Source organism: Euphorbia lathyris, chromosome 8 (assembly GCF_963576675.1).
Source record: "Euphorbia lathyris chromosome 8, ddEupLath1.1, whole genome shotgun sequence".
NCBI lineage: Eukaryota > Viridiplantae > Streptophyta > Magnoliopsida > Malpighiales > Euphorbiaceae > Euphorbia > Euphorbia lathyris.
Window position 1 is genome coordinate 17455106 of NC_088917.1, and position 72089 is coordinate 17527194.

Here is a 72089-nt window from a genome sequence, read left to right on the forward strand (position 1 = left end):
CCACCCAAAACTACGTAGTTTTGGGGGTTTTTCATTAACCAAAACGTTGTGTTTTGGTAATCTGATTGCGCGCGTTTCTGAAGTTGAAGAGTTGAGTCTCTTCGTTCCTCGACTTCTTCCTCTTCTTCTTCCTCATTTCTATCTTCTGTCATTTCTCTTCTAATCTAGCGTCGATCAACTTTGGTTTTTATAGAAGATTTCCGCTCTATATTTCATCGATTCTACCGTAGATTTGTTCCTCTTAAATCTGGTTAGTTGCTCATATCTTTTTCGTTTTTTCTGTTCATTGTTTTTGTTTGCATTTTTTCGTTTTTTGTTTTTTTTTGTGAATTTGTTCGTCTGAAGGAGGTTTGTTGCTTTATGTGTTTCGTTTATTTTGTTGTTTTATATTCTTTGTTGATTTTGAGTTCGATTTTGTATATTTTTTGATTTTCTAGGGTTTCGTTTGTATGATCTTTATAAAGAAGTTCCTGTATGTTTTTCTTTGATTTTTGTATTCAAATCTATTCAGTTTGAGAATATTTTTATGTTGTTCTAAAATTATGTTCGTATGTTCTATATTTGCATGTGTTTTGTTCTAAAATATTGAACTATTGTTCTGTTAAAACTATTTTTGTTTGTTTGGTGTTTTCGCTTGTTTGAACTTTCAAAGTTTGTTGTGGTATGATTTTGTATGTTTTTTGTATTCAAATGTAGTTAGTTTTAGAACGTTTTTGAGTTTGTTCTGTTATTGTTTTCTGTTTTTGCATTTTTTGTTCTAAAATATTGATCAAACGTGCTGTTGTTGAGTTATTGCTTTGTTAAATTACTTTATGTTTGGTTGATGAGTTATTCCATTTGTTTTATGTTTCGTTGTATATTTGTTTTATATTTGCATTTGTTTGTTCTAAAATGTTGAGTATATGATCTGTTTTTTAGAAAATGGGCAGGAATGATGGAGAAGAGATTTTTCCCAAGAATGTGGTTGATCAGAAATTGTTGGCTGATATTATGGAAGAATATTGTTCTGATGAAGATAAAAAAATAAGAAGAAAGGTGAACCTGTTGTTCCTGTTGAAGATAGAAGTGAAAAAAGACATACTTCTAAAAGATTTAAGAGGACTTCGAAAAGACCTTCAATCTCTAAAAGACCTTCAATGCCAGCCATTCCTGCTGACAATGATTTGCTGTCTAGTTATGTCGTTCCATCCAATAGTTTGTTGAGGCGGCAAACCAGGAGTAAATCTATGAAAGGTGAGTTTATTCAGCAAACTAGTAGTGAATCTAGGAAAGGTATATTTAGGCGTCAAACAAGGAGTATATCTAGTAAAGGTGTTGATTCTTCTCAAGTTTCCGAAGCTTCGGTTGATGCGTTAAAGGAAGATGTTAATGCTAAGAAGGTAAAGGAAGATGTTGATGCTAAGAAGGTAAAGAAAGTGAAGTTTGCCAGGAACTTGTCTGTTGCTTCTAGTTTTTTAAAGAAGAGGAAGAATGTTTTGAGTGTAGGTGATGATGAAAATATTTCCAAACGGAATAAGGTTGCTCTTGGTCAAAGAATACCTCCTAAACAGTTTATGGGTATTCTTCATGATATTCCGGAGACTCATAAGGATGCAATTAAGCGTATTGGTTTTGGTAGTTTTTTGCATCTAAGTTTAGATGTTCATAATGCTACTTTTTGTGAAAAACTTATGAATAGTTTTAATGTTGATAGGTGTAGCCTTATGCTAGATAATAGTGAAGAATTGAAGTTTGTTAAGGATGATTTTAAGGCTGTTTATGGCTTGCCTTGTGGAGGTGTAGAGATTGAGGAGCCACAAGATGTTGGTGAAGACGAGTCTTCAGATTTTTTTGCTCAATGGAGGTCATATTTTGGTCTTGAGATTGGGAGTCCAATTAATAGTACTGTGATTGCTAAGTTGAATGATCTGAAGACGAAACCGTTGTGTGATGAATTTTTGTTGCATTTTGTATTCTGTGTTGTGAATTGTTGTATTCGTTCTACCAAGAACTAGTCTATGAACTATAAGTTTCTTTATAGTTGTAGGAATGTTAAGGAGATTGCAAATTTGGATTGGTGTTCTTTTGCATATAAGCATTTGTTGGATTCTGTCAGTGAATGGAAAAGGAGTCCTACTTTTTTTACAGGTCCCCTTCCTTTCTTGTTGGTAAGTTTAATTTTCTTTTTTTTTATTATGTGTTTTATAACATTTGTTTGTTGTTTATTTATGGCTTAATACATCATTTGCCCCCTGAACTTGTCCAAAATGGTTGATTGGCCCCCTGAACTTTCAAAGTGTCTCGATAGCCCCCTGAACTTGCGTAAAATGTTTACTTAGCCCCCTGAACTTGCATAAAACGTAATCAATTGATCACTCGGTTGCAAAAAAGTAAGTTAAATGCGGAAGATGTATTCCACGTGTCTTAAAATGTTATTACATAATTTAAAAATAGAGTAAAAATGAAGTTATTACTTGATCAACTATGAACATTGTATTCTCTAATATTACAACCGTAATACCCCGATCTTGATTGTTTTACTTTTTTTAAGACGCTTGCAATACATTTTCCGTATTTAACTTACTTTTTTGCAACCGAGTGATCAATTGATTACATTTTACGCAAGTTCAGGGGGCTAACTGAACATTTTATGTAAGTTCAGGGAGCTATCGAGACACTTTGAAAGTTCAGGGGGCCAATCAACCATTTTGGACAAGTTCAGGGAGCAAATGATGTATTAAGCCTTTATTTATTAATTTGTGTATAACTTGTTCATTTTTGTTATTTTTTTTGTAGATAAGTTATTTTGATAGGCTTCAACGAGCTAATGTTGTTAATCCAAGAGATTTTCCACTGATAGCTGTTTGGAATAAAGAACAAATACAAAAGAGGATGGTTTTGGAAAAGATGAGGGGCTTTGGAAGTGGGATTGTGTTAGAGAGAATAGTGGTGGGAGAAAATTTGGTAAGAGAAAGTATGGATATGGATGAAGGAAATGTGCCAAGAGAAGATAATCAAGATGTTGAAGGAGCGAATAGGAAGGAATGTGGAGAAGCTTCTTCTAATGGACCTGGTCAAATTTTTGTATGTTATTACATCTTTATCTATGTTTTTAAATTTTAGAACGTGCTTATTACATTTTAGAACATGTTTATTAAAATTTAGAACATGCTTAATATTGTTTATAACATGCCTTGATTTTTATTATGGATTTGTATATGCAGGAATTTCTTGCGAAGTTCCAATCATTAGCTAAAGAATTGGGTTCTAAAGTTAATGAAATGTACTCTATGTTGAAAGAAGCTAATGTTGTTTTTGGTGAAGATGGTACAAGTGTTGAGATGTCTAATCTGATCAACAACTTGTGGAGTAAATATTCTCGAGGCAATGAATATCCGGTTTCTCAAAGTGAAGGAGAGAAAGAAGAAGTAGTTAATGAGAACAAACCGGAAAGTAAAAAATATTCAGCAATGACTGGAGATGTTGATTGTGATTTTTCTAGTCAAGATAGTCATCCTTATTTTAATTCTGATTTTTTTGATGAGATAGATGCGTTGGTTGAAAGAATTAAAAGAGAGAAGAAAGATCAGAGAGAGAGTAAAACTCCAATGAAGAATTCTGAAGGAAAAAATTCTTCTCCGAATTTTAATTTGTTGAGTCAAGAGTTGTCTGATTTTGTTGGAACTGAAGGTGGATCTACACAAGCAAAAAATTTTATTGAGAAATCGGATGGTGCAGATATGAAGAATAAGTCTGATCCTGAAGTAATGTATGTGAAAATAATTATTTTATATTTTGTTTATGTTTTTTAATGTTTGTTATATTTTAGAACATATGCTTTATTGTTTAGAACATATGCTTTATTGTTCAGAACATACGTATTATGCTTCTGATTATGTTATTCCTATTTGATTTTTTAAGTTTGTTTGTTTTGTCAACAGGTTTGTTGTTGATGATGAAGTTGATAACGTGGTGATAGAAGATGCGTTGGATGTAGATTTGCAAGCTTTGCCTAGAAATATTCCAGATAAGTTACGGATGTTGTGCAAATGGGCAAATGCAGAGTTGGTGAAAGGGAATTTTGTTAGCTATGTTGTTTGTGAAGAGTTGTTTGGACATTCTGCTAAAGCATTATTGTTGAGGCAGGATATATATTCTGTGGTTCATATGGAAGAGATAACTTGCAACGTTATAATTTTCTATATGAGGTATTTTGTTTTTGAAATGTTATAGTTTTATTTATATTAGTTGTAGTTGATTCTTACTGTGTTCTTTTTTGTTTTTATGTAGCTACTTGTTTAATTTGTTGAAGAAAAGAGAAATGGAGAAATTGTTTTATTTCGTTGATCCTCATTACACTTATTCCATTGGAAGTTCTAAAACAGTAAGCCATCGCTCTAATGAGTTGATGAATCGATTGAATATGTCCACAATGGATAAGTCTATCTTTTTGTATCCATATAATACAGGGTATGATTGTTTTATTTATTTTATTTAATATTTTTTAAGTAATTTTATGTATTTTGAAATAATAATAGTATTATTTTCAGTGGACATTGGACGTTGTCAATTATTGATTTGAAGAATTTTAGAGCTTATTGGTTGGATCCTTTGAGAAGGCGTTTGCCAAAGGGAGATGTATGGATTGATGTTGTGAATGAGTATGTTTTTTTGTTTGTATTTTGTTTATAGTTTATTTTGATATATAACTATGTTTGAATATTAAGATGATGTTACTGATTTTAATGATTTTTATTTTAACAGGGCTGTTCAATTATACTCTGAGAATGATGAAGTTAAAGTCAAATGGACTGCACTTTTGGTAATTCTTAACTTGTATATTTGTTTTGTACATGTGTGAACTTTTTTAGAACATAAAGGTTAGATTGATGTACATTATTTTAATGTTGTGTTGTAGGGTGTGCCAGAGCAAAAAGATCACAAAACATGTGGTTTTTTTGTAATGCGGTTCATGAGAGATATTGTGATGGACAAGGATTTGAAGTTTGCTGAAAAGGTATAGTCCATTTATAATAAATGTGTTTTGTTGCATTATTTTGAAATTATAATTTGTTTTATGGTTTTAATTTTTTTATATTTTATAGTGGAAGAGTAGGTGTGGTATGAAATATAGTCAATTTGATTTGGATGAAGTTCGGGAAGAGTTTGTTGAAGAAGTGTTTAGAGTAGGGGTTGCTGGGCTTGATGAATGTTTTGCTGATGATGTTTCTGATAGTAATGCAAGGTAAGTGATATTTAAGAAGTTTTTTAATTTAGATCATGTGTATGTGTGTTTGGAACATATGGTTTATATTTTAGAACATGAGAATAGAATTTAAGATTATGTGGTTTTTGTTTTTGAACTTGGTTAATTTTGTTCCCTTTTGTTATTTTCTTTGTGTTGTTAATAGGAGAGTAGGCAAAGATGTAGTTAAGGAAGTGCAAGAAGTTGGTGTTGGAGATCGTTCAAAAAGGATTTCAAAGTTGCCTGGATATTTACAGTCTCCATTTTTGCTTGAGTCTGAGCATTTACTAAACAATATGCTTAGTTCGCGGAGAATGTTGGTTGAATATGCTTTTTCTAATGAAGACCCACAGTAAGATCTTAATTGAATGTTGTTTGTGTTAATTTAAATTTTCTTTAAGTTATACTGATTGTTTTTATTTTATTTTATTTTTCTTTTTGAAGTGAGTTGTTGTATAGTGATTGTTTGTCCACAATCAATAGAGAGGAGATTATGAGCTTGTCAGGAAGCAATCATTTGGTTAGTAATGTGGTTGATGCGTGGTCTCGAATATTGAATTCTGAAGAGAAGTGCAATGGTCCAACTTCTGTGCATAGATTCTTCTTCTCTACTCTACCATTTGTATGTGTTTTTACATTTTGATATATTTTTTTGTTAAAAAGAAATTGGATTATATTAATATGAATGTTGTATTTTTGTATAGGTTTTACTGTGTACTAATAAAGGAGTTCCTGGAAGTACCAAGTACAGCGACAGACACAATGCTTTTTTTGAGAGAATTAGTTATGAACTTCATGAGGCTAAAATAAACAGTTTAGAGAGTTATCACTTGGTAATTATATTAAAAGTAAATCGTGTTTTACTTTAATTGTTGTTTGTAATTATTATGATTGCTAATGGTTTTTTTTGTAGGTATTCTTTCCAGTTGTTTATGCTGCCCATTTCTATGTTTTCGTTATTAACCATTTTACTGGAAAGATAGACGTCATTGATAACAAGGCTCTTGATAAAGGCGTAACAGTCCATAGTAAATATAAGGGTTTTGCAAAGGCTTTGGTAATATTACTTATCTGTTTTTTAGTTTTGTTATTGTGTTCTACATATTTACTGTCATGTTCAGAAAATCTAAGTGTATGTTCTGAGTAGTTGATGATTTGTTTTAATATTGATAAGATGTTGTTCTATGTTTTCAGGTGAAAGCATATTATCTTTATATAAAAAGAGAGAACCCTAATTGCTTGAATGATATCAGTGCATATGGTTCAAAACATTTGAAGTTGAAGTGGAAAGAGTCAAGCAATAATGATGATTGTGGTGTTTTCCTTTTGAAACATATGGAATCCTATTTTGGACAAGAGGAGTCTGAATGGGATATTGGAGTTCGAAATAACAATGTGAGTTTTTTTAATCTTATTTATTATAGGCTGTTGTTATTATTTTGATAATGTTAGTAATAATGAATGGGATATTGTAGGTTGATCAGTTGAAGAATTTCAGAATTGAATATTGTTGGAAGATTCTGTCAAATTCTGGAAACAAAGAAGTTGCTGTTGTAAATGAGAAGGCCTTAAAATGGAAGAATGAACAATTAAAATAATTGTATATTCTGCAATTGCTGTAATTATATATGTTAGAACGTAAGACATATTATTTTGGAACATGAAATATATTATTTGTAACATGCACGATTTTGTTAACAGTAATGAAGTGTTTGAAACACATATTTTGAATTGGATTGGATGAATTAGTGGTTTCTTTTCTTGGATGTGATATCTCAGTTTTGAGAAGGAAGGATATAATGAGAACCAAATGACAGCAGTAAAATTGATTATGGTGATAATTATGAAGATTGGAAATGGGTACAGGTGATGAATATTGTAATTTACAGAGAATGTTGAAATGGAAGTTAGATATTTAATGGTGGAATCAGGTCTATTGAGCCAAACCTTGAATTGTGATTTTGTTCAACTGAATGTGTAGGATTTGTGAATTTCTTGAGTAGATTGTATATATCTGTTTAAAGTGGAAAGTTGTGTAGGTTAGTGGCTTGTTTAACAAAATATGTGTAATCATATGTAAATTAATCAGAATAGCATTAGAAGGTTGAAGTTAAATTTTAGTGCTATACATGTTTAGATGCAATATAAACATGTTAGATCCAGTTTGTCATCAAAATATTGTACCATATAAGAAAACATTTATGTTTCAGCTTCTTACATTGGAAAAAAATTATTGTATGTTCCAAAAAAAGATCGTATGTTCTAAAACATGTATCATATGTTCTAAATCTTATATCATATGTTCTAAATCTTATATGATATGTTCTAATCAATATATGAGATCAGTTCTCTTTTTCTGGACAGTTTCTGCTATCATGGTTAGCAAGCTGTTTACAGACTCTGCATAACCTCTTTTTTTTTCTGGTTTTCCTCAACAGCTTTCTCTCTTTCACCCTTCAATCTTTTATCACTGTTTTCTTTTGGAATATGTACACCTGTACCTTTGTTCTTTGATATTTTCGGTGCTTTGACATTAATTTCTGTTGGTACACTAGTTCCAATCAATATCTCAATGTCTTGATTTTTTGAACGAGTTTTGTTTTTCTCAGTGTCTTTTTGAGTGTTTTTAGCTTCTAAATCCATTCTGATTGCTTGAAACTTCTTCACAAGATCCTTTATATTTTCCTCACTACCTTGAGCTAAATAGACACAAACATTAATCTCTGACCATAGTTGATTCAGCCATGTTTTCTTATCAATTGTAGCAGCACATTCTTCCATAAGATTTCCTTGCAGATTTATATTTTTTTGACTTGTTGCTAATGTAGTCCATCTGTTAAGCACATACCTTTTTGGAATTGATTCAAGCATTTTTGCCTTCCAAACCCACACCATGTGTCTGCATGGTAAGCCCTGTCTCTCAAACTTCTTGCACGAACATTTTGTTTCGTCTTCAATATTGCTGTACGTAACCTGAAAGGTTTTTGATGTTCTTTGCTCTTTGATAGTGTAAATTTCAAAAGGAGGTTGTTTATAGAATCCTTCTATTCCACAAAAAAAAAAGATCCATTATAAACCTCTTTCTGAAACTCATAAAAGACAGTGGTTGTATAAACATCAGCTCCATGTGTTTCAATACCCATTGGTGTTTTGCATACAGGTCTTTTATGTTTGGCTTCATTGTCATTGTGAGCTTGGTTATGCCTTTGTGCATCCATTGCACTATCAAATCTCATATAAAATTCTACAAGACTTAGATGAGAATTTGTAAAAGCAGTGAAAAAGTTGTTCTCACTCTCTGACCTTGATGTAGTTCTCATAATTCCTCCTAGGAATAAGTCCCTGAAATACGCTGGAATCCACATTTTTCTGATTTCAAATATTTGACATAGCCATTCATGTTTCTCCAAATTAAACTCTGAAAGGATTGCTTTCCATTTTTCATCAAATTCTGCAGGTTCTATCTCAACACTCCAAACAATTGGTTGAATCCTTTTTAAGAAATTGGTTTCTTGCATAATTGTACGACCTATTAAAAGAACGAGTTAGTATTTTCATAATATACAAATATTTTGAACATGCGAATAATATATTGGAACATACAATTTAATACCTAATCAAAACATATAGTAGAACAGTCAAGCAGTAAAAAATTTAATTGTAAACAAAGTTTTAGAATGCTTACCTAATTTATCATTCATCTTTTTCATAATGTGCCACATGCAGAATCTATGTTCTGTTTTTTTGAAAACATTTTTTATTGCAATCTTCATTGCTGGGTCTTGATCTGTTATTAAGCAGGTAGGTTCATTGCTTCCCATTGCATTAAGAAACGTTTTGAAAACCCACTCAAATGATGCAATATCTTCTTTAGCAATGAAACAAGCAGCGAACGTAACACATTTTTTGTGGTGGTCTACTCCAGTAAAGGGGCCAAAGATCATGTTATATCTGTGGAAATAGTATAAAAAAATTTGTAAATAAGAAAACTTATTAAGAATATAAGAATAAGATTTTAGAACATGCCAATAATATATTGAAATTCATTAATAAATATTTAGAACATTGCAATAAGAAATCAGTACATATAATATAATACCTGTTTGTTTGGTATGTTGTGTCAAAAGATACCATATCACCAAATAGAGCATAATTCTTTCTACAAATTGGGTCTGCCCATAAAGCTCTACAGAGATGATCGTCTTCATCCATATCAAAGTCAAAAAAGAATGCAGACCATAGAAGTTTTTTCTTGTTGAAAATGTCAATAAACATTTGGTCATCTGACTCATAAATGTAAGCCTTTAAATCTCTGTGGAAGTTTTTGAAATCCTGCTTAGATGCACCTACATTGTTGTATCCTCCAACATTTTCTTTTATTTGTCTGTATGTTCTTACGGGTCCAACATTCATCTAAAGAAAAGACATTAAGAGATTTTATAAGGAAAGTAAATACAATTTGAAATATTGTAGATGTTATGTTCTATGTTTCACTATGAACTGTTAGAAATGTACAAGTAAAGATGTTTGTAAACATTTTAAATTTATAATATGACTCACCTTAGAATTATCAACAATCATCTTCTTGTGTAGTATTGTCAGATTTCTTCCCTGTTTTTGAAATTTCATACATCGTGGACTGTAAAGTGGGTGTGTATGTTCCTCCTTTAAACGAAAGACAATATATTTTCCATCATTGCAGTACTTTAAAACAATTTGCGCTTGACATCCAACACGTGTTATTAATCTTCTTCTTGGTATGTGTCCTTCAATTTCTTCAACAATTTTTTTCTGCTTATGGTCTGCTTTATTGCACAAACAGTATTGAAAAATGACAAGATTTGAGTTTTTTCTTTTTTTAACTGTAGATTTTCTAATATTAAATCCTGCTTCAGTGGCATATGCTTTGTAAAATTCAATACCCTCATCAATAGTATTAAATTTTGTTCCTACAGTAGGTATTTTTTCTGGAGAGCAACATGGCTTCCATTCTTTTGTTCCTTCAGGAGTCTGCCCAAATTCTACTTGTTGAGTGTAGGATATAATTGCAGTAGTAGAATCATTAGGCTGCTCTTGATTTGACACTGCATTTAAGTTGAATTTTTGAACATATGTGATAATATATAGAACATATGAACAAATGTTTAGAACATTAGGTACAGTTTGAAGAATGTATTGAACTATATATTTCAATATACTCAATTTTATTTTTTCAACAATTTTTAGAACTAATTATAAATAAGAAACGAATAATATGTACTATTATCTATAGAACACATGAATAATTATTTGGAACTAGCTTTTTTAGATTATGAAGAATGTTAATTGGGAATGTACCTCTTTCTATAGTTGAAGACAGAGAAATTTGATGATGATCATCATTCTCCTGTAGATCATTGTCTATTATTTCATGCAAATCCATTGTTTCCATCTGGATAGAATCTGAATTATTTCCAATTTGTTTCAGATTTAACGAATTTCTGAATAATTATAAACATAAGAAACAGAACAGAGAATAATATTCATTTATAGTTGTTGGATATTTCATTACCTGATTGATGCTATTGAGATCAATTGCTTTCAATCTTTTTGTTTGAATGTAGATCGTCTTTTTAATCTGATTTGCGATTTTTGAATGACAGAGCCATGAGTAATGAGGAACGATGATGAGGAAGGAGGCTGATCTAATTAACGAAGGAGGATGGATGATGAGGAAGATCTGAGGTTGAATTACAGAAAAATGATCTGAGGTTGAATGACAGAGCCATGAGGAATGAGGAACGATGATGAGGAAGGAGGCTGATCTAATTAACGAAGGAGGATGGATGATGAGGAAGATCTGAGGTTGAATTACAGAAAAATGATGAAGATCGAAGTTATGGAGGAGGTGCGATTGTTGATCGTGATTTTGCGATGATGGAAGAATGATCTGCGATTGTTGATCCTCAATTTGCAAGAGTGAAACGCTGTAGTTTTGTAATTGGGATAGGTTGTTGTTTTTTTAATGTATAAAACTACGTAGTGGGGTGGTTCTCACCTAAGGTGAGTTCTCACCTAGGGGAGGGTTCTCACTTGATCCCTCCCCTATATATATATATATATATATATATATATATATATATATATATATATATATATATATAAATTATGTCAAATATTTTCATTGCTTACTTATATGTGTATATATACTTTAGAATGTGTATTTAAACTTTTAAATCACGATACTTTGTTTTCAAATCAACCAAAAGCATAAGGATTATTTTTATACTTTTTCCTTATATAAAATTAAAATTTCATCATTGAAATAAATAAAGTTACATAAATTCAAATTAATTAATTATCTTTCCAAAAAATTAAAATATCTATAATTGCAAAAGAAATTAATACAGTAAACAAAGATAAACTATAAAAGATATAAATTCGATTTTTCAGTCACTCGGTTTCCACGAGTTTTTAAAAAAATGTATCATATCTATCTACATATTTAAAAGAATCTTACACTTAAGCTGAGATAAAATTTTATGTTCTTATATATATATATATATTTTCTAGCTTAAATTAATTTTACAATGTACAGTAAAATCTTCATAAATTAATACTCGATAAATTAATAATCTCTTTAAAATAATAATTTCTTATGGTCCCGACTTGGACCAGTTCAATAAATTAATACTCAATAAATTAATATCTATATAAATTAATAAAATTTCATGGTCCCAACATTATTAATTTATAAAGGTTTTACTGTACACACTTAACTGCTCATTCTCACTCTCTTAATTTTCTCCCATTCCCAATGACCTAACTTGCTTCCTCAATTGTTGCTTTTCTAACCATTCTCTCAAATTCTTTTTACTCATCTCTTCTTTTCACCTAATCTCTTTAATCACCACTCTAACTCGTGGAGTAGCTCTTTCCTCGCGTTTACTTGCTCTTTTTTCCAAGGCTTTTTACCTAAATTTGAATTTATTTATTTTTTTGTAAATGGTTTTTATTGGGGTTTTTTACACTCTCTTTCCGCTAAATTTGATTTTAGTTATTAAGGTTTGGTAACATAGTGAAATTTTGATAGATTGGCATACGTCAAACTTGAGCCACTCTCTTTGAGTTATTCTCTTACTATGATTTTCAGCACGAGTGGAAATTAGGTACTTATTGATCCGTTCAAATGCCTCTTGACTTTGATCGTTCCACTCTACTGGATGTTACTTCCTTAATAGATTAAAAATGGGTTCACATATAGTAGTGAGTCGAGAGATAAATATACACGCATAATGGAGTGAGCCTAAGAAAGCTCTAACTTCTATTTATGTTTTTAGAGTTGGCATTTCATTGATGGATTTAATTTTATCAGGGTCCATCTGATGGGTTTTGCTTTAGTGTTTAAACAGTGCGGAATAAAATTTATTTTAACAAAAACCAAATTCTAAGGATCGTATGCATCAAGTAGTGGCAATAATTATTACATTTCACCAAAGGACATCTTTGAAGGAGTCTCTAAATAAATAATGATACTCTCGATCTAAGATGAGATATAAAGTGGACTCTTTTTACCCTCACACACGCTAAAAGCCTCTTGGTTTGATTACTGATGTGCTAGCACCTTTGATCCTGTCTCAACAATCCACCGAAGAACTTCATTGAAGATGGTGGCTAGGGTACTTAGTTTTCTCCTAGAGAAAAAGATATAATGAATGAATTTAGTTAAGTTTATGATAAAAAAATAGAAAATAAAAACTTATTATTTTCTATATATAAAACATTTTAATTTTTTTTATTAATTGTTTTAACCAATTAGAATGAAGCTAATTAATTAAAACAAAAATTAACCAATTTTGGCTAGGAATGGAGGCATGCATGAGAGAGATTATTCCAAAAACAACGCAAATGATAAATTGGGAAAAATAATTTTTTTATTTTTTTATTTTTCTTTCTTTCTTCTTCTTCTTGTTCTTGTTCTTCTTTTTCTTCTACGACAAGAGTTGTTGCATTTGCGATGAAATGTGGAAATAGGAAAAAGAGGACCTCAATACGAATGAATGTGGAAATAAATAACATCAGCAAGACTCAAGCAACAGTAAATTCAGAAAGTTAGATACCTATCATGGTCTTATCGAAATTTACAAAATAAATTTAGAAATTTACCAAAAAGAAAATTCAGAGAACTAGTCGTAGAAGCGACCTTCAATCTGCCTTCGTTCACCCCTGCAAGCATGTCTTCGTTTTCCCCTGCAAGCATCAACCTGATAGAGATGATCGAAAATCACAAAATAAATTCAGAAAGTTACCAAAAAAAAAAATCAGAGAACTAGTCGTAGAAGCGACCTTTAATCTGCCTCCCGTTTACCCCTGTAAGCACGTCTTTGTTTTCCCCTACAAGCATCAACCTGATAGAGATGATCGAAAATCACAAAATAAATTTAGAAAGTTACCAAAAAAAATTCAGAGAACTAGTCGTAGAAGCGACCTTCAATCTGCCTTCCGTTTACCCCTGCAAGCACGTCTTTGTTTTCCCCTGCAAGCATCAACCCGATAGAGATGATGAACCCACGACGTTTTCTTCTTGGGGCATTTTGATTTCTGGATTGAGGAAAAAGGAATTAGGGCTGTTTACAACCTACCGATTTCGTCCTAATATTGTTAGAATTAGGGCGGCTTAATAACTCAACTTTGAACTTGTATAAAATATTCATTTATCCCTTGAACTTATATAAAATGTAATCAATTAATCATTTGCAGGGGCGGAGCCAGCCCAGAGTCCGGGGGGCCGAAGCCGGACCGGCTCCGTCTTTGAGTATTGTTAGTTTTATGTCATGTAGCTCCCCTTATATTGTTATATATTTAAGCCATGTAGTATTACTTTAATAGCTTAAAGTGGTTAAGTTGGTTAAGAGTCTTGTTTTAAGGTAATGGGTTCAAACCACACTTAGCGCTTTTTTTTTTTTGAACTTTATTTTTTCAATTAGACTCTTTATTGTTTTATTTGAACTTATTTTTACTATATCTATTTTTTTAAGAATTTATCTATAAAAAGATCAACTTCTTACTTTTGAAACTCAATTAACTAAATTTATAGCTAAAAATAAAAAAAAAAGTGTGAAAATATTATAATTTTAGCCAACAAACCTAAACGACAAAGTTTCAATGTGCTGGAAACTTAAAAAAAATTTGTCGTTAGGGCTGGACTTCGAAAAATTACTCCCAATAGTCGGACTAAAATTAGCCCCCCCAGCTGTCAATTCCTGGCGCCGTCACTGCATACATTATGTTTTTTAGAACATACGTTATGTTATTTAGAATATGAGTTATAAATTATATTATAGAACAAATGCAAAAATGGTCCATATATTTACTGATTTTTTTAAAACATTATACTTAATTTTTAGAACACAAATTATAAAGTTTAGAACATATGTAACAATATTTAGAACATCGTGCTTAACATTTTAAAACATAAATTACAAAAATATAAAAGAATTAAATAAATAAGAAATTAGAGCATGTTCTTGGGTTTTTTCTATTAATAATTCCTCTATATGCACATTTTTTTTATTAATAATTCATTATTATGCACATTTAATCGATATTAATAAGTGCATGCGTCAAATATTAAACAATAGAAGCTACAAGGGCAGTGGTGTATTAAGCAGCGCACGATATAATATACAAGAAAAACAATTGTCTCAGCGGTAAGCAGTGTGAAGTTTAGATGAAGTGTCTAGGGTTCGAATCCCATCAGCGGCAACATTTGTGTGTGTGTGTGTATGAGTCTCCTTACCATACCATACTCTCATTGTATATATATATATGCATAAAGATTGCCTATCTGAAATATGAAGTAAGAAATACTTTCATCATTTCATATTATTAAAGTTGCCATTGTGAGCGGTGGTTCTGGATTTTTTTTCTGGCTAAGTCTGGTTTTGCATTTTGTTCTGTCTCCAAGTACAGAATCGTTACATACTTAATTTTTGGGGTATCAACTTGCTTCATCGTCCACTCTAATAGCTAGTGTTCTCGCACAAGTCCGACCACTAGAGCTGAAGTGCGTGGACTTCACGCGTCGTTTCTCTGTTTTGTCTATCTCACACGCATCGATGAGTGACGACACGTTTGGCGAACGCGAACCTCCAGCTTTCTCCTCCGACAACGTCCAACCATTTTCGGGCTCCTTATTTGGTTAGTTTCCGATTTCTGCACCCTTCGGGTGTTTGTCAATTTCTACCTTTTGTGGTTTATTTCCTTCTTTGTTGGAAGCTTCCTGCTTTGGTTTCAGTTGTTGGTTTCTTCTTGTGTGGTCATTCATCTGTATTTGCATAGTCTTTGTTCTTCGGGAACTTTGTTCTCTATTTGTGATCGTGTCATGACTGATGAAAAACATATCCTTTAAATTGCAATTATTATCAGTATTATTCCTGTATCTCACAAGATCACCAAACATATATTGAATGGTTCAAATTATTTAGACATGTCCAAAACTATGAAGATTTATTTGCGCAATATTAGAAAGGGTCGACACTTGATTGATGAGCCCAAATCAGAGGATGAGGATTGGTCAAAAAATGATGCCCGTGTCTCTTTATTCAAATTAAGAACTCAATTAGCACATTAATTGTAAGTTTTTGTGAGTATGTCACAGAACTGATGGATTATTTGCATTTTTTATATGTTGTAAGTGACAATATGTTGCATGTATTCGATGTCTGTAAAGCTTTTTATCATTTTAACAGAAAGGGTCAATCTATTAAGACCTCTTTTATACATCTTAAGCAACTTTTTGAAGAATTGAATGAATTGTTACCTTTGGGTACTGAGATCAAGGTGCTTCGTAATTAGCGGGAATAAATGTTTTTCGTTAGTTTTTTTTATGTGGACTTGGATCTAATTACGAGTCCGTCACCTCTCAGATTTTGTCCAGTGCTGAAATTCCTGATATAAATAAGGCCCTCACTTGTGTGTTTATAGAGTGATAATTCTTTTTTTTAGCATCTTCAGCTCCTCATGAAATAATTACTATAAATTCACGAATGTACTCAATTATTCGTTAATTACTATATATATATCTTTAAATTTTTAAACAAACATAAAATAATTAATGACCATAAGTAAAATTTTCTTAATAATTAGTCGATTCTAACTTTTAATAAGTTTCATAGAATATTTAATAGTTGTTTAGACATTTGGCTAGTTCAAAATTAAGAATTCAAAGTTCAAAATAAAAATCGTAGAACCTAATATGATTCTCCCTCTCCAAGTCTATCTCTTTATACTTTTTGTCATGCATACTCCTAATACCACTAGCTACCGTCCATATACAACTACACCAGCTATAAGACCATATGTGTTATGTGAATTTGTCTTCTCTGGAGACCAATAACATCTACTATTCTTAGAACTCGACCATAATAAGTGAATCTTTTTCTTAAAAAAAAAAGATAATTTGCAGTTCGGTCGAACTCGATTCGAGATATTAACGAGCCAATATCAAACCTACATAGACTTCGTATCTATTCGGATCATTAACACCTATTCCCCCATATATTAAGTGTCACCATTAATATAAATATATAGTAAAATTACATGTGAGCCGAAAATTATATATACTTATAAAGTTGAATAGCATAAACAGTGCCAATTCCAATTTTTTTCCAATTTGTCCCTATAGTACCCTTCAATTCACTTTCCAATTTTGCACAATTTTTTTTAATTCATTCCCATCTCACCCTTCCACTTACATGCATCTTTCCAATTTTGCCCCTAATTACATCCACCTACCTACAAGAAAACGACGACGTTTTTTGCTTTGCAAGAGGGTTAATTACATCCATGGCCACTGAATTTTATCATTTTAATATTGTAACCACTGAACTTCAATTCTTAACAGTATGACTACGAACTTTACACTTTTTAACACTGGTGGTCACTCAACACCTCAAAACGACTGTTGACGGTCTCAAAATAAATAATTCGAAGAGTTAATGATATTCAAAGAAACTTTAGCTCTTAAAAGTTTTCGTTTTGAGGTCATTTAGGTGTTGTTTGGTTAGGAGAGAAAGTAAATTTTTAGAAAGAGAAAGCTCAAAAAAATGTGATTTTATGGTAAATTTCATTCCGAACAACTGTAATTCTTGAATATTTTCATTTTGAGGTCGTTAACGTTCATTTTGAGGAGTTAGTTAAAATTAAGTGACTACCGATGTTAAAATGTGTAAAGTTCAGTAATCATACCGTTATGCATTCTAAGCCTTTATCTTATTTTCGAATATTCACTATTAGATCCAAACTTACTAAAATTTTAAGGTGAAAATTCTAAGCATTCTAAGACTAGATTTAATAAGTCAGAGTATAAAGATGAATAACCAAATTCATTTATTTGGTTATGCAATTTCCAACGAACACTACTACTAATATTAATAATTTACTTTTACATAAATGCGCTCCTTAATTTTATCATAATTTTATAACTCGAATTGGAATTTCTTATTATTACTACTACTTCGAGTTTGATCTTATTAAAAATTTCTACTTTAAAAGTTTTCTCAACCCAGTCCAATCCTTCAACCAAGAACAAAATTATTGACATAATTTAATTCTTGTGCTAGCTGTTTTTAATTTTTAGACTGTCAGGTTTTTAAGTTCGGATATTGATTTGGTTAAGTAGGCGTTCAGTGTAAAAAACCTTTGTATTTTTAGTTATTATATATCTATTATAACTAGAAACATAACTTTACTACTACCAATCACGTGGTTCAAGTGGTTAAAATACAAATCAATTTAATAAAAATTAATACGTTATTTCTTTCCCGAAGTAAAGCATGGATATCTTTGTAGTATTATATGAAATGGAAACTAACCGGATGATTATGAACACGAACTCAATCACGATCGAGTCATTCCAAAATAACCAATATTTAAAAAATAAAATACGAATAAGACGCTAAGTTCCAGTGGGCGCATACGCACCAGATCCATACTCTCTCCCTCCCTCCCTCCCCTCGGTTCTTGCGCTGCTACTACCGTACTCTCTTCTCTCGTTCTCATTAATGGCGAAATCATCAACAACAGCACCACAATCAACAACCACAACAATACCAGCAGCGTCGAGGAAATGGGTGAAAGATCTTCCTTCAATAGCAGCTCGAATCTATTTCTTCCTTATCTTTCTCCAGGTTCCTCTTTTCAGGTACTTGTTCATACCACGTCTTCATTTGCTCTTCTTTACTGCTTTTTCTAGAATCTTAGCTTTTGTTTTAGCTCCTGATTGTTCAATTGTTGTTGAATTTACCGCTGACTCCATGTTGAATCCTTGTTTTTCTAATCGATTAGTAAATCAAAATTATCAAATTGTAGTATAGTAAAGGGGATCAGTTGATACTGTTACTAGCTGAGCAACTGATCAAAGCCGAATTTATAGATAGTTTATGGCTGGATTCACTTGCAGACCTAGAAACATCTAGAGTCTACTACTTGAATTGAATTCTCAAGTATAGGGAAGTTGAGGAATACCTAAGCCCCTAAATAGATCTAAGTACTGAAACTCTGAAATTGAAAATTTGAAAGTATGGACCTAACTTTGCGTTTTACATCAAATTGATTTTGGTTTTAAAGTGTCTGTCTCTGATTTTAGCAAGGGTCCATTGCTGCTATAGTGGAAAATGGGCAAATTGCAACAACGGTCATTGAAACTTGGGATCTGTTTAGTGAAGTTCATTTTTTTTCAATAAAACCATTGAACTTCACTTCTGATTTCAATAAGTCAATCAGAGCCAATTTGTGTATAAAAGTGCACTGGAATGTTGACGGACATAAAAGAACAATTGAGTATATGCCAGCTAAGCACCAAGTCGGATAAAGATGTCATTTTTAGATTTTTTTTTTTTTTTTTGTGGCTTAGTGATTTCTTTGAAAGGAAATGAAGTTTAGTGACCTTTGTGAATCAAACTTATTTTACCGAGTGGAAGAAGTAGGTGAAGGGAATATGTAATTTTGAAAGGGTAACGTTAGAGTAATTATTTCTACTTTTACTTGTATAGGGTGCCTTGCAGATCCGGCATGTGTTCAACACCAATTCATGTTACATCTTCCCAACTGATTGCAAGTGAGATCTTTCCTGGTACTGTTGTTAAAGCTCTTCTCTATCCTGGTGCTATTGCAAATGGTGTTGTAAGGAACATGACTATTCCAACATGGGACAATCTGCTATCTATATATAACTTGACCAGTGTGAAAGAAGCTCCTGCTGTAACGGATCTCCAGCGGTTAGAGGTTTTCTTCTATTCAATCTCCCGTGTCTCTTCTTATTTATGTGTTTACTTTTTATATGGTATGTTTACACGAAAAATGTTTTAAAGAGAGTCTTTGACTATTGCAGTTTTCCTTAAAGATGGAACTATGCCATTACTTTCTTTTTGTATAGTAAGCATTTTAAGAGAGGTGACAATTTGTGTTATGTTATCTACATATTATATACGATATATATGATATAAAAGCCAAGAAAATGACTATCGTGTCAATCATGTCGTGTATGTTGGGGTGTCTCTGAAAATCATGTTGTCATATCAGAAATTGTCACCTTAAGTATGGTTGTAAAGTTGGGAAAATAAGAATTGACAATTTCTCATAGATCAGCTGATTGCCAAAAAGTTTTTTTTAGTGAAAATAGTCTCAATTGCCTTTTCCGTATGGAATGGTCTGTCTGTAACTAATGTCAAAACCTATAGTTTCTGTATTTTTTTCTTATATATGTTACTGGAAATTCTAGTTCATTGGATCCCAGTGTAGTTGATCTAGTAAATTAGCCAGTCTTTAATAGGTTCTTGATGTGCCTGTGAGTGTGAGCTATTTTGCTTTTACATTATGACCCTTTTCATAATTGCATCCATTGTCCTCGAACTATCAGATATGAAACAAAATTGTCATAACACTTTAATCCTTAATGAGAATCCCCTCAGCGTTTGACTTACGTTTCTTTTGTGGTCCTTTTGACTGAATCAGTGAATTCATTTCCCGGAGATACCACATGGGTTTCAAGTCACTAGTCTTTTAACATGAGGATTAGGGACACAAGAAACCCAAGTGACACCTCTGGCAAATGGGTTTGCTAATTTCCAGACAACAAAAGAAACAAACGTCGAACTACAAGGGGTTTCTCAAGTTATGGAAATTGTGTTCCATTTCTGATAGGAGGACCATGAGTGTGATTAGTCCCCTTTTCCAGCTTCCCCTTTCAATTTCACTGTTTGGCTATTTATCTTGATCTTTCTTCTTCCAGGTTCTAGCAGGAAGTTATTTTTCTGTGGCAGGAGCACTTGTGGGCATTCTAAAACCGGGTAGGATGAGCATGTTTGGCACACTTTTAGTGATTTGGGGCCTTGTTAAGGAAGGGATCCTCGGAAAGCCGGCAAATACAGATCCTTCTAAACCTGTGTTTGTCTACCCTACAATGTTGCTTGCCTTGATCTGTGCATTTTCATCTGTGAAGTATGATATGAAGAAGGCTGCAAGAAGTGCCCCAGCTCGACCCATTGCAAAGCCTCTGCAAAGTTCTTCGAAATCGAAGCTGAAATGAGTTGAACACCCGGAAGTAAAATGATTTTGTTTTACTTTTCCATCATAGTTGATGAGTTGAAACCAGATGTGTTTTTGCAAAAACCGTTTGAGAAAATGGTTTCATTTGTGAATTCTGCGGAGTTTGTTGATTAGACACCGAGGAATGTGTCATAATACACGAAGCTTGTGTTCAATACTTTAAAACGAAAAACTTACCACTGACCTGCTATTTTTTGTCTAAAAGATTTACAAGCTTTGGTAGTTGATGCAAGCTAAATGTGCATTTAGGTTTCGTATTTCCCTTTGAGAGGGAATAAAATAATCGTGAAGGGAAAAGCAGAAAATTGTCCGACCCGTTTTTTATGGGATGATATTGGGATGGAATGTTTGAGAAAGGAGCGGTCTAAAGACGACGATCAATGCAAGAATGAACTAATCCGACATCGGAAATGAAGGAGTGACAGAGCTATATCAATAAGGTTTGTTTCTAATAACGTTTTTTAAAGATGTGAGGTCTAAGGAATGAGACTCGGACCAAAGCGGATAATGTATACATGGTGTTGGAGCATGTTATTACAATTTGTATTAGAGCCGACTATCCACTTATAATTTTTGAGGACGAGTCTTGGCGCAACGGTAAACGTTGTTGTCGTGTGACCGAGAGGTCACGGGTTCAAGTCTTAGGAGCGGTTTCTTGTAAAAAAAAAATAAAGCAGTGACCGAATTGTATTAGTAAAGTGTGTTTTAAATACACTGAATCGCATCGAACCCGCAAAATTATAAATTACTGCTCTGTTATCGTAGCATAATGTTAACAACACATGCCTCAACTCAAAGACTTGAATTCTGATATGAATGCAACTTTACATATTTAGAAGCATGAAAGCTACATGAACAACGCAAGTACAGAAGATACAGTTTGTGTGAGAGTGAGTGAGTAGAAGTAGCAGAATTGCTGCAATTATTGAGGCACTCAGCCATGGATTGCGGAAATAATCACGAACAAAAGACGCGTTCCAACTGTGCTAAACAACTTCATAGTAGGCCTCCAGTTCCATGACGACGTTTGAGAAATTATAAAGAAATAAATAATGATAAATTACTGAACTGAAATTACTAATACTGAAAATTAAGTAATAAAGAACATGACCTAAAATATTTGATGACGACGAAAGCTAGAGTCTATCAGAATCATCACTACTTAGTCAAATGGTTTCAGCATAACAACTTCAGATTCGATCTTCCTCGTGTTTTATGGCATGAACGAAGCAACACAAGTTTGCTATCGATCTATCTACGAATTCCGCAAGATATCTCAACTTATACTGTTCTAATCTCTGCAGCCTTTCGTCGCCATGGAGAAAAAGACCGATCGAAATAACTTCTGGAGCGTACGCTTCTGGATTTACTTGTCAAAGTCGAGATGGAAGCTTGAAGATACAACAGTGAGATGAAACTTGTGATTCCAAAAGTTGTAGCATTCTGAGAATCTGCTTAGTGAGCTCCTTTTAAGCTATAGAGAGCATTCTTCTCCATTACCCAAGTTGGGCTAATACATTCATGAACACGTAAACTCTGAACTATATATAAAGGTTAAATGCATCCGGTCATTGAACTTATATGATTGTCTCAAAATGGTCACTCAACTTCAATTTGTGTCTGTAAAATAATTCAATTTTAAGTTTTATCTCAATTAGAAAACTCCGCCAAGTTCAGTGATTAAAAAGCATCAGCATGATGCCATGGCTGAAACGACATCATAAGTCAACACGGATTTCTGACTGAAACCACACATAGCAGCCATGTGTCAGTTATTTTTATGAAAAAAATTAAGTTTTGTTTTGTTTTTCCGAAATTAACATGGTTGCCAGATGACAAATATATGGATTCCATATGTCGTTTTGGTCAGATATCTGAGTTGATTTATGTTGATGTATCACTGAAAACGCCTGAGTTCCCTAATTGAGAAAAAACTCAAAATTGAGTTATTTTATTGAGACAAATCGAAGTTGAATTTCCATTTTGAGACAATCATATATTTCAGTGACCAACAATGCATTCAACCCCTATATATAAACATGGCCTAAACCTACGGAACCTCTAAAACTGTCTATTTTTTGTCACTTTGCCTCCCAAACTTAAGGGACAATCCATTAGTCACTCCAACTCCCTAACAGTGACACAACACCTCTCTTATTTTTAATCAATCGAAGAAGATGTTAACCCGTGAAGACCACTTGCCTTTGGATGCATTTTCATATAATGCAATGTGGTTTTTCTTTTTATAAAAATTTGCAACGTAACCTTTCTGGATGAAAGTGTGCATGAGTTTAGGGAGGCTATTGTAAAATATATTCTAAGAAAGAATAAAATTTTTTGAAAGAAAAAAATCAACCGAAAACCGAGTGGTATAAAGCTTCCTCCAAATTGGTTAAAAATAAGAGACATGTTACCTCACTTTCGGAGAATTGAAATGGTTGTACTTAAGTTGTGGAGACAAAATCACAAAAATAGACAACTTTAAATAGGTCTACCTAGCAATGAAGGCTAAATTTTAACGTAATGGGAATCAAAACTCAAACCTGTCAAGCAGAGGTTCAACGCCTTACCACTCGGACCAACCCTCATTGGCTTATTAGGCCTATAAACATTAATTTACTACTCCTAAATTCATATATACATTATTATAACATTAAATTCAAATAAAAAAATCATTATTATTGACTCTCTCTTATTTACGGTCAAACAAATATTATATTGGATAGGAATAAAATAGATACCTTTCTTTGATGACGGCCCAAAGTGGTTTGGAAGCGGACAAATAAATAAGAATAAAACAAGGAATAAAGAAAAAAAATTCATCCTAACAATTTTTTTTTAGGAATGGCAGATTTCGCCTAATGTACAACCAGTTGCGTTCATATGGATCCTGATGACCACGTAAATTTGATCATTCACCGTTAGATCTAGACGGATTAAAATCATAAGGTGGAGATTCAAAACATCCTAAGGCTTATATTTAATCCGCCTAGATCTAACGGTGAATGACCAAATTTACGTGGTCATCATGTACAACATAATATATATTTGAAGCAAGATCAACAAACTAATTTAACAGTTATTTACCTGTTATATCTGACATTCTAATTTAACAGTTATTTGCCTATCATGTTCGACATTCCAAATAAGATTGTCAATAAACCGAAACAATTCATACATTTTTAGTTGTTATTTATAACTACATTAGTTTTTTTAAAAACATTTTGAACACTTTGACAAAAAAAATTGTGATTAACCCATATTTAACCAACTTAGTTATTAGCTATATATTAAATATCTTTAGATATGATTGATGTTTGGAATGTCCAAATTGACAATTAAATAAAAGCCAAACCGGCATTTTCAAATTTTCAGTAACGTAGAGCTAATATCAATCTTACTTGGAAAAGTTAGAAGTGATTTTCGGTAACGTAGAGCTAATATCGATCTTACTTGGAAAAGTTAGAAGTAAATTTGTATGATTTCTTACACTATAGTTAAATCTGCACTTCTCTAACAACATTATGGTCAAACCTACACTTTCCGTTAAGGGTAAATTTGGAAATTATCCCATAAAACAGACAGAAGAAGAGACTACAAACAGTTGACTAAAAAAGTTAGCAGACGTTAACAATTTATTCTCTTCCATTGTGGTTTCCTGCCTGTCACCACATTACCTTCAGCAAAACTCAATCAGTGCCTCAACTGAAATAATCAGGGACGGATCAAGGGGTCGGGAGTTGGGAGGGGGCTTGAGCATCAACTGGTCGCCGGAAAATTCCATTAGACCTGTATATGGAGCTTTAATTTTTTTGAACAAAGGCCCCAAAAAATTTCAATTAAGCACCCAAACACCCGTGAATCCTGGATCGCGTCATTGACATCTTCTTTCTTGGCTTTGATATTGCTTAGTTTTTTCCATTTGGTTATCATGGAAATTCATAGAGAAAGAAGCAATTTTGTCTCAGTTCATATAGAGGATCATCAAGCTGATCAGTTGGTACTTTCTATGAAGAGAAGGCTGGGAAACTTATCTCCTGTATCCTCTGACCGCTGTATTTATCGAGTTCCGAAGAAACTCCGCGATGTAAACGAGAATGCCTACACGCCTCGGCTAGTTTCGATTGGTCCTTTTCACCATGGCAAGAATGGTTTAGAAGCACAAATGGAGGCATTTACAGAATTTTCTGCATCAGAACAAGGTAAAGTTAGATGATCTAGTAAAATTTATTAAAGATCGAGAGGAAACAGTACGTAATTGTTATTCTGAGACGATTCGGCTTACCAGTGATGAATTTGTTCAAATGATCATTGTTGATTCAACCTTCATTATTGATATGTTGTTGGCAAGAGCTTTCCCACAGTTAACATGTGCCATTGAGTGCATCTATAATAGATCGGGACTTATGTTCGATATATATCGCGACATGCTGTTGATCGAAAATCAGCTTCCTTACTTTATCCTTAGGGATGTATTGGACTTTGCCGAGAGCAGAGCAGTCTCGATATTGATCAAATGGCCTACCATTCTTGAGCTGACTCATGCTTACTTCAACTCGTTTATGCGACTAGCACGAACATTTCGTACCATGAAAAGTTCTGAAGTGAGGAATTTTGTTGATTTCCTGAGGCGTTGTCACCGACCGTTCAAACCAAGGCAACCACCGAAAAAGACAACAAAGTTCGAAAAGACGAGAACCTTAACCGAGCTTTATGAGGCTGGAGTCCGATTTAAGGTAGCAGAAAGCAAACATTTGATGGATATACAGTTCAGTGATGGAGTTCTGGAAATACCATGTATATCAGTGACTGAGATGACCGAAGCATTTTTCCGAAATCTCATAGCGTTTGAGCAGTGTCATTGCGAGGTTTCATATGTAAGTGACTATATTGTCATCATGGACAGCCTCATCAACACCGCTGATGATATCGAATTACTCGTTAACTGCGGAATTATGGAAAACATGGTGGCTAATAACACAGAAGCAGCAATGCTTTTCAACAACCTTGCCAAGGAAATATTTTATGATTCTAATGTATTCTATTACTCTGTTCTATCTGAAGACCTGAATGCCTACTGCAAAGTCCGGTGGCAGGCAACGTTGAAAAACAATTACTTCAACAGTCCGTGGGCAACCATTTCGGTCATTGCAGCAAGTATTCTTCTTCTACTCACTTTCATACAAACTGTGTGTTCTGTGATACAGGTTTGATAGCATAGGTTTGGCAACAATTCAGATAAATAGAGGAAGGAATCCACATCTAATTAACAGGCTTTTCAATTTAAGCAGTAACTTCAGATTGACATGGGACTTGGCCAATATTTCATTACGGTTTATTTTAGCGCAATTGAAGTCAATTCCACAATCCAGCCAATAAGAGGCTGAAAAGAGACCACTATTGAGTTTTCTCAATCCTAATTTGAATGTATCACTATTGGGAGACTACACAATCGAAAAATAAAATGAACTCGGTTCAGTCTTACGGATTTTGTAAGTGTAGATAGAACCCATTTTTGTCCTAAGATATTGTTTGACATTACTGACTTATACACAACATGGTATTCTTATTAGTTTGATATGGCTGGTGCAAGAGATGACATGTGAACCTGACTTTTCGGGTTTTTTATTGGCCGTAGTGTAGAGTTTATAACTACAATGACACTAAAATAAAAGAATAAAGATATTTTCAAGCATAGATTGATCTTTTATGATCATACTGAAAACATTTTCATAAGTTCGATGCTCGTGCATAAATTAAGTGTTTGGCCGGCATTGATAAATCTAACAAACAAAAGGAATTCAAACAAGAAACACAATCAAATTTCATTTTATAAATATTAAACTTACAAATGAGTTGTTTCTTTGATTCCAGTTTCTCAAAAACTGATACCATGTACAATGAACGAGGTTCCCCTATACGAAAGTGTCCTATCCTTGGCTCCAACGCACCATAGATGGCCTTGCAGTTCAAGAACTCCTTTCATTCCAGCAGTTTCCCATACAAACTTGTATAGCCCAAGTGCCCTCTGCAACTGCTTCACCCCATTCCACACCATCCCCTCGTCATCTGAAGTTAAAATCCTTCCCATGTACAAGCAAAACTTAGTCCCACATTCACTACTGTAAATCCCACCACATAAATCAACTTCAATGTCTCTAACATGTCCATAGAGGTAATACAATAAAAGTGTGAACAAACAGCGTGACGAGTGCCCCAATGTCTTGGATAGCTTCTTCTGGACCAGACTTTCTTGGAACCGAGACTCCTTGTATCCAATACCTTTATCAACCAACACATCCTTGATCTGAGCTAACCCTTCTTTCATCACTTCAAGCTTCGACACATGATAAAATAACCCCTTCTCGTTTCCCAAACATCGAATCAAATCATCGAACATTTCAAGAAGATCTGCCCATGTCGCAGAACTACGCGAATTATCACTTTTCGGGGCTCCAAGTTGCATCCATGAAGTGGATTCATAATCTGAATTGTCTGTATCAGCTAAGAACTTCAAACAGTTATGAACTATCTGCTCCTCCATGCTACTTCCTTTAACAGATAATTCATCGATCTCCAACTTCAAGCCATTTAGTATCTCCTTAAGCGCACCCACCCATATCCGATGATGCGATACCTGTGGGGCTATTGTGAATCGCACCACTTTCTTTTGTTGAGCAGTTACATTTAGGAAATCACTTACTTTGGTTAGTGAACTCACAATCATGGAATCCCTTTCACTTGGTTTCCCAAAACAACCAACAGGATTGCATATCACATTATCTGATAATCCTTCAATACTTTCCTTTAAATTTTGCTGAGCCAATGGAGAACCAATGAAAACCCTAACAAGTGATTTCAATGTTAGCATCTTTTGAGCAATACGATCATCAATTATAATCGAATCATCATTCATATTCACTAATTTTCCATCAATCAAATCCACATTCTGTAACTGGCGGGTCAATTTGGTTATATGTGGGAATGCTTTCTCATACCATTGAAAACCCAAAGTCTCTCCCTCGGATTCTCGTAAATTTTGATACGACGTCGTATGCAAACAGAGAACTCCATTCTTCCTTCGTACCAAATACTTTGAACCATGTAAAAACTTATGTACATGCCTATAGATCATCGTTAGCAACCCAAAACATTCATTATTTACAAACTAATCAAAACATTTCATTGCGACATTTTATCAAACAGGTGATGGATGTAGAGTCTAGTACAATTTCATTCTAGCAGAATGATTTGTGATTCATCAACCATATACACAAACTATAAATTTGCAACAGAAATTCAAAATTAAGCGCCCAAAAACAGAGATCGAAAGTGAAAGCTCGAAACTTGCTTACAGTTTTGTGGAACCACGAAGTGGCAGATCAAGCTCTCGAAGAAGACTGTTAGCGGACTATTGGGAAATTTAGATGTGGGCTAAAATTACTTGTACGAAGTGAAATGGATCACTATGGGCCTTCTTTGGGCCCAATGTTTAATATTGCTGGAATACCCACTCCAAGCCCATGCAAGAGAGATTATGGTAATCACGCCAAAACTCATATTAAAAAAACTGAAGGGTTTTTGAGCATATATACAAATCCGAATACAAAATACGGGTAATTGGGTTATTTCTCGAAGCGTAGATTACCGTTGAATTGATGTTTCGGAAGAATCGAACCACGATCTCATATTATACCGGTCACACAACTTCTACGTCGAAGTTATTCGGGAGGAGAAGCGATGATTCCACGAACTAAGAGTAATCAATGAGAAAGAGAAAAGGAGGCGGCGCATAGAATAGAGAGAGAGGAAAGCAACTTTTGCTTCTCTTTCTATTAGGTTAGGGCTTCTCGATCTTAAGGTTATGGACTTATGAGGGAACAATTATCTATTTATAGTTTGCAATTGGGGAAAACCCTAATTACACACATAACATGGATCCGATCCATCTAAGTTACAAGTGGATTATATTCGATCGAATACATTTCTTACATCGCTCAATTACACACAACAAAATATATTCTTTATCTTGTCTCATTCATACTCGTAAATAGTTCGTGCAACCGACATATATTCTAAAGCTCTAGTGTTATACACTACTTGAAAATATATAGCCTCTTGATTGACATGTATTATATCTAGTATTATATACTCGTTGTAAATATCTAGCATTTTCATTAAACACGTATCGTAACAAGTTGTGTGCTTTATCTTAGATTTCATATCACATCCAATATATTTCTTTTTATGTCTATAATTTTATATTATCACAACTACACATATGTGCATAATTATCCCGACAATGAAACATAAAAACTCTAGAATGTGAACATATAAAAAGCTTTCCTTCTTACAATACTCATTCCATCATAATCTAACTCGCTTGTCTAGTTGGTCCCTTCCAGACCGAATAAGCCATAACATCCTTCCGAGATAACAACATTACTTTATACTTTCAGAATAAAATTTTGGAAAACCATATTTTCTGTGAAACGAGTCTCACGCTAAGAAAAATTGAGATGATATGTTTTCTATCTCATTGTCACTAAGCACACATGGTGTACAAAAAGCATCATTTCAGATGTTTCTAAACATCTAATCTTAGTCCACTTCCTTTAAGGAATACTTCCGACTATAAGGACATAAGACTTAAAGTTACTCTTAACTCGCCTTTTAGATTACATGTAATATCTTATATATAGGCGCTCTTTTGCATGTATTAATCATCTAGAACTTTAATGATTCATTTTCATAATTTTGGCAAGACGACTTATATTATTGAACAAGCACTCAATTTGTTAAACAATATCCTCATCTTTATTCTTGTCACCATGTGAAAAAAATAAGGGTAAACACTCGTGTGAGTGAGTTACTTCTCTACCTGACATGCATTATAATATAATAATAAATATTAACAGATAACATTCACACTCATGTATTGTAAAATTCGAAACCCTATTGAGTAATTGTGTTCAAAAATATATGAACTAGACGTATGTTTAGATCCGACATAGATCTTGGGATCTAACATGTTTTACATAAATATCTCCTGTGATTGATTTAGTAAGGGGATATGCTACCATGTCATGAGTGGGTACATACTTTATAATAACTTCTTTTCATGCAATTAAATCTCTTACATAATGATTCTTAAATTCTATGTTCTTTGAATTTCTATGGAATTTTTTTATCTTCAGTAAAAGCTATAACAGATTGACTATGACTGGTTACTACTACATGAGTATAATATAGTAAAGTTTAAGTGATTCATGAATCTATTCAATCATAATGCCTCTTGAACTAAAGACAGATATGATACATACTCTACTTTCATGGTGGATAGAGCTACACAAATTTATTTCTTTTCACTCCATGATATGACACCTTTTCATAGTAAGAAAATATAGCTTGACATAGATTTCCTTTCATCCAAGTCTCCCATCCAATTTGCATTTTCGTATCCTTTTAGGTGAAGATCTCTTCCTTAATAAAAAATAAAGAATATCCACATTTTTCTTGAGATACCTTAGTATCTTTTTCACAACATCACAATGTTCTTGTTTAGGATTGGACTCATATCTACTCACCATCCTAATGAAGTGACATATATTGGGTCTTGTACACAATTTGGCATATATCAAACTACCTATAATGCTAGCATAGGGAACATTTCTATATATTCGATCTCTTGTTGTGTTTGGGGATACATTTCAGTGCTAAGGGTCATGCCATTTCTAATTGGGTTATCTATGGGTTTGTAATTTCACATATTGAATTGATTGAGGATCTTGTTGACGTATGTATGTTGAGACAAGACCAATAATTTCTTTGAACAAGCTTTTGTCATCTTAACTCCAAGAATATATGCTCATTCGCCCATATCTTTCATCTTAAAACTCGAGTTTGGTCAAGCTTTGACTTGGTTTACGAATCCAATCTTATTTCTAGTTATCATGACGTCACCAAACAATAGCAACAAGATGAAAAATTTACTTTCAGAACGCTTTATATAGACACCATGATATTTTTTAATTAGATTTAAGTCATTCGATATCATTTCATTGTGAAATAGAATGTACCGTTTTTCTAGAAGACTATTTAAGGCTATGAATTGATTTAATCAAATTGCAAACCTTTCGTTCATAACCTTATTCGATGAAACCTACACATTTTTCCATGTAGATTTCTTTGTCCACTTCTCCATTTAGAAAATCATTCTTTACATCCATTTAATATAGCTTCAGGTACAAACTCATCATCATAGCTAGAATTAGTCTTATTGATGTAAACCTCACAATAAGTGAGAAGGTTTCCTCAAAATCTATCCCTTCTTGTTGTTTATAGCTTTTAACGATCAAATGAGATTCATATCTTTCGATACTACCATTAGCCTTTAACTTTACTTTGAGCATCCACTTCCTCCCAATTTCCTTAATCCAATTGTCTACTTTTTATGGGCATGAGAGGAGCCATATTGATATATCTAGGCTCCACCTCATTATGTGGTGTGATTAAAAGGGCCATGCCTTCGATACTCGATGTTCGGTTATTTATCTTTTAGTATGACACAATTTCGAATCTTGATTAACATATCTCATATCTTTTGAGTCAGGATTCATACTCCCACTTAAGATATGATCGACATCATCTAAATCGTTATGAAATACTAGATCATATTCTTGTTCCTAAAAAATGTGATCATGGTCAACTATACAAAGTGTGATCATGGTCAACTTTGCCTACCTTAAGAAATTCATTCTCCAAGACAACATCTCGTGATTCGAATTGTGTCACTCACCTTCTTTGTTTTCTCCCAATATGACATATCATTTTGATACACATGAGTATCTTAAAAAAATACTCTTTTTACCTCTCAAGCGTAGTTTCCCAAAGCTGCTCGAGTTATCATGAGCAACAACGGTGCAACCCCACAATATAAGATGACTTAAATCGATTTTGCGACCTGTCCATAACTTACATAGAATAGAATGAAAAATTAGAGGGCACTCAGTTAAGGGCATAAGTGGCCGTAATAAAAGAATCTCCCCAATAGAAATTGATAGATTTTCTTCAGCCATCATAGACCTAACCATATCAAAAAAGAGTTATATTTCTCCTTTCGGCAACACCATTTTATTACGGAGTGGGCATAATTGATAATTTTAACTCATTTTTTATCACATAAAGATTTGAATTCATATGAAAGATATTCCCGATCACGGTTAGTTCTCAAAGCTTTAATCTTTCTATCTAATTGATTCTCAACAAGGTTATAAACTTTCTAAAACAGTTTAAGGCGTTAAACTTTTTGAGGGATGAAATAGATGTGACCATACCTGGTATATAATCATCAATTAAAGTGATGAAGTAGTGCCACATGTCTTTCCTTCACATTCATTGGACCACAAACATCAGAATAGATTAATTATAAAGGATATTTAGCTTTAGTAGCCTTTCAAAACGGGTTTCTGAACATCTTTCCTTTAATGCATGGCTCACAAGAGGGCAATTCAACTTTATTTAAATTATCTAGTAACCTCCCTTTGGCTAACCAACTCATTTGATCTTGATCTATGTGGTTTAGTCTAGCATTCCATAATATCACATCTTTATCACATACATATGGTATGATGGGAAAAGAACCGTAGTTGAAATTTCTTAAGTCAACCTTAAACCGTTTGAAGTTTAACCAGAACCATAATATGTATATTCCAAACACAATATTAAATTGTTATCTTTAAAATGAGAAACTGAATCCTAAATTCAACAATGATGTAACATAAATTATATTCCTTCGAATTTCAAGAGCAAACATGACATCATGCATAAGGAGAGTCTGACCACTATGTTGTTTTGTGCAGCTGCTGATTTTAAAAAGAAAAAGACGCAAAAGACTAAATCTTCCTCTTTAGCCGATATGCCTGGAGGCAGGGGCGGAGACAGCCCGGAGCCCGGGGGGGCTCCAGCCCCCCGGACTCCGGCACCACCCTTAAGAAATAGTGGTTCAGTCTCGAGTAGCCCCCCAAAATAATTGATTTAGTACTTATATTTAGGATGTACTCATGTAACATAAAATTAGGTTTGTCCTCTTGGTTTAGGTGGTATCTGATCTTCTGTTGATTTTCACAACGTTCCAGGTCTGAGTCCCTTACTCATCACTTTTTATCTTGTGTATCCCATATTTTTTCTTGTCTTTCCACAACCGTCCAGGTTCGAGCCTCCTACTCATCACTTTTTGTCTTGAATATTAATTTTTTTTCATCATTGTTTTTTTATCTAACTATAATATTTTCCCTAAAATTAAAATATTAATATTATTATCTAATTAATTGTAATTTTTTTCCTTTAATCAAAATATCAATGTAAATATTCAATTCACATTTTTTTCATCATTGTTTTTTTTATCTAACTATAATATTTTTCCTAAAATTAAAATATCAATATTATTATCTAATTTAATTATTTTTTCATCATTATTATTAATTAATTATAATTTTTTCCTTTAATCAAAATACCAATATAAATATTTAATTTATAAAGAATAATATACTTGTTTAGGAGTTTTAATTTAGAAAATTAGCGTTAAACTTATAGAAAATTAAATATGTATATGCACTAAAACGAAACAATTAATGCTGGAGAGCAAAAAAAAATTGCCTAGCCCTAACGGGCTGGACATTAGAAAATTACTCTAAACCGTATGGCTAAAATTAGCCCCCCAGATACGAAATCCTGGCTCCGCCACTGCCTCGAGGGGCTCCATCTATGACGGTCCTTGGTGGAGCCAGGGAAGAAACTCCCCCTCCCTGGGGTTTTTCGGCGGGACCGGAGGGTCGGTCGATCCTCCTCGCTCCCTGTTAATGTAATTACAAAAAATATACGAAACTACTTCAATTTATTTACAAACTTGTTTGGAAGATCCGATGTGACATTTAAATAACAGTCAACCCAATATTTTTAAATTTTTGGTAGCGCATGAGCTAAAATTGATTTGCTTGAAACGTTAGAGTTAAATTTACACAATTTCATACTTTACAGCTAAATGTATATTTCGCTTGAAATGTTGGGGATAAATTTGCCGCATGTATTAAAGAAAAAAACTTTAATAGGTAAGTTAGAGCATGCTTGGTTTATAAATTAAAGATAGAAAAAAGGAGCAAAAACAAACTTTAAAAAAAGTAATTTTATTTTGTTAGGTGATTTTTTTTTCGATAAAAAGGTATTTACTTATTTCCCTAGCATTGACTATCACAGTAGGATGGTTAAAATGCACTTTAACTAGTTCACTGCATTTTTAGCATTTTGGGTTGGTTCCCAACTTCCCATTTTAACACAATCATTAAAGTTCTTTTACTCCTTTTCCTTGTTAATATAAAATTATGATACATATACATAGTTAATATAAGTTTTAAATTTATATCTATGGTGTTTTTTAGGGAAGTACATATTTAATAAACATACAAAATAATATCATTTTACTCCTAAGTTTCCAACGGAAGTCAAATTTACTTCTACCTAAATAAATTGATTTATTGTTATTTAACTCGTTACTGTCATATTAAACATTTTGAACATCAATTATATTTAAAATATATGTTATATTACTAACATAATTATAAATAATATTTTGATATGTTAATATATTTTTTTTTTTTTGTGAGAGAATGGATTTGAACTCACAACTTTCCACCTCTATAATTTCAGAGGTGTATCAATAACTATGCTCCTTTGGTCAAAATGTCAATATTTGAGTATGCAAACATACAAGTTAATCCTAATAAATTGTCTGAAATATTTATTATGTTAATAAAATAGTTATAAGCACCTGTAGAAATGCACGAAACTGATTATGTTTATTGACAAACTTATTGAAATGGTTCGATGTGGCAATCGAATAACTGTTAAATCAGCTCGTTTAAATTTTATGTTAGGTATGAGTAAAATTGATCTTGTTTGACAACGTTAAAAATAAAATAGTATAATTTCGTACGTAGAGATAAATCTGTACTTTCTAAAAAACAATCGATAATATTCAACCGATCGGTTATTGATTAGCAGTCTTGATCACATGCACCTTAATGAGCATGTAGAATTTGTTCATTCACTATTAGATCTAGGCTTATTAGAATCCTAAGATGAAGATTCAAAGCATCTTGAGGCTTAGATTTAATAAGCCTAGATCTAACGGTAAATGAGCAAATCTACATGCTCATTAAGGTGCATGTGAAAACTACAAATCTCGATGAGGATTTAAAGTGAAATTTACAGATCACCTACTACTCATTAAGGTGCATGTGAAAACTATAAATTTTGACGAAGTAGGGAATCGAACCTCAAACCTGACAAGCAGAGACTCAACTCCTTACCACTCAGATCAACACTCGTTAGCATTTTTAATGTAATATTTGATGACTCAGCTCCTTGGCGCAATGGTAAACATTGTTGTCGTGTGACTGAGAGGTCACGGGTACGAGTCTTAGGAGCGGCCTCTTGCTAAAAAAATGGCAGGGGAAGGCTTGCCCTCCAGTACACCCTTGTGGTAGGACCCCTCTCCGGACCCTCGTTTAAGCGGGGACGTGTAGTGCACCGGGCCGTCCTTTTAGCCGATCCCGAATCATTTTTGGACTAAGGCTTTATTGTTGTTGTATTTGATGAGTCACACTAAGATTTAGCAAAGCTATTAATGGTCTCATGAGAAAATAATGATGGCACAATACTTGGAAAATGCTAAAGAAAAGCTCTAAAAACAAGAAAGAAAGCATAAACAGATTGAGCTGATTAAGTACTTACAACATGAAGTAAACATAAATAAAAGCTATGCTTAAAGTGGATCAAAGTATCTTTCTAAAAGCTATCTAATGGAGTCTAGCTAGTAATCAATATATATGTGTGTGCTTACTTTTTTGACCAATTAATAAATTAATTTTAGTTTTATGTTAATTAATCAAACATTACCCAATTAAGAGGTCAATGAAAGGTGTTTGCAAAAAGCTTTGGAATCCTATGTTAAATTTTCTACTCTTTATTAAATTGGCTTAATACATCATTTGCTCCCCTGAACTTATCTAAAAAGCTTGACTTACCCTCTAAACTTTCAAAATATCCCGATATCCCTCTCAACTTGGATAAAAATATTCAGTTAGCCCCTGAACTTGCGTAAAATATAATCAATTAATCACTCAGTTACAAAAAATTAAGTTAAATGTGGAAGATGTATTCCACGCATCTTAGAATGTTATTACACAATTCAAAAATAGATTAAAAATGAAGTTATTACTTGCTCAACTATAAAACTTGTCTTCTCTAATATTAGAACTGCATATCCCGATTTTGATCTTTTTACTTTTTTTTAAGACGCGTGGAATATATCTTCCACATTTAACTTACTTTTTTTTGCAACCGAGTAATCAATTGATTATATTTTATGCAAATTTAGGGGGCTAACTGAACATTTTAAGCAAGTTGATGAGACTATTGAGTCCTTATGTTTGGGTAAATAATTATAAGGTCCTTATGTTTTTACTTAACACGCTAGTAAGTCAATCATATTATTATAAAATCCTTATGTTTTTACTTAACACGCTAGTAAGTCCATCATTTTAAGCAAATTTGGGTAAATAATTATAAGGTCCTTATGTTTTTACTTAACATGCTAGTAAGTCCATCATATTATTATAAAGTCTTTAAGTTTTATTTTAATCAACTCTTTAGTCCTTCCATTTGTTTTTATAAATGAAAGTCCAAAATTACCATTAGTTATATACATAAAAAAAAATTATTTTTTAGTTTCAAATTTAATTTTAATGAAGTCTTTGAACTACATATATACCGAAATTAATATACTTTAAAAGATGTATTATTAATTTTCTTAAATTGTAATTATTTTTTCTTTATTTTTTAATATAATATCTTTAAACTAACCTTTAATATTTTTATAATTTTTTAAAAATCATATATTTTTTTTCTTTAAAATTTATTAGAGTTGTAAAAACTTTTTACAATGATAGTCTTACTCCTATTTTAATAATTTTTGAAATATTTTTCATTCGTTTTTTAGTCAATAAATTTTACGCTATTAAATTAAAGTTCTATAATTATATAAAAATTAATAAATCAATTACTTATATTGGAGTTTATATTGGAGAGATCGTGATTATGTAGGAAAAAAGAGAAAAAATAGATGTTTTATTATTAAAACATAAAGTAAAAGGTAATTTTGGTATTTTAAAATTTATTTAGTATAGTTTGACCAAGCATAAGAACTAAGGAGTTAGCAAAAACAAAAATTGAGGAACTATATAATTATTTATAATTATTTATCCATATTATTTTTAAGAAGATGAGTTGGAACTCACAATCTCACACCTTTGAAATTAGAAGTGTGTCGATTAAGATATACTCGTCATGGATTTTAAACTTGAAAGAAAATCTCTCTCCTTATTATTATAAAGAGGAAATAGAAACTTTGTGATCCATTCTTAAAATCAACATTTTATTAATTAGATTCACTGAGTCAATCAATTTCCATTTTATGCTAAAAAAAAAACTTTATAACACAAAATCCACAATGCATCACTTTTTTTTTTTGTTAGTGGAAAAAACAAAAGGTCAGTGATCAACAATATGACATAAAAGGATGTATGACTTTTTTTTTTCTTCTTTTCCATTTTTACATATTATTGTTGCACTTTAATTTTGTTCTCATCCTAAAAAAATAAATATAATAATAACTTAAATTTCATTAAATATATGAGATTGTGTAACGAACTGATCCAGATTGAGTGGCCGGAGCAAAGAGCTTATCCTAAGGGATAACGATGAGGGCAGAAATGAATTGAATCTCACATCGAAAATGGAGATATAGTGACTATGGCTTATTAGTAAGATGGGAATCCAATACATATAGACGAGTTTTAAAACAGTGAAGTTCAAGATATTGGATTTGGACCAAAGTGGACAATATCTACATGATATAAAATGCAACCAAAACAAACATATATATAATAATAGATTGATGCCATGCATAGAACTACATTTTATAATGTTTTAGAATAATTTAAGAAGGTTCACAAAATGGATGTCTATATAATAATAATAATAATAATAATAAGAGTGATTTGCATATGCTGCTGCTGCAAACTGCAAGACCTGAAATTAAGCCAATAATTACTGTTAATTTTTTTTCATAATCTAAATAGTATAATGAAATAATTAAAATTTATTTTTAACAACAATTAAATCTCACCCAAAAATAGAAAAATATGACTAATATGAAGTCTTGTTAGATGATAAATCTCTGGGAGCATTGCATCTATAGCACTCCATCCTGCTAGCAAAATTATGCTCATTGCATCCAGACCTGTTTAATTTAAATATATTATTACAAATAATTACTCCTCATATTTCAATTCAATACTTAATTAATTATAATCGCAAACATTTAACCCCGGATTAATAGGAAGAATATAAAACTCGGTTAAAAGTGTTTGTTTCATTTCATATGCATAATGATACGGAATGATCAATACAATACAAAACCCAATGCGGGGCTCCGTGTCCAATCCAAGCGAGCGACACATGCTACTTCATACCAGGTCAAGAAGTTAGGACACACTAGTCTTTTATACTAAAGGGTGCGTTAGTTTTTCCTCGATTCAGACAAATTGTCTATAAAAAAGGGGATAAGGTGCAAAAAATACTTCTAACGTTGATAGTCAGGAGCAGTTTTACCATAACGTTGACATTCAAGAGCAATTGTATCTCTAACATTGGTAATTTGGGTCAATTTCAGAAATAATTATATAAAATACTGATGGTTTGCTACTTATTCTTTACTAGTTACATATCAGTTAGTTCTATAAAAAGTTTTTACATTTTTTTTATTTAGTAATAGAATTGGAGATTAATATTTTTAAATTAGACGAAATATTTAAATTTTTCTACCGAACTCATACAAAATACAGTATAATTTTTTAATTTTAATTTTATTTTTTTTCATGGCAATTCATGTGTTTGTGCGGTTACTAATGAGTAATAAAATAAAGCACATGTAACGCGTAGATGATAAAATTTGTGACTGAGAAGACAAATGTAAATTGCAGATGATAAAATTTGTGACTGAGTAGACAGTTTGATGAATTATTTCTCAAATTCACCCAATTTGCCAACGACAAGGGTAAAGGTAAGGGTAAAATTGCTGTTGTCTGCCCATATTAAAGGTAAAATTGCTTCTAACGGCCAATGTTAAGATATTTTTTTTGCACCTTATCTTGTAAAAAATGCAGATATTAACTGACCTAGTGCAAATCCAGTCCCCAGATTTCCAACCGGAGCGACTGGTGGTGCCGGAGTTTCCAAACCCGAAACCTCTCATTCGCATCATATTATCACCGTCGAAACCCGAAGAAGAAGAGGAGGAAGAAGAAGATTGATCTTTAGTTGCACCACATTTGAAGCAGCTAGAACGGCTAGCAAAGTTATGAGCACCACAGTTACTAATGGTGCAATACCAGTCACCGGGTCTAACATCAGGACCCGTATTAAACCCGAATGAGGATAACCCGAAACCGCTTCCATAATTATCACCCGAACCAGGCCTCGCCTCGCCGCACCTCTGACACGAGTCTCTCCTTTGGAAGTTCAGATACTGACATGACCTGCAATTCCAGTCCCCTGGCCTGCTCATGATCTCTTTTAAATTTTCCTTTCCTTCTGAAATTCAAAACATCAAAATAAAATAATGAGAAACGTTTTTTCTTTTTTCGGCATTATTTATTTGTAATTCGGAACTGATAATGAGAGTTGGTCGGAATGGTAAGTAGTAAGAGCAGATAGCGATACTTGGGGTTCTGTCTATGGAGAGGGCTGATTTAGCACCTCCAACTAAGGTTCATTTAGCGTGGTTTTTAAACAGTAAATATAGAGTGTTTAAATATCGATAGTTATTTTAAAAAGAAAATCAACTAATAATAACAATTAATATAAAAAGGAGAACCAAATGGGTACATTTAGAGATGTTAAATCGGTCCTCGCTATAGAATCAATCACAATGGTAAGGAACAAGAGCATAGAGAAGGGGATTTACGAGTGTCGTTGCACCCTAATCTCCGCGATACTTTTTGTTGAGAGGCTCGGTCTCTGTTTTCATACAGTAGTACTTATTCTGCCGTTGATAGTTATTCTAAAAAGAAAAGATTTAGATTTAATAAATTTAGATCTAATAGTGAATGACCAAATCATTTGATCATTTAAGGTCCAAATGAACACTACTGAAGAGATGGACCAGTGTTATTGCACCCTGATCTATCGATGATACTTGGGATTCCGTTTATGGAGATGGCTGATTTTGCACCTCCAACCACATTTCATTCAATGCCCGTTTGATTCTTCTTTTGAAACTTTTTTTTTTATGTTTTATTCTAAATAATAGATATAAATGATAAAAAAAATTTGAAGTAATATAAGTGATAAGCTAATATTTATTAGCTAAAACAAACAAAAAATAACAACAACAAACAGTAAATAATTTGAACTAAATAGACCTTCAATCCCCCATCTTGTTTGTGCCAATTTGTCCCTATTTAGTACGTAACTTGTAAATTTGATTGTGAAGCCTTATTTATCAAATTATAGTTTGTTCTTACCGAAAAATTCTACGGTGGATCAGGACCAGTAATGACTTCTATTCAGATGATGCCACATCATCCCAACTATTGACGTGACATCATCTGACTGGAAGGACCACTACTGGTTCCGGTCCCCTGTGAAGCCTTATTTATCAAATTGTAGCTTGTTCTTATAAAAAATTCTACCGTGGATCGGGACCAGTAATGACCCTTCTACTCAAATGATGTCACATCATTCCAACTGTTAACGTAACATCATTTGAGTGGAAATACGACTATTGGTCCCGGTCTACAGTAGAATTTTTCGTTTTGATCTTCGAAATGGATAGAATTACTCATACCTAAATTTTATTCTAAAATAAATAAATAAAATAGAAATTTAAGCCCCTTACCTTTGTTAATTAAGCTTGAGGAATGAAGAAAAGATGATTATGTGAGAAGAATTAGTACTAAGTTGAGGAAGAAGAATTTGTGATTTTAGGAAATGAGCTTAAGGGTTGTTTATATAGTTGGAGAAATGGAAAAAAAAAAAAAGGTGACATTTTAGGCTATCTTTTTCATATTCTTCACTTTGGGGTATGGCTTTGAACAATGGAATCAATAGTCACCATAACTAGAAAAAGTGATAAAGAGAATTTCCAAATCATATTCCAAATATACACGGAAATACACGGTTATGGGTACGGTTTTGACATTTCCTATATGCTCAATCAATTAATGTAAAGTTATATATTATATAAATATAATATATAATGGATTACCTTAAATGATGATGTGGTGAATGAGTTAAAACTCTTAAGACCTTATTAAGTGTGACACAGTAGCGTTTACCTGGACCCTAAATGAGCATAGATCCAATAATGAGCATAGATCCAACGGTGAATGACCAAATTCATTTGATCATTCAAGGTCCAGGTGAACGCTACTGAAGTGTGACATGGTTAATTCGTTGGGACCGTGTGACGCTTATTTCACCTTCTAAAAATAAATCAGCTAATAGTATTAAATATAAGTCAGCTCATTTCACCTTCTGAAAATAAGTCAGCTATACAACAGACACATATATAAATATAAATACATGTGTTATGCATTGATTGATAGTGAGTATTACTCCAGGAGTACCCTAAAATTACTCATTAGGAGAAATTTTACAGTACTTCGGGAATAATACTCCCAACCAATTAAATTTGTTTTTAGTTCCACTACATGAGCATGATTGGTGGAAGAAAAAATATAAATACATGTGTCATGCATTGATTGGTAGGGAGTATTATTCCAGGAGTACCCTAAAATTACTCATAAATTAGACATGTTATATATCAGAGATATAGTTCCAGCGTACCATATTAATCATATAAGTAAGCCATTACATCTATACACCATAACATGCAACACATAAGGGACACGATAGTAAATAATGCACGGATGATCTTATTGATATATGAGCAACAATGATACATCCATAACACTTCATCCTATAAGGAAACTACTAGAGATGGAAGGAACACAAGCAAAGACTAGTGAAAACCAGTGGCAAATACAAGATTGCTCGGTTAGGAGGGGGGCCGATTTTACACGTGGTGTGTAAATTTTTTTTTTGCTAAATCGGTGTCTAATAGAAAAAATTCGGATTTAGAGAAGGCATAATAGGTGAAAAAAAAAATTAGAAGTTTAGATTTAAGAAAGACGTAATAGGCAAAAAAAAAATTAGAAATTTGGATTTAATGAGGACCTAACAGGCTAAAAAAATTTAAAATTTGGACTTAGAGTGAACCTAACAGGTCCAAAAAATTGAAATTTTGGATTTAGATATGACTTAACGGGACCTGAGCCAATTTTGGAGTACTAATATATATAGCACCCGAGCTAAATTTCTTGAAAACAAGAGGGTCAGAATCACAACAACCTACAATTTTGTGGAGACAGGGGGGCCGAAACTACTCGTGGCCATGGTGGTTCCGGTAGCCGGAGGGGCCCAGACCCCCTGTCTCCGCCCCTAGTGAAAACGCCCAAGGTGACATGTCACTTCTCCTATAGCGCTTCTTATACCAACTCGAGACCTTGGGGCAATAACACTTACCATGTCTCCATCAACACTCACCCCTCTTACATAGTTAAGATTGGAGGGATCATTAGTCCCTTTTCTTTACCGTGTCCGCAGTCATGATTGTTGTTCATGTTTGTGATTTTGGAAGAAATTAGAGAGAATTTCAATTTTTAATTGAAAATATGATAATAGCAAAAATGTCCAAAAGAAAGCGGTGATAAGTAAATAGGGAACGGTATTTAGTATTCGAATAGGGTTTGGTCAAATATGCAATAGTGCATGGCTCTTTAAGGCCTTGAGAGGTGGGAAATGCATGAAAATGTTTATCTTCAAATTTTCCAAAAATGCCCTCGTAGATATATATTATTCCCATAAATATAGATAGGTTCTTTGCTTAATAATTGTACCATCAAATATAATCAGCATCTAGGTATCCATTTGTTTTTACAACAAACAATTCTGGCATATCCATATGGAAAGTAATAATACTCCTAAATTAATTCCCTTAAAATTTACACTATATGCACACACAAAAGATAAAGTTATATACATTTTAATTGGAATTTAAAGATGACAAAACTTTTGTTTTTTTTTTTTTTTTTGAATTGAAACAGAACTTTATTAATCTTTCAGATCTTTACAAAATAAATCGTTAAGCCAATGTGGCATTAAAAAAGAAACAAATCTGTTAACGTGTAATCTAGCGTTGCGAGCAATAGCTTGTGCAACACCGTTGGCTAATAGCAACTCAATGGTTGTAATATTGTTTTTATATTATTTTCTTTTTTTGTAGGAAAAAACATTTTATTAAGATTATACACTTTAAGAAATTAGGAACATAAAAAGCAACAAAAGAATTAGCATTGGAACAAGAATGACGAACTAATTTATGAGCAATTATGTTCGCTAATTGAGGAACAGACGTTACCGAACAAGTCAGACGATTTTGAAGAAGTTTCTTGATGTTTTGAACTACTCCACAATACTCCGTAAGATCCTTATGGCTCGAGGACCAACTATTCACCACTCCTTTTGCGTCAACTTCAAAACCGATATTGTTGTAGCCTAAACATCCAAGCAATATCGTCTCATAAGGCCAATGCTCAAGTCATTTGAGACCGAGCTATAACAAGCTCTCGTAATTACATAGAACCACACCCATACCAAAACAAGATAAGATCTAAAAAATAGCTCGCCTACATTGCATTTCACCCGCCCTTCTACTGGATTTTTCCTGAAATTCTACCTTTGCTCACTGTTTTGATCCATAGTCAGCCCAGATTCAATATTGGTCCTTTGCCCTTGCCGCCAATCATGTAAAAACTGCATTGAACTTCTTATGTCGTTATTGGGATTCTGGCATGACTTCGACTAAAGATGACTATTCCTCTGTGTCCAGATTGACTATAGAACCACTACCGAAACACATACAAATTCCGGATTGGCTGGTTCAACAAATCAATAAGCCAATCTTCGACTTGGTCTCATTCCCCTATAGGAGTTAGTAGCTGAACTGCTGCCCAACACTGCTTCGCGTACAAACATTCTGCAAAGAGATGTCAGCTGTGTTCAACATCGTTCATACAAAGAAGGCACCAAAATCGGAACACTAACATTCTTCCTAATGAGGCGAATTCGAGTAGGCAGCGTCTTAGTAGCACGTCTCCAAAGGAAAAACTACAGTATAGTGGAAAGGACTAAGCTACATAGATTTATGCATCCTTTTTGGCTTTGCACCATGCTGTGAGAAGACTCAACAATCTGATACCCAGCTTTTGATGAGTACAACCCATCCTTTGAAAAATGCCAAATAAGACAGTCATCCATATCCAAGAAAGGTACCACCATATTGCAAATGATATTCGCTTTCGAGAGATTGAACTAGCTCTCGACCTTGCCTCGATCCTATAGTCACGTATTATGGATAAAAAGGGAACTCACAGTATCATTACACTTCGCCTCTGTACTACAAGATGTAACCATACGATTATCATCATTAACAAGCCACAAATTCTTCCAAATAGACACCTTATCTCCCCTCCCAATTTTCCAGTGTAAACGTTGATTCAAGACCTCAATAGAACTTTACATACTCCTCTAAATAATACTAGGGTTATTACCTAATTTAGAAGAAAGAAAAGACTCATTAGGGTAGCATTTAGCTTTGAACAAATGACTCACTAAGATGTATGGATTACTAATAAACTTCCATCCCTATTTACCTAATAACGAAAGATTAAAATCCCGAAGATCTCAAAACCCCAACCCCCCTTTTGTTTTTATTGGTACATAACTTCCCCCAATCAAACAAATGGATATTCCTCTTTCCATCTTCTTTCGTACCCCACCAAAAAGAATTCATCATCTTCTATAGATCATCGCACAAAGATTTGGGAAGAAGAAAATTGCTCAAACAGAAAGTAGCCAGAGCTTGAGCCATTGATTTAATTAGAACATCTTTCACTACTGTAGGTTCATCGCCTCATTTGTAACACTAAACTACATCGCCTCATTAGTAACACTAAAAGGGAAATTCGTTAATGACACGATTGTTTTGGGCTTGGAGCCCAACTGAGATCATGATGGTTTTGACAGGATCGACGTCGTCGAAAAATAAGTGTCGCCACCCAGACCAGGTTTGGAAAAATGTTACCGAGATTCCTTACGGGAAGCAAATGAGTTTGGAAATTTGGTATAGTTTGGGAAAGGCTAATATCCTCTCGAGAGAGAATATTAGGCACGTCCAAAACGCCCAGTAAATCCACCGACCTCCGACTTAACATTCTAAGCACTACCAGTCTAATCATAACATTCGGTTAACTTTGAAATTGTTTTGACAAAACTTGTTTTCTTTGTATAAAAATATTGCCACAAATGATGGAAATTCCCAATCAAACAAATTAATTAAACAAAGTGAATAAACTTTAATAAATTGACTTACAGATACATCTGGATATTTCATGGTCTTCCTTCATATTTAATTATCATTATAAGACCTGCAAAACTCGAATTGGAAGCAAAGAAATCAGATTGGTTGATAAAATAGTAAAAATTACAAGTTTCAGTAATTCTGATAAGGATTTTTGTCGATTCATAGCAGAAACTTAGGATGACATGCTTCTGCTTTCAGATGGAATTGAAAAGGGAAGTCTAAAGCTAAGGATTGAAAGGAAAATGTAGAACTAAGGAAAGAAAATTGAAAGAAATTGAAAATATTGAGTCTAATTATTGTTGAGAGATTGTTGAGTCTTTTTGAGATTTGTTGGGGACTTTTTGTTGGTGCCAAAACTTGTATTTATGCTGTAAAAATAAGTAGGTAATTGTCCAGCAAGTAAGTTCCACGTTTCAGTAGGGAAATTCCAATAAGTTACATAACTGCTCTCCTCCACTAACTAATTTTTGCTGTTGAATTATGTTTTTCTGCTGTAGAAAATATGTAGAAAACTTCCCAACAAGAAAGATTCACGTTTCAGTAAGGAAGTTCTCTAATTGTAAAACAAGGTTGCTCCTAACTGCTCGCCCCTACTAACTCATGTTTCAGCTTCACTATATCCCCATTATCTCTTATGCCAACTTCCACGAATTTGCTGCAGCTTCATCTTTGATTTAATTGGATAAATTACATATTTTAGCCAACACTTTGGTAAATTACCAAATCGGCTCAAAACTTCAAATGTTACACAAATTTTGATGAAAAGAGTAATTAATAAATAATTACAAATCAGCCTGAACCCCATAAACTTTCATAATTTTGTCTGAATTAAGTAATTAATTATGAAATTGGCCCAAATTAAAGTATGGGTGAAACATGTGCGTACATGTTTTTCAGGGCTAGGATCTCCTTTTTCGATCTACTAATGAAATTCAAGAGGTTCATGAAGCTTCCTATAGCAGTTTAAGGATCTGGTTTTAAACGCGATTTGTCTCCTTACAGATTCCATATGTGGTGTTTTTGGCCTTTATGTTAAATCTGTTGTTGGAATTTTATTTATTGTGTTTAGATCCTTGTTAGCTTTGATTCAATACGATATCTTGTTTTCTTCCGTCAATGAACCGGGTTGCCACTTCCCTTTTTCGGACATTGGCTCTCAATCTGACGGTCTATTCTACATTTGATATTTTGATTACTTAATGAACTACTTTACACAAAGAAAAACTATATAACTATTAAATTATATAGTCTATTTTTATACTTTTTCATAAATAGAATTATAAGGTCCAAACAAATTGACCTCCTAAATAGTAGTCACTATATAAGAAAAAATGGTGCTTACTTTTGAAGTTTGAATATTTGTTTATATGAATTTGTACTTTTGGAATAAGTCAAAAAGGGTTAAATGTAGCAAATAACCTTTTTCTTTTTTTATATTCAATTCCACTGTACATATGGGTCTGCAGCAGGGAGCATTAAGGGCTAAATTGACAAGATTTTTCAATTATTTGGTGCGAATGTTCCCTAAATTGATTACGCGTAGCATATTATCTAATTTCTTTTTCAGTCCATATATTTTATTCTCATTATAACTAACTTAAGCAAGTGTTTAAATGAATCTAATTAATCCGTACGAGATTTTGTTCCAAAGAAAAATCAACTATTTTTCCTATTTTTACGTGTGCATTTGGAATAATAATATTAGGCTTAATATACCATTAGCATGCTGAACTTAGTTTAAAAAATCAATTGTACTTCTAAATTTATATAGTATTTTAATTTGTTTAAAGTGTCATGATTGATATCTCAGAGGTAACTCCAATCGATTCGATCGTAAACTTTGCTAATGTCAATTTTTAAAGTAATATTTCCTCTTATTTGGAGGAACAAGGGTAAACTGAACCTACTTGGCTCTTCATCCAATTTTATTGATGTTCGGGTTTCTAAATTCGGTAAATAGGTTTGCCGGAGTATCGATTAACCGGTTTTTATGGTTTTTTGGAGAGGACTCGTCATCAAGCCTCATGAAATTTACTCAAGTCTTTATCTATCCGATCGAGTCTCCCATGGGTTCTCATTGAGGATTTTAATGATGTGACATCTTTAGCTAAGAAATAGGGTGGTAATCGGCATCCGGCCTCTCTACTTTAGGGGGTTTAGTGAGACAATTAACTACTGCCGATTAAGTGAGATTAAGATGGTGGGACATGCTTTCACATGGGAGAAGAGTCGCGTGACAGGAAACTGTATTGAGGAGAAATTGGATCGAGCTTTTGCTGATTCAGAATGGATGACTTTATTTCCTAATGATACTTTATTTCCTAATGATACTGTTCTGAATGAAGATGCCCAATTTAGTGATCATACAGCTTTAATGTTGATGCCGGTTATGCAATTGGTGAGAGGTTTGAGGCGATTTCGATTCGAGAACGCATGGATGGGTGAGACTGATTGTTGGATGGTAGTGGGAAATGCATGGTCGACTACGACTGTTTCGGATTTACTCCTTAGACTTTATCGGTGCAGTGAACAACTGTCTATTTGGGGAGATCAAAGAAGGGGCCGATTTCGAAACCAAATCCGAGAGTGTCGATGTGAACTGGCTTGGGTCAAAATACGAGCAGATGATTTCTGTCAAGAACAGGTTGCAGCAATAAGGGGGCGACTCGAATAGGAGGTGTACTAGAAACAGAGGAGTAATAAATTTTGGCTCCAAGCTAGAGACACAAACTCTAAACTCTTCTATGTCGAGGCTAACTCCAGGCGCAAGAAGAATGTACTATAAAAATTAAAAAAAATGAAGATGGAGTCTAGGTTGATTGGCAATCAGGTTTAAAGCCTCTTATATCCCGATATTTTAATATGATATTCAAGTCTGATGGTGAGAACTAGAGTATATCATTAATAGTGTCTTGCCTAAAATCACATGTAAATTAATGAGGAGATATTACATTTTTTTGAGGCTCAGGAGATTCGAAAGGCCGTATTTGAAATGCATTCGGATAAGAGCCCTGGTCCGGATGGCTCTAACTCGGGTTTCTACCAATAGTACTAGGAGGTGGTGGTCCCTGATGTCACACATCCCTATTTATCATGGCTAAATGATGGTATGTTCCCAAAAACTATTCATGAGACTATATTGGTCCTGATACCTAAGAATTCTAAATCTGAATTTGTTTATGATATGCGACCTATAGCCCTTTGTAATGTGATTTACAAAATTTTATCGAAGGTAATAGCCAATCAGATGAAACATTCCTCCACTTGATCATTTCTTCAGCGTAGAGTGCTTTTGTTTTGGGGCGTCTGATTACTAATAATGTTATGATAGCTTTTGAAGTAAATCACTTTCTGCACTAAAAAACCCAATGAAAGAAGGATTGCGTGTCTCTCAAACTAGATATGGCCAAGGCATATGACAGGGTGGAATGGGAGTTCTTGAGAGTGATAATAGGTAAGCTGGGATTTGCTGATAGGTGGATTCAGTTGGTCATGCAATGTGTTATGAAGAACACATATCAAGTACACAATGGTGCTCATACTATAGGACCAATTCGGTAAAGCAGGGGCCTTAGGCAGGGTGACCCGATTTCGCCGTATCTATTTTTATTATTTGTCGAGGGTCTTTCTGCCACTTTGTATCGCTTGGAGGGGCAGCAGCGACTACATGATTATCGAATTTCTCGGTCTGTGATGCGCCCCGAGTTGTCGCTCAAAGACTCATTAAGAGATAAGTGTACCCTATCGTTATCAAGTAATAAATATGGACAAATCCAGACATCAAATCCACAGGATTTATACTACAAGTACCAAATTAATAGACTTCTAATGTTATCTAGGCGATAAGGGGGTTTAGATTAAGTTTTTATCTAAGTTAATCTCACTCCTAAGTGATCTTAAGCGAGGTAATTTAACATGGATTGGAATTTTGTTTGGAGGTTGCTAATACCACCACGAATGAAGGACCTGGTGTGAAGATGCCTTACGAGCTGTTTACCCGCTCTTGTGGAGCTGTTGAGTAGGTGGGTGCTTATGGACAAACTATGTCCGGTTTGCAGGCCAACGGAGGAGGATACTATACATATGCTAGTAATGTATCGTCAAGCTAAGCGCGTCTGGAATTTTTCGCTTCTCGGAGGGGTTCGGTCTGAGTACCAATCATTTGTTGATTTCTTACACAATGCTATTCTGTCGCGGTCTGAGGAGGTCAGGGAGTAGGCGATTGTCATTTATTGGGGCATTTGGTCGGCAAGGAATGAGGTGGTTTAGCAGTCGAAATGGACTCCTATGGCTACCATATTTACAAGAGCCATGTGTTTTCTAGCTAGTTGGTGTGCGATTCGCACGGTGCAACAAGGGTCGGGCTCGGGTAGAACGTCTAGTGTTGTTGCCTAGGTCAAACCTCCATCGGGTACTGTCAAGGTAAATTTCAATGGTGCAGTTTTCCCACAATTGGAGCATGGAGGCTTCGGCTTTATAGCCCGAGACTGGGAAGGATAGTTTGTTGTAGCGGGGAATGGAGTGATTCAGAGTGAGTTGGATCCGTTTTTAGTGGAGACACTCTCACGACGGGAGGTACTTAGCTAGATCAAGAATAATGGGTGACAGAATATATTGCTAGAATCGGATTCACAATTACTAATATATGCTTTACAACGAGAAACTAGTGGCAAATCGGCTATGGATTTACTAATAAGTGATTGTTAATCCTTGATTAAGGATATACGGAATTGTATGGTCAATTACATTTTTAGATTAGTGAATGTCCTAGCTCATACATTGGCAAGAGCTGTAGCTTCAGAGTCTGATCGAGGTGTTTGGTCGTCTATGTTGGTCCCTTATAACGTGACAAGTTTAGTTCCAAGGGGGGATAGGAACTATTTAAAATTTTGTCCATTTAGGCTGACTTCTTTTCTTAAGAAAAGGTTTACACAGCGGCGCTAGGTAATTCTAAGACACAAGCTTAGTCAACTTGTGACTAAGTCTGTTTCTTTTCTTGAGTCAGGAGATAGCACTTAGAGTCTATTCCTGAACTCAGCTTCTTAGTGCACTCAACTCAGCGTGAGTTCGTTACTTAGTCAGTTTTATAGCAAGCAATATATAAAGGAGTTTAAGGGTTAGAAATATGTTACTCAGCAGACATATCCTGGTCCGGCCTCTCCGCCTACGTCCAGTCCCCGAAACTCGTCCGAGCTTTTTGAATTCTCTACTGAGCTCTTTAAAGGTAGAGCACGAAACCTTTTACAATAGAAGCTGAGTATACAAGAGTACCTTCCTCTATACCTCTACTCACTCCTATATCTACCGCTGAGTACTATAACCGAGTACTCAGTCTCTCCTTTCTATTCTTCTAGAAATGATAAAGTGTTTGTCCTAAACAACAATTGCTAAGACACTTTAGATGATTGAAAATCACTCTAGACTTTTACACAAGAATTGGAAATTGGTGTATGGTTTTTGCTTTGCTTTTCTCACAGAACTTCAAGTATGAATTTGGACAGCGTTTCGGCTAATTGAAGATCTGCATCGATTGAAGCAAATGAGAGGCCTATTTATAGTGACACTTGAGGCACCGGTAATTTCGAATTTCGAAATAACCGTTGGAGGGAAACGGCTTCCTGTCGTTGTCACTCAGTATGTGCTCAGTGTCGTTGGCCAATGAGATTCTTGCATCTTCTGTCCACGGCAGTGCTCGGCAGCTTTTCGTCTGGCAAACAGAATGTTTCGACATATTTGGCAAAGTCTTCCAGACAGCTTCCTGCGCCTTCTGAACTTTACCCAAAGTAGAAATACTTTGTCTAGAAGTTGGTTCTTGTCTGCCGTTGTCTTGTACTTCTTATCGTTCCCCTCAGCAGCTTCATCTTGAAGCAATTGAGAGAAGGCTTCTCGATCCTTCTTCAGGCTGAGCTTGTGCTTTGTACAAAACGACCGTGTTTTGAAATCTTGGGCCGTGAGGTCTTGATGTGTTGACTTGGGCTTGACTTCCACTTATGGGCTTTTAGACTTTATATCTTAATGTCTTATAAATCAATAAACTCAACATTGAATAAACACATTAGTGTGAATAAATCAAAGCATTTAAATTTAATGTGTTAGAATATTTTTTATCAATTACATAAATAATTTTGTCAAATCAAAATCATGTGGAAAGGTGTTTCAACAAACTCCCCCATTTTGATGTTGGCAAAAATATTCAGTTGAAGAACTCAGTGTTGAGCTCCCCCATGATAGTTGACCTTATAATACTCAAGATACTCCCCCATAAGGGTTGAGCCGCTGACTTAGTTTTACTTTAAACATTTCAAGGTTTAATCAAGTAAGTCTAAGGTCAGTTTTCAGAAAAAGGTCAGCTTATAAGTCATATTCTTTTTAACTCAGTTTATGCGGAAGGTTTAGATATCAGAGAGCGCTGAGTATTTCTTTGTTCAATGTGTTTTAAGAAGACATGTAAAAGAGGTCAACATATTGATCAACACAGCATACAATCATAAAGCAATGAAGAGAAATAGCACAGTTGATTTAGTGAAGATGCGTTAACTATTCAGCACAAAACATAAGTAAGCATCACATAAGATTGGTCATTGTTGAAAAGATAGATGCATGCACAGTTTTGTATTCAGGTCAGCATAAAAAAAAATGCATAAGGGAAAGACTACAAGTTTAACAAAAATTGAATCTAGTCAATCCTAGTCAAGCTACTTTTTCTTGTAGTTGAGTTGGGCTTCATGCTCTTTAGATTTTCCTTTTCGCTTGAATTTTTGCTGACTACCTGAAGCTTCCTCTGAATGTTGAGTTCTTTGAACTTGTTCTTTCTCCCCCGTTTTGCCACCATCGGCAGGAGGAGGAATGAAGGTGTCTTCAATGGCAGCTTGAGTTAGGCGTTTAGAGAATGCCTTTAGCTTTCGTGTGCTTTCATTTATGCCGTCAAAAATTGGAACACCATCATCCAAAATAGCACGTGGAATCCTGATAGCTGCAGCACTCAGCATACTCAGAATATATGCTTGAGACTTTCCAACCCAGTGTATACTGTCAGTAAGCATGGCAAATGCTTGATGAAACATCTTCAGCAAGGACGTGTCAAAATACTGATGTTGAGCATTTGAGTGGCGCACGTGGTTGAAAGTGACTCGAGAGTACTTCAGGATTTCGTTGGTTTTAAGCTGGTCAGTTTCCATCTCTTCCTTGCTTAAGTTCAGCAGACGTACAGCCTCACTAATTTGCTCAATGGAGCATTGGGAGGAGGAAGAGAGTTGGTGATTATTTTTCTCTTGCTCAGTGTGAAGCTGGTTGAAGAGTTGATGAACTTCGGCAGAAGTTGCATACATTGTGTTTGCAACTGCCAATTGATGAAGTTGACCCTGTAGAGAGTTCATGTGATTAACCATGGTCAGTTGGAGTTCGGCCAGCTTCGTTATTGATTCCTGCCTGGGCTGTTGAGATTGTAATGAAGTCATGACACTCAGAAGATCCTTGAGACCTTTGATCTCAGTAAGAAGCTGAATGACAGACGAAAGCTGAGTTGGCTCAACAGGAACTGACCCAGCGGCATCGGTACTTGATTGATGGAGGTCCTGGAGGAGAGCATGAGCTGAGTCAATGATTCTTCGACCAGACTCAGAGGCAGTAAGATAACTGAATGATCCATCATTTGTTGGCCTAGATGCCGGAAGAGGAGTAGAACCGAATGGAGGCGGTGTTTGGTTCTGCTCAATATTGGAAGTGCCAGCATTATCAGCGGCTGGTCTTGAATTCACATTTCCAGTGGAAGCTGACTGGATTAGATTTTGCACTTGGATTTGTGGAAGAGGAGGATCGGCAGAATGTGTTACTTGCTCAGCGTCAGGCTGAAGCTGACTAGATTTTGGAAGTTGAGGAAGTTCAGTGTTGACCTGAGCAGGTAATTCCTTAGCTTGCTCAACATGATGAGTAGCAGGATCTTCGAGCACTTGCTCGGCATCATCTTGGCTTGGGGAAGCAGTTAAGTCGGCATGTTCCTTAGGCTGAGAAACAGAGGCTTGATTTTCTTGTTGCTCTGGTGGAGACTCAATAGGATTAGAGAAGAACTTAAGGTGTATATCTGTTAGGTCAGTGATCTCATCCCTCAGAGGTGAGTCTCCCATGAGGTCAATGACGGGGGATAGATATGCCTTCTTCTTAAGTCTTCTTAGTCTCTTTATCTTTGGAGGAGTAGGGTCAGCAGGAATGGACTCAATAGAGTCAGTAGGTGAAGTTTCCCTTTGAACAGCGGGATGATTTGCCGTTGGCTCATCGTCGTCTTCGTCAACCAGCTCAGTGTTGGTTGGTTCATATGGCTCATCATCAGCTATCTCCTCAGTGTCAACCTGACCACCCAGTTCTTCTTCTTCTTCAAACTGACCACCCAATTGGTCTTATTCTTCCTCTTCTTCAAACTGACCACCCAATTGGTCTTGTTCTTCCTCTTCTTCTGACTGTTGCTCAGTGTCAATGTCTTGACTCTGTACATAATGTGAGTTAGGAGGAATGACGATGTCAGTTGGAAGGGCATCGATAGGACTTAATTCAGAAGAGATCTTCTTCTTCTTTCTTAATGGTTGCTCATCAATATCCTCTCTTTCTTCTACCTCAGGCTCAGCTTGCCTCGGTCTTTTCTCAGCTGACCTAGGTCCATCCTGACCTTGTTGAGGTTGAGGCTTAGTTCCTCTGGATACAAATTTAAGCTTCTTTGGTGCAGAGACAGCTTCTTTAGAGGTGCTTTGAACAGTTTTCCTCTTTCTTTCCATCCTTCCCTTTCGAGTCACCATCCCCTCAGTTTCCTGGATAGCGACTGCTTTCCCTTTCTTAGGCACAATGGGTTGATCGTAGAATAGACCATACAGTGCAGCTGCAGTTATCTCTATGCCTATAGTGTGGATTTCCTCAACTAAGCTCACCTTGTGGTCTTTGAGGATTCTGGTAATTATGGAGCCTAACCTAAGGGTTCCAGTGCTTCTTTGAAACCCACCGATTATGAAGACAGGCATGTTTATCTGCGTGTAGGTCAGCATGTGCCAGATGAAGCACTGCTCAAAGTTTATCGCTAAGTTGGTGCAGTTGATCTTGGGAAAGATGAAATTGGCCAGTATGTAATGGGCCATCTTCTGATGCTGACACATGGAGGTACTTGAAATTTCCCCTACATGACCAGGAGGTTTGCAGAACTCGACAGAGTAGTTGGTTTTATCTTGGTCACCAGATTTACGAAGTATTGCTCCTTCGTTTTTCAGCTTGAGTAGTGAGGCAAGATAAGCGGGGTTGATGAAGATATCCTTCCCTCGAACCTGGGTGACCATGTAGTCCCGATTATCATTCGCAACTTTTAGGTTAGCGTAGAATTCCTTCACTAACTCAGGATAGGTATGTTCGCGAACTGAGAACATCTCTGTCCAGCCGTTGTTTTTGATCCTCTCACAGAAGGGTTGCTCAGCTTCCACAAAACCCTTTGAAAACCATCTAGAGTGGTCAACCTTGTACCCCCTCACACTCTCGTAAACCAGAGAGTAGGTGCGTTCCGTGGGTTTCTTTGCCTTATCCTTCTGTTGTTTTTCTTTTAAAGAGGTGGCTTGGTCAGCCTTGGTTTGCTTCCTTGGTGTAGTGACCTTTGAGTGGTCACGCTGAGCAGGGGATTGAAGGTTTTCATCGGAGCGATTATCAGTGTAACCGGCACCGGAGACATTCTGAGAATCTTTTACCATGATTCTTAGAGAAGTTTTGAGAATTTTGGGAGTTTTTAGAGAAGAGTATTTGAATACCAGAGATTTCTAAGCGTAAAGAGATAAAAGTGGGAAATCATCCACTATTTATAGAGGGGTCGAATTGATCCTAAGCATTGAGGTGTCCGTTTGACCTCGAGATACTCAATTGACAGGGATTCTGGCATTTATGACACATTCGGCGCATGTATATTCTAATTATTGCGCTTATGCCATCCTAGGTGGCTATTTAATTCGGGTGTTTTGCATTAAGTTTTGCAACGGATTTTTTACTCAGTGTTAAGAATTTCAAACGTTTAAAGTTCTGAGCAGTCAGTGTTACGCAAGGTACACTTCGTATGCTTAGTAGCTCAGCTTAAGATAAACACTCAGCAAGTAAATTCACTCAGCATGTGATAGTTATTGATTTAGCATAAATCACTCAGCATGGTAATCAACTCAGCATGAATATATCACATATTATACTTGGAATTTACTGAAGAGGATTAAACATACCAATGGCTTCTCTAAGTATGTTGAATTGCTAACGAGCCAGTGGCTTTGTGAAGATATCAGCAAGCTACTCATCCGTTGGGACATAAGTCAGCTTGATCTCTTTCTTGAGTACATGATCTCTGATGAAGTGATGTCTTATGCTGACATGCTTCATCCTAGTGTGCTGGATTGGGTTCTTTGATAAGTCAATGGCACTCTTGTTGTCACATTTGACTTCAATTGTTTTAGTCTGAATGCCATAATCTTCAAGCTGTTGCTTAATCCATAGGACTTGAGCAACACAGCTTCCAGCAGCAATGTACTCAGCTTCAGTGGTTGACAGGGCTACTGACGCCTGCTTCTTGCTGAACCAGGGCACAAGACAGCTCCTAAGGAAGTGGCATCCTCCTGAGGTGCTTTTTCGTTCAAGCTTGTCTCGTCCGTAGTCAGCGTCAGTGTATCCAATGAGTGTGAAATCATGAGTATTAGGATACCACAAACCTGCATTCACTGAGCCTTGCAAATATCTAAGGATTCTTTTTACGGCTATGTAATGAGATTCCTTAGGGTTAGATTGATATCTAGCACAATAAAATACTGAGAACTGAATGTTCGGCCTACTAGCAGTTAAGTAAAGTAGAGAACCAATCATACCTCGGTATAATCTGCTGTCTACTGACTTACCATTTTCGTCAGCGCAGAGGACATTGTCAGTGCCCATAGGGGTAGATATTGACTTGCAATTCTCAAGTTCATACTTCTTCAATATCTCCTTAGCATACTTAGTTTGACTGATGAAGATGCCATTTTTCCCTTGTTTGATTTGAAGTCCAAGGAAGAAGGTGAGTTCTCCCATCATTGACATTTCAAACTCAGTCTGCATCTGCTTACTAAATTCCTTGCACATTGACTCGTTAGTGGCACCAAAAATAATGTCATCAACATATATCTAAGCCAATAGGGTATCTTTACCCTTTCTCTTAATGAATAAAGTTGTATCAAATTTACCTCTGACATAATTTCTAGTCAGCAGGAAACTAGTCAGCCTCTCATACCAAGCACGTGGTGCTTGCTTGAGACCATACAGAGCCTTTTTGAGTTTATAAACGTGGTTTGGGAATTTGGGATCCTCAAACCCTGGAGGCTTATTAACATAGACTTCCTCGTTTATAACTCCATTAAGGAATGCACTCTTAACATCCATTTGAAACAATTTAAAGTTCATATAACTTGCATAAGCACATAAAATTATTATAGCCTCTAGCCTTGCCACTGGGGCGAAGGTCTCACCGTAGTCAATACCTTCTTGATGACTGTAGCCCTGAGCTACAAGTCTTGCTTTGTTCTTGACCACGTTCCCTTGTTCATCCATCTTGTTTCGAAAGACCCGTCTTGTTCCTATGGTCTTCTGGCTTTTTGGTTTTGGCACTAAGTCCCATACTTCATTTCTCTTGAACTGATCAAGTTCTTCTTGCATTGCATTCATCCAGAACTCATCATACTCAGCCTCAGCGAAGTTCTTTGGTTCCTGAATTGAGACGAATGCTACGTTGCTGAGGTATCTCCTGAGTTGATTCCTTGTCATCAGGGTGTTCTCAGCGGCATCAAGAATGGCACTCTCTGAGTGTCCTCTTGGTATTCTGATCTCTTTTGGTAGATTGATGTCTTGTGCTGGTTGTGTTTCAACAATCTCTGCATGTGTAGATTGGTCAGTGAAAACAATTTGAGTTTCGCTTTTACCTTTGGTCAGCCCTTGAGGCAGTGACTCAGGAGCTGTTTCTTGGTCAGAGGGAGCTGAGTAGGGATCATCCTCAGTCAGCTGCATGCCTCTTCCTGCAAGGTTAGTTTCATCGAACTCAACGTGTATTGACTTTTCTAAGACCTGAGTTCGTTTATTAAAAACTCAGTATGCTTTGCTGTTTGTTGAGTAGCCTAAAAAGATAGCTTCATCAGCTTTTGAGTCAAACTTAGCTAGGCTGTCTTTGGTATTTAAAATAAAACATTTACAACCAAAGGCACGAAAGTATCCAATGTTGGGCTTTCGTCCTTTCCAAAGTTCGTAGGGGGTCTTCTTTAATATGGGTCTAACTAGAGCCCTATTAAGTATGTAGCACGCTGTGTTGACAGCTTCTCCCCAAAAGTACTTTGGAAGCCTATGCTCACTCAGCATTGTCCTGGCTATTTCAACCAAGGTTCTGTTTTTCCTTTCAACAACCCCATTTTGTTGAGGTGTTCTAGGAGCAGAAAAATTATGGTCAATGCCGTTGGCTTCACAGAATTCAACAAACTGTTGGTTCTTGAATTCTCCACCATTATCACTTCGGATGTGAGCTAACTTAAGGTCTTTATCATTTTCAAGTTTTCTTACTAAGTTTGAAAATGTCTCAAAGGTTTCATCCTTGCTACTCAGCAAGATGATCCAAGTGTACCGAGAAAAGTCATCTACAATGACCAAGGAAAATCTTCTACCACCCAAGCTCAGCGGCTGGACTGGACCGAAGAGATCCAAGTGTAGCAACTCTAATGGACGCTTAGTTGAGACAATGTTTTTACTATGAAAAGATTGTTTGGTATGTTTTCCGGCTTGACAAGCATGGCATAATTGGTCTTTTTCAAACTTAAGTTCTGGCAGTCCCTCAACTAATTGCTTTCTTGCTAATTTGGCCAGGAGGTCCATGCTTACATGACCAAGTCTCCTGTGCATAGCCAGGAATTTTCTTCCTTTGACACTAAGCATACAGTTTTTGAAAACTTCTTTTCTAAGTTCAGCATAAAGACATTATCAATACGAGGGGCAGTTAAAATCAACTCATTTGTTTTACCCTCGAATATTTTACATCCAGTGTTATCAAATATAACTTTTCTCCCATTGTCACATAGCTGAGCTACGCTGAGTAAGTTATATTTGAGTCCACTGACTAGGGAGACTGACTCAATAGTAGGATTACCACCAATGGTTCCTGACCCTACTATCTTACCCTTTTTGTTGTCTCTAAAACTTACACTTCCACCTCGTTTATGCACTAATGTGATGAACTGAGTTTCATCACCAGTCATATGCCTCGAGCATGCGCTGTCAATGTAACACATCTTTGACTTTTCAGCACACCTCAGGCTTACCTGCAATATAGCTAGTTACTTTTAGGTACTGATAACATCGTGATCTTATCCCAGGGATCAAAAGGGATATTCGCCTGAAGAACGCCACATGTTGGTTACCTAATACGGGAATACCACGGCGTATGGAAACAAAGGTATCCGGCGAATCTATGAGGCGAATCTCCAAGGACTCACCAAAAGAGACTCGCGGGTGAACCTATGAGGCGGATCTCCATAAACACTCAATTCGCCATTAGAACGGCTGGGCCGATCTAGCAATAAAGGCCATTAATGAGCTATCAATTAGCTAACCACCAACTTAAGAGTAACCTGTAACCGCCATTAATGGGACATTAATGGAGACTTTCTAGTTACTGAAAGTTACAACTTCATGACTATATATAGCCTATGTCTCAGGCTATCAAGGTACACATTCATTTACCCTTTGTCAATTCAGTTTGCACTCTTGTTCATCCTTACTGACTTTGGCATCGGAGCTTCCCCCCGTCGAACCCAACGACGCCCCCACAGGGACGGAAGCTGATCAGAATTTCTCCACAAGTCATCAATTGGTGCGGTGAGCGTGGATCGGTTCGTCCAAAATGATGCTAAGAAGGATGGATCCAGGGATGATCCGAAGAAGAAAGGAAAAGGGACCATCAATGTCATAGCAGGCGGACCTGGGTACCAACCTGTACTGAAAAAGGCAAAGACCACTGCTCTTGACAGGGCATCACTTAATCGCCATTTTGCAGATGTTGGCCCAAAGATCTCTCCTCATGCGGATGCCTTGGTCATTACTTTGATGGTGGAAGGCTGGGAGATGAAAAGAGTGATGATCGATACGGGGAGTTCGTGCAATGTCATCACAAGGGGAGAATTTGCCAAACTAATGATAGATCCAATCCAGGTGGAAACCACCGTAGTGGACATCCTGGGAGTGACAGGACACACTATTCGTACAAAAGGCCAGGTAACATTAGATTGTGAGTTAACAGATGAAGAGCAAGTCTGGAGAGGCGATCTGGAATTCTCCATCCTGGATGGCCAGTTAGCCTACAATATCATCCTTGGGCGTCCCTTTATTTCTAAGGCGGCAGCTCTTATCTCTATACGCCACCTGACTCTTTACATCCCCACGGCCAAGGGAGGTGTAATGATCAGAGGAAGTCAAAAAGTGGCTCAGGAGAAATATTCAGCATCACTAATGATTCGCCCACAGTCTAAGGATGAGGACGGGGAAGAACTGGTCACAATGGCCTTGGGCGAAATGGAGATGTACCTCATGGCGGATGAAAAACAGGTACGAATGGCTAAAGGGCTCAAGGGAGAAATTAAAGAAGCAATCACCAAAGTTCTCCATGAGGCAGAAGACGTCTTTGCATGGAAAGATGAGATCCTTCCCGGGATTAGTCCAGATGTGATCACTCACAAACTCAACATCGACAAAGATGCGGTACTGGTTGCCCAAAAACGGAGAAACCATGGTCTTGAAAGGTAGAAGGTGATAGAAGAAGAAATCACCAAGCTCCAGCGGGCGGATGCCATTGAAGAGGTACTTTATACACAATGGCTGGCGAATGTAGTTCTAGTCAAGAAAGCGGGCGGATCATACCGCATGTGTATTGATTTTACAGATCTCAACAAAGCTTATCCCAAAGACAACTACCCTCTGCCGTGTATTAATATCCTCGTAGATGGAACCGCAGGACACGCCATGTACTCCTTTACATACGTAAAGTCGAGTTATCACCAAATCCCAATGGAGCCTTCAGATAGAATCAAGACCTCGTTCGTAACTCACCAGGCCACTTATTGCTTCAAAGTCATGCCCTTTGGGCTTAAGAACGCAGGTGCAACCTATCAGCGGATGATGAACAAAATATTCGCGGAAAGCAAAGGTGATAATTACTCTATCTATGTAGATGACATGATCATCAAGAGTACAACTGTGGAAAAACATGCAGATGATGTAAGGGAGGTACTGGATGTACTCCGACGTCACAATATTAAACTGAATCCGGAGAAATGTACCTTTGGTGCAATGTATGGAAAGTTCTTGGGATTCATGATTAGCCAGAAAGGAGTAAGCCCAAATCCCGACAAGATTAAGGCCGTTCTGGAGATGCAAGCACCACGGAATATCAGGAAAGTGCAACGCCTTAACGGGCGGATCATAGCCTTGGGCAGGTTTATTTCATGTTCGGCCCGTAGATGTCAGCCCTTTTATGAGGTGATCAAGAAGCAAAAGGCGTTCGAATGGACTGAGGATTGTGAAAAAGCTTTTGAGGGAATCAAACGGTCTCTCATAGAACCGCCCTTGATGAGCCGACCCCTGAAAGGTGAGAATCTTTACATGTATGTCTCGGTTACAGATAAAGCTGTTTGCACGGTCATGATTAGAGAAGAGGATGGCCAGCAGTATCCAATCTATTACGTGAGCAAAGTATTAAAGGATGCTGAAACCAGATATTCCAAGCTTGATAAAATGGCGTTGGCTGTTGTCACCACAGCAATCCGCCTTAGGCCTTACTTCCAGGCTCATACTGTTATAGTTCGAACGAATATACCAATGAGGAAAGTATTGCAAAAGCTGGAAACTTCAGGGAGATTGATGGAGTGGGCAATCCGCCTTAGAGAATTTGATGTGCGATATGAGAGTAGGTCAGCCTTAAAGAGTCAAGTCTTGGCAGACTTGGTGAATGAATTCACTGAAGAAGGGATGAATCTCCCTAAATCTCAAGTCGAAGAATGGATGATGTATATAGATGGAGCCTCCTCGGCAGATGGAGCTGGTATAGGCATCGTAATCACAGGTCCCCAATATATAAAACTACGATACGCAGCAAAGTTGGATTTTATTGCAACCAACAATGCAGCGGAGTACGAGGCCTTAATATTGGGACTGCGTCTGTTGAAAGAAATCACTCTCGAGCGGATCGTGATCTATAGTGACTCCAAGTTGATGGTCAATCAAGTGATAAAAAATTACGAGGTAAAGGATGACGTTTTGGCCAAATACGTTGCCGAAGTTAAAAAATTGCTGGATCACCTTGAAGCCAAAGAAACTAAATGGGAGCTTATCTATGTACCTCGCGGATCAAACACTGAAGCGGATCATCTAGCTAAAATGGCTTCCAGCAAGGAGAATTGGGCGGACCCACAATGTCCCTTCGAAGTTAAAGCAGCCCCAGCCTTCGCCTCAAAGGAAGTATCCCTACTCACAACAGTAGAAAATGATTGGAGGTCTACCATCCGCCAGTATCTATTAGATGGAGCTCTACCTACGGACAAAGAGGAAGCTCGGCGGATTGTAAGTAAGGCGGCCTATTTCTCCATGATCAATGATGGCCTCTATAGAAAATCTTGTAGCCATCCTTGGTTAAAATGCATTTTGCTAGAAGAAGGACAACAGGTCCTCAAGGAGTTGCACGAAGGAGCATGTGGGGCCCATGAGACATCCGCCTCCATCCTAAAGAAGTCCAGGCTAGCAGGATTTTATTGGCCCACAGCAGAACTTGATGTATAGAAACTGGTGGAATCTTGCCATAGTTGTCAGATTCATGCGAATGAATCTCATACTGCCAAACATCTCCAGAGTCCTATCATTGAAGGTCGACCCTTTGCCCTTTGGGGAATTGACATCATTGGACCATTTCCTCCTACTCGTAAACAAAGGAAGTACGTAGTAGTGGCAGTAGATCATTTCACTAAATGGGTAGAGGCTGAAGTTGTTTCCTCCATCAATGCTGAACGAATGGTTGAGTTCGTCAAAGATAATATTGTGGGAAGATACGGAGTTCCACACACAATCATCGCTGACAATGGGACGCAATTCAACTGTGGGGAGTTCAAAGCTTTCTGTGAAAAATTGGGCATTCTAAACAGGTTCGCCTCCGTATATTACCCACAATCCAACGGTATGACTGAAGTCACGAATCGGACAATCGTAAAAGGAATAAAGAAAAGACTGGGTGAGCATGATAAGAAATGGGCGGATCAGTTAACGAGCGTCTTATGGGCATATCGTACTACTCCTCGAACGGCCACGGGCGAAACCCCATTCACCCTCTCTCATGGTGTGGAAGCTGTAATCCCAGTCGAGATATTGGTACCAAGTGACAGAATTGCATTCTATTGCGAGGATGAAAACAGTCAGAGATTGAAAGAAAGTCTTAATCAAGTGGAGGATAGGAGAGACAAGGCATATGTGCGTATGGCGGCATACAAGTAGCGGATCGCAGCTTATTATGACAAAAACACCAAACTTGTAGACCTGAATGTAGGAGACCTTGTGCTCCGTAAGGCCGACAAAATCCAATCTAGAGAAGGGAAGGGCAAGCTAGGGCTCACCTGGACAGGTCCATATCGAATAGTGGACAAGATTGGGTTCGCCACCTTTAAGATTCAAGACATAGAAGGAAATACATTTCCACGCACTTGGAATCTCCAAAACCTCCGCAAATACTTCGCTAGAAAATAGAATGTAAACAAAGGTCTTGAGTACTCTTTTTCCTTTAATAAGCTTTTTTCCCATGAGGTTTTTCTTATTAAAGGTTTTAATGAGGCTCACATATGAGACCCGCTTGCTGTAATAACGCATATCTTTTATCAATAAAAAGCAATTGTTCTATTGTCCATATTCTTTTTCAGTATTTTCTTGCAGCAATATAAATATTCCAGTCTAAAAAAGAAGGGGAGCATCCAACGCTTCCCACACTCAAAAGTATCGCTATCACATAGCTACTTTTTCTCCTCAAAGATAGGAGAACAGTCTCATGGGCGGATCTATCCTTAGACAGTCACCATTCGAGATAGAGTTAAAACATCCCTTGGATGCAAGGTCTTTACACTCTCTTACTCCCTTCCCAAAGAAGGGTTCATAAGTCCTAAAGGCGGATCGCTTCACCTCAAAGATAGGTAGCAAAATGATCCCTAAGGCAGCTTTACTTCCTTTAAAAGGAATAAAACAGCTTCAAACCTTCACAAAGGTTCGCATAACGGAGTATGGCTGGCCACCTACTCCAAAAGAAATCCTAAACAGCTTATATATTTACTTACGCAAACGTAAAGGTAAAATAAATAGCGACCATAAGGATTAAACAAATTGTACTTAAGTTTTACAAACAACAACACTAAACATTGACAGGAGTATTCTCCTTAGCATTCTTCTCGCCTGAGGCACCTGCTTGAGAGGCTTCCTTCTCAACATCTCCAGATACGCCCACCAAGGAGACTTCCTTTTCCATAGAAGGTGTCCCCTCAGAAAGAAGAGTGCCCTCGGTTATCAACTCCTCACCCGCCTTTGGAGGTACTTCCTCAAGGTCCACTAGCTTGACATTGGTGGAAGGTTTGCTTTCTTCGACGGGTACCTTCATCCATTTTCGAACATAGTCACGGAGGTAGTCCTTGATGTCCGGGATTTTGTTATATTTGAGAACACCATCTAGGTCCGGAACGGCGAACTGCGGATCTGTAAAATCGATCTCAGGATGCGCCAGCTAGACATACGCCATGATCAGTTCGCCGTAAAAGAAAGCTTGCTCTCCAGCCATGTACTCTGCCTCTCCTAACGCGTTCTCATGCTCCTTGGCATCTGCCTCAATTTTCTCCTTTAGCTTTTTAATTTCGGCATCCTTGAGGGCAATGGCAGACGTAGCGGATGCGACATTCGCCTTGGCATCAGCGATTTCTTTCTCCAACCTTTCTATAGTAGCCTTGTCCGCCACACCTAGAAGGAGCTCATCTTCCATGGCGTGTATGCGAGTATACATCTATCAAAGGCAACCAGTTTTTTCAAAATGAAAGAACAAAGGTACAACTTTTTCTAAAAAAGAGATCCTTTCTAGCAAGGGGACTTACCGTAAGAAGCTCCGTCTTTCCCCTTTGAGCATGGGTTGATCCTGGAATCTGGTTATGATTCCTCTGTACCTCGCCCAACTGACCTAGAGCCTCGTCTAGGTCATTGATAACAGACTCATTCTCTAAAGATCCCTGGACGCCATATTTGGCGAACCAGTATCCGCCTAGGTCGGGCTTCGCCGTCTGCATAAAGATGTAAGGATCAAGCCTTAGATTCCAAACATAACGAACAGATAAAAGATAAAGACAACCTACTTGTGCCATCTCCACCACGGGCATGGCGGATTTCATGGCATCCGCCATAAACTTTGAACCGCCAGAGGCTGCAGGCTTCCTCCTTTTCAGAGGCGGATCAACCGCTGTATCAGCCAGACGTTTCTCTGCACCCATTTGGGGATTCGCCACCTGATCTTTCTTGTGAGCCTCATCCTCCATCAACTTCCTATGCTTCTCTGCAAGAGCGTGATTGGCCTTAGATAAACCCCTGCCAAAAAGAACAATAGAGCAATCAAGGTTCAAAGAAAGAAAACACAAAGTTACCTTGATCAAACTGGGCAATCTTCGAGTAAACAAACTTGTCCCCTTCTCGGCAAATCAAAGGGATATCACTCATCATAAAGTCTAAAGCGTCAGCGTATGTCCAGGCCTCCGCCTTGACACTCTTCATGAGATCCGCCACTACCTCATCACTATTCGTCAGTATGCGCATATCTCCCGCCATATGCAAAGGTTTGGGATTCCAGTATGTAGGGAAGCCTAGAGATTCGCCCTCGTTTATCTTTACGTAGAAGAATTTTTCATCCCAACAATGGACGTTGGACATCTTGCCACTAAATGGCGAATACACTCCAAACTTTGCAAAGGTGAGGAAAGACTCAGACTTTCGCTTCGACGGTTTATGAAAAGCTCGAAAGATGCGAGGAGTGCAAATTACCCCTAAGTTCGAAGCAAGGTAACAATCTAAAGAAATATCTAACCAGCCATTTGGATGTAATTGGCTAACGGTAATGTCAAAGTAAGCAAGGATGTCCGCCATCATCTTGGGAAGAGGCAGTCGGAATCCTCTTTCGACGTGACTACTATATACAGACAAGAATCCGCTTGGCGGACAGGCGGGTCGATGATGAGTATCCGCCAGTTGGGTCTCGTAGTTATTTATCCATGGGAATCTACTCGCCAGATATGCTAGATCCGCGGCACTCATACGAGAGGAGGTAGACTCCGCACGAGGTGCCTTTTTCTTGGGTGGAGCGGAAGAAGAGGCCACCATCCCGGAAAATCCCCTAGAATCTATGGCCGGAGCAATACCGGTGATAGGATAAGAAAGGTTTTGACTACTACCTAAACGAGTTCTACCGCGATTACACGCCGAGTCGAGCAACTCAGCTAAATTGGAATTAACCGTACCTTCGGAGGAAAGAGAATTTTTCGATGAAGAAGAAGTCCAACTAATTGCAATTTCAGAGGGAGAGGTCAAATTAAAAAGTTCAGAGGTTGACCCGGAGGATGAAGAAGAGCTTCTAAACATTCAAAAACACAATATATGGAACGAAAAGATGAACTTACATGGAAAATAAAGGCTTAAAGGATTCTGAAACTCCGAAGAAGCTCTGCAAAGAAGACGCAAAAGAAAATGGAGAGGAAGAACGAATGAGGAAGAAAGAGAAAAGGAAGAAGGAAGAAGACGCATTCTCTCCCCTCGGGCGGTGCGCCTACTACACGTGTCACTCCATGATTGGCATCGAACAGAGTACTCATTAATGCAGGTAATCATGACAGCACATAAAGAAGCTCGAAAGCCCTAAAGGACTTTAAGGGAACTTTGGGGGGGCTTCTGATAACATCGTGATATTATCCCAGGGATCAAAAGGGATATTCGCCTGAAGAACGCCACATGTTGGTTACCTAATATGGGAATACCACGGCGTATGGAAACAAAGGTATCCGGCGAATCTCCAAGGACTCACCAAAAGAGACTCGCGGGCGAACCTATGAGGCGGATCTCCATAAACACTCAATCCGCCATTAGAACGGCTGGGCCGGTCTAGCAATAAAGGCCATTAATGAGCTATCAATTAGCTAACCGCCAACTTAAGAGTAACCTGTAACCGCCATTAATGGGACATTAATGGAGACTTTCTAGTTACCGAAAGTTACAACTTCATGACTATATATAGCCTATGTCTCAAGCTATCAATGTACACATTCATTTACCCTTTGTCAATTCAGTTTGCACTCTTGTTCATCCTTACTGACTTTGGCATCGGAGCTTCCCCCCGTCGAACCCAACGACGCCCCCACAGGGACGGAAGCTGATCAGAATTTCTCCACAAGTCATCAGGTACCCAATTCTTTTTGGGTCCTTGCTTGTTAGGCTCAGAAGGTAAAGCATCATATTTCATCTTATGCCGACACACTTGGACAGTGTGTCCATTTTTCCCACAGAAGTCACAGTGGACGTTCCGCTGAGGATTCCATCTCTGTTGACTAGTACTTCGGTACTGAGTGTTCAGAGGAATATTTCTTTTATTCAGAACCTTGAGTTGGTTCTGAATAGATGTGACATCCTTTTTCAGTTTCTTAGAATCTGATTGGACCTCCGAGACAAACTTTTGCATAATTTCTACGTTACTATGCAAAGTTGAGTTGTCTTGGAGAAGATATCGAAGGTCACTCAGTTTGACCTCTTCAATCTCGTCACATCGCCTGCTGAGTGCTCTAACCTTCTTGTTACACTTTTTAACAAGTGTGTAGAGGTCACTCAGGGCATTTATCATTTCATTTCTGAGCAAGGGTAGTGATATTACCTCAGTTGAGTGTGCCTCATCGTCAGATGCAACGGAGGGGTCAGCATGCTCAGAAACAGACGGCTCAGCAAGCTCATCTGCCATGAAGCAGATCTTTGCTGACTCAGTGGCATCGTCTCCTGATGATGATGACTCATCACTATCACTCCAGTTTGCCACCATTGCCTTCTTGCTGTTCTTTTTTTTCCTTCCTTAAGGTAGGACAGCTTGATTTGATATGGCCAGTTTGATGACATTCAAAGCATGTGATTGGCTTTGAGCTGTCCTTCTTGTACTTGTTGTCGCTGGACTCAGCTTTGTACTTATCAAACTTCTTGTAAGGCTTCTTGGAATATTTATCATTCTTTCTGAACAGCCTCTTCATCTTTCTAGTGAACATTGCCATCTCTTCATCGTCTGTTGAGCTCCCATCAGTGGAGTCAGCTTTCATGACAAGAGACTTTTGCTTCTTGTCTTCAGACTTCTCCTTCACCTCAAAGTTCTTCATCGAGATCTCATGGGTCAGCAGCGAGCCAATGAGTTCATCATACTTGTAGGTGGTTAAGTCTTGAGCTTCCTCAACAACAGTTTTATTGGCTTGCCAGCTTTTAGGAAGACTCCTCAGTATCTTATTGACTTGCTCTTCCTCAGTAAAGATCTTGCCAAGTCTCTTAAGCTCGTTGATAATGTTTGTGAACCTTGCGTTCATCTCAGAGATTCCTTCATCATCATTCATTTCAAACAGCTCGTACAACCTCATGTGCTGGTTCACCTTGGACTCCTTAACTTTGTTGGTTCCTTCGTAGGTGACCTCCAGTTTCTTCCAGATCTCCTACGCTGACTCACAACCTGAAATTTTGTTGTACTCTGCAGCATCTAACGCACAGTGAAGCATGTTTATAGCCGAATCATGATTTTGTAGCTTCTTGAGATCATCCTCTGTCCATTTAGTCTCAGCTTTAACAACCGTTTGGCCATCAATAGTTTCAACAGGAACAAATGGGCCCTGGACTATAGAAAGCCATGCACTCATATTTGTTGCCTGAATGAAATTTTTCATTATGTTATTCCAAAAGGTATAGTTAGACCCGAAGAACAGAGGAGGCCGAGTAATGGACAGTCCCTCAGGTAAAATCTGAGTTGTCTGATTTCCTGGGAGGAAACGAGTGCAGTTCTCAACCATTGTGGGGATCAGCGCAAGATAGTTATATCTTGCTCAGTGAGCTGTTAGGCTCTGATACCACTTGTTGGTCCCTTATAACGTGACAAGTTTAGTTCCAATGGGGGGATAGGAACTATTTAAAATTTTGTCCGTTTAGGCTGACTTCTTTTCTTAAGAAAAGGTTTACATAGCGGCGCTAAGTAATTCTAAGACACAAGCTTAGTCAACTTGTGACTAAGTCTGTTTCTTTTCTTGAGTCAGGAGATAGCACTTAGAGTCTATTCCTGAACTCAGCTTCTTAGTGCACTCAACTCAGCGTGAGTTCGTTACTTAGTCAGTTTTATAGCAAGCAATATATAAAGGAGTTTAAGGGTTAGAAATATGTTACTCAGCAGACATATCCTGGTTCGGCCTCTCTGCCTACGTCCAGTCCCCGGAACTCGTCCGAGCTTTTTGAATTCTCTACTGAGCTCTTTAAAGGTAGATCACGAAACCTTTTACAATAGAAGCTGAGTATACAAGAGTACCTTCCTCTATACCTCTACTCACTCCTATATCTACCGCTGAGTACTATAAGTCTATAACCGAGTACTCAGCATCTCCTTTCTATTCTTCTAGAAATGATAAAATGTTTGTCCTAAACAACAATTGCTAAGACACTTTAGATGATTGAAAATCACTCTAGACTTTTACATAAGAATTGGAAATTGGTGTAAGGTTTTTGCTTTGCTTTTCTCACAGAACTTCAAGTATGAATTTGGACAGCGTTTCAGCTAATTGAAGATCTGCATCGATTGAAGCAAATGAGAGGCCTATTTATAGTGACACTTGAGGCACCGGTAATTTCGAATTTCGAAATAACCGTTGGAGGGAAACGGCTTCCTGTCGTTGTCACTCAGTATGTGCTCAGTGTCGTTGGTCAACGAGATTCTTGCATCTTCTGTCCACGGCAGTGCTCGGCAGCTTTTCGTCTGGCAAACAGAATGTTTCGTCATATTTGGCAAAGTCTTCCAGACAGCTTCCTGCGCCTTCTGAACTTTACCCAAAGTAGAAATACTTTGTCTAGAAGTTGGTTCTTGTCTGCCGTTGTCTTGTACTTCTTATCGTTCCACTCAGCAGCTTCATCTTGAAGCAATTGAGAGAAGGCTTCTCGATCCTTCTTCAGGCTGAGCTTGTGCTTTGTACAAAACGACCGTGTTTTGAAATCTTGGGCCGTGAGGTCTTGATGTGTTGACTTGGGCTTGACTTCCACTTATGGGCTTTTAGACTTTATATCTTAATGTCTTATAAATCAATAAACTCAACATTGAACAAACACATTAGTGTGAATAAATCAAAGCATTTAAATTTAATGTGTTAGAATATTTTTTATCAATTACATAAATAATTTTGTCAAATCAAAATCATGTGGAAAGGTGTTTCAACAGTCTAGACCATCCTCCTTTATTTGTAACGTTTTGTTGATTGATTCTTACTATTACATCATTCATTTTCAAAAAAAAAATAAAAAAAAAAAATAATAATATTTAAATTCTAGAATTTATAAATTTAAGATCTGAGATTTGTTAATTTTAGGTTCTAACCTTTATATTTTAATACCTAAAATTTTATATAAATAATTAAGAAAAAAAAATAATAATCAATTAATTTCACATTGTTAATATTTATTGATTAAGATGCAATGTTGTACTAAATTATTAGCTCCACGAATGCCATAATTATAAATTATGGGTTATCTCATTATCTTATACCACTCCTTTAATTTGGAGGATATATAAGTAGATGAATAAAGAGTAATTAATTACCTAGCTAGTTTAGGGAAAATATTTAAGGCAATATGATTATTAAGTCCCTCTTAACTTTGATTGCCCGGTTGAGGCTTACTAAATGCATTCTTTTCGGGAAAAAAAAAATTGTTTGTTGGAAAATAAAAGACAAAAAGCATAATTAAGTCTCTCAACTTTATATGTTTTAAGGATGGGATAAGGTAGCAAAATAGGTCTAAGGTTTTTGGGGAAGTATCAATTTAGGCTCAACGTTCAAAATAGCACCAATATAGGCTTAACGTGTACAACATAATATCAATTTAGGCTTAACGTTTATAATATAGCATCAATTTAGGTTTCACGTACAAAATAGCACCAATATAGGCTTAATGTTTACAAAATAATACAAATTTAAGCTTAACATTTACAAAATATATCCAATTTAAGCTAAACGTCACAATTAAATTAACCATATTATATTCTTTTCCTATTAACTTTATATGTTATTTTTTTATTTAGTTCTATTTCCTTATTTATTATAATACAATTAATTAGTATTTTTGCCCATTAAGATCTTATATTTGTTTTTCATCAACCATTCCATGACTCATAAATTTCATAGCTCGTGTAATATATGCAAACTAAAAGTAATTGAATATCCACAATATTTCGAACACTGACATGTATCAATATTATTTTAACTAGTGTTCGAAATATTGCAGATATTCAATTACTTTTAGTTTGCATATATTACATGAGCAATGAAATTTAGTAGTCATGGAATCATTGATGAAAAACAAATATAAGATCTTAATGGGCAAGAATACTAATTAATTGTATTATAATAAATAGGAATATAGAACTGATGATCCGTGAAACCAAACCGGGCCGAATCATAAACACGGGTCCAACCTATACTTAGGCCCATGGTTCAAGATCAAACGGGCTCCGAATAAAGGAAGCGGGTAAAACGAGTAACCGCCCCGAAATCCTAAACGGAGCATTAAACCTCCCACTCAAAACAAACGAGACCACGTTTGTAGCCACGTAAGGGACGTGGCCTGGAAAGAGTAACCGCCCCCGGCGGTTACCTAGGAACACTTATAAAAAGGACATAGAAGCAAATGGGGAGGTACGTTCACATCTTTTCCCCACAATACCAGTATCAATTTACCAACCTTCCCATAAAACTGACTTGATCGTCGGAGAGTTTTCCCGGAGATCCTGTCTCCGGTTCTGTTTTGCAGGTAACCACAGCGAAGATCATCAAATCGAATCTAGCAAGTTATCATTGGTGCGGTGAGCGTGGAACCTTTTTTACCAACATTTGGTTAAAGGTACCCTAAGAACATGTCAGAACCATCACGAACGGCCGGAGTTACAACCAGATCAGCTAGTACGAACTCAAGAGGTCCACGGCAGCCTGCGAGTACACAGCCTGTGGTACCCAGCTCGTCGAATCCTTCAGGGCAGTTGAGTCCCTTATTGGAGGTCCAAGTGCAAACTGAGATGGAGATGTCTAATAGCGATTTTGTACAAATGGCAGGACAGGTCTTGGCTTCGAATATGAGCCAAGCGGCTGGGGATCGAATGATTAGTTTGTTAACTGCAATCGCTGAACACAATACCGCCGTAACGGCTGCCCCTCAAGAACCTGTTGTCATCTCCACACAACAACCAACTATTCCTGCCATATCTACGCTTCCACAGCCATCTCGAGAGCCAAATCGGATGAGTCAGAGTAGTCGCATGACACCACATAGCCATCCAGACCACTACTCACACCAAGA

General features: G+C 36.0%; 4 protein-coding genes across 8 annotated transcripts; 2 read left to right on the forward strand and 2 right to left on the reverse strand.

Moving 5' to 3' along the window:
• Positions 1-18175: 18175 nt before the first annotated feature.
• LOC136204189 (uncharacterized) lies at positions 18176-20995 on the forward strand. The gene is made up of 3 exons (XM_065995386.1): positions 18176-18407; positions 19258-19489; positions 20496-20995. The coding sequence occupies exons 1-3, from the start codon at positions 18268-18270 to the stop codon at positions 20790-20792; spliced, it is 669 nt and encodes a 222-aa protein (XP_065851458.1). The 5' UTR covers positions 18176-18267; the 3' UTR covers positions 20793-20995.
• Positions 20996-24265: 3270 nt separating this feature from the next.
• On the reverse strand, positions 24266-28213 carry LOC136203656 (uncharacterized). Of its 3 annotated transcripts, none has more exons than XR_010674937.1 (3): positions 26662-28213; positions 25098-25732; positions 24266-24999 (listed from the first exon to the last, which is right to left on the reverse strand). XR_010674937.1 is itself a non-coding variant. In XM_065994860.1 (2 exons), the coding sequence occupies exon 1, from the start codon at positions 27945-27947 to the stop codon at positions 26691-26693; it is 1257 nt and encodes a 418-aa protein (XP_065850932.1). In that variant the 5' UTR covers positions 27948-28213; the 3' UTR covers positions 24266-25757; positions 26662-26690. The 3 variants fall into 3 exon arrangements, 1 of the variants encoding a protein (XP_065850932.1); XR_010674936.1 differs by having other exon boundaries at positions 25098-25757; XM_065994860.1 differs by having other exon boundaries at positions 24266-25757.
• LOC136203655 (UPF0481 protein At3g47200) lies at positions 24744-26025 on the forward strand. The gene is given in 2 exon segments (XM_065994858.1): positions 24744-24967; positions 24969-26025. Coding segments are annotated over 2 exon segments (1281 nt in total).
• A 9592-nt stretch (positions 28214-37805) lies between the features above and the next one.
• Positions 37806-40919, reverse strand: LOC136203530 (putative RNA-binding protein involved in heterochromatin assembly). 3 transcript variants are annotated; one of them, XM_065994701.1, is made up of 5 exons: positions 40830-40881; positions 39897-39992; positions 39109-39523; positions 38058-38171; positions 37806-37960 (listed from the first exon to the last, which is right to left on the reverse strand). In XM_065994701.1, exons 3-4 carry the CDS (start codon positions 39495-39497, stop codon positions 38078-38080), a joined length of 483 nt encoding a protein of 160 aa, XP_065850773.1. In that variant the 5' UTR covers positions 39498-39523; positions 39897-39992; positions 40830-40881; the 3' UTR covers positions 37806-37960; positions 38058-38077. The 3 variants fall into 3 exon arrangements, with proteins under 3 accessions (XP_065850773.1, XP_065850771.1, XP_065850774.1); XM_065994699.1 differs by lacking the exon at positions 39897-39992 and having other exon boundaries at positions 40830-40919; XM_065994702.1 differs by lacking the exons at positions 39897-39992; positions 40830-40881 and adding an exon at positions 39818-39847.
• Positions 40920-72089: the final 31170 nt, after the last annotated feature.

Coding starts and splice junctions, on each gene's coding strand:
- LOC136203656 (XM_065994860.1), bottom strand. CDS start 27,947: ATGATCTATAGGCATGTACATAAGTTTTTACATGGTTCAAAGTATTTG.
- LOC136203530 (XM_065994699.1), bottom strand. CDS start 39,497: ATGAGCAGGCCAGGGGACTGGAATTGCAGGTCATGTCAGTATCTGAAC. Junction 38,172..39,108: donor GGGGACTGGATTTGCACTAG/GTCAGTTAATAT, acceptor TAAATTAAACAG/GTCTGGATGCAATGAGCATA.
- LOC136204189 (XM_065995386.1), top strand. CDS start 18,268: ATGGCGAAATCATCAACAACAGCACCACAATCAACAACCACAACAATA. Junction 18,408..19,257: donor CTCCAGGTTCCTCTTTTCAG/GTACTTGTTCAT, acceptor TTACTTGTATAG/GGTGCCTTGCAGATCCGGCA. Junction 19,490..20,495: donor CGGATCTCCAGCGGTTAGAG/GTTTTCTTCTAT, acceptor TTCTTCTTCCAG/GTTCTAGCAGGAAGTTATTT.